The sequence below is a fragment of the Rhipicephalus microplus genome, chromosome 1, assembly GCF_043290135.1.
Source record: "Rhipicephalus microplus isolate Deutch F79 chromosome 1, USDA_Rmic, whole genome shotgun sequence".
Classification (NCBI taxonomy): domain Eukaryota; kingdom Metazoa; phylum Arthropoda; class Arachnida; order Ixodida; family Ixodidae; genus Rhipicephalus; species Rhipicephalus microplus.
The window spans coordinates 148,680,044-148,751,552 of NC_134700.1; the positions used below are offsets into that span (position 1 = coordinate 148,680,044).

Consider the following 71,509-nt stretch of genomic DNA (forward strand, 5'->3'; position numbering starts at 1 on the left):
GGAGTTCACCTTGCTTTTTTTTTTCAGAAGCTATGTGTCACGCTCTCTTCTTTTACCTCTTCTTTCTTGCACGTGGTACATTGAACGAAAGCCATCCATGCATGCATACGTTCAGTTCGCTCGCTACAACTTGTGCTCTGCGTCTGATGAGCGAAGGTGCATCGGCAGTGCGCTTCCAAACAGACCACAGGCATCGCTGAAGTGCCATTTGAACATGATCCTCATGGACCTCCCGAAAAAGATTCCGCATCGAGATTCAAGACACGCAGAAACAGCACCGGAATCATCGATTACAGCCAAAAAGAAAGCGATTACTCGGCACCTACCACTGTCAGATGCGTCCATTGATTAATCATTACTGAGGATGCTTCAGTCGCCTAACTTGAGCTCTCAAATGACATTGCGAATCGGTAAGCGTAGTTACAATGCAGTCTATCCGTAAGCTGAGACTTTTACTACACGTGCGCTCCGTTGAGCTGTACATACTCTTTTTAAGCAATACCGTAAATCTTATAATCAATATTTATGGTGCACTTTCATACTTGTAGATTAACCTTGCTTGTAGTCTGACGAGGCTCAAAGATAGTTGCTATATAGGATATTCTGTTCGCATTATTGAGAAAATCCTCAGTTGCAGTTCTACAACTGCTAAAGCTGCCAACGGGGCTTGTTTGTATTGCATTTACTGATTACTCAGGTAAAAAGACAAAATACACAATAATTGGGACACAAGAAATGCACACTGTGCCAGTGGTATCCGTGTGTCTTGCATTTCTTTTGTTTATTCAACCATGGACGTCATATTATTTTTAAACAGCATTGATTGACCGCCAGCCGGCCAACACGTCAGCATCAGAATCACCAAACGGAGATGAAAAGCTAGAAAAAATAGGTATTTGCCAGACATCTGTGTTGAGAACTATGTTACGCCTTGTTTTATTCGAGTTCTTTATTTTCTACGTGCACTGCTTCATCGAACGGTTTCTTGGCCTTCTCAAGGTTTTCCAAGGTCTCCCGGTAAAAACACCTAGAGATCATTGTCATCGTCATCTCATTGTATACAATATTGCCACGTTCCATTTCCCAAGTTTTTGTTATCGTCCGAAAACAACGCACGATTCTCAGCGCAAACCGCGCCTGCAGTTTTCTAGAAGGTTCCGGACTGTAGTAGATCATTTCGATAAGATCACGCCCACTGTGCGAACGGTACAGATTGTTCTGGAACCTACGCCACCGCCAGCGATAACGCTAGAACATTCGACGGCAAGAGTATAAATGCCGACGCGCTTCACCGCTTGTCAGTTGTTGATCGAAGGCCGACGCTGCGTTCGCCGCTATCAGTCCGAGACTGCTATCTGTGCAAGACTGCTGCTGTAATTAGACTTTCCCTTTACCGGGCACAGGTTCGCCCAAATAAACAGTTAAATCCCAACACGAAGTTTCCTGTCTTCGGCCACGTCAAGACCCCGTGACATCTGGTGGAGGTGCTGCCTCGTTCATGTACCGGACGCCCCCGTCAAGCCGTGAACCCAGCCCCCGTCGCGGAGAAGACACCGACGCCAACCAAGAGCAGCGAACAAGCCGCCGACAGCAAGGTCTCCCACCGGAGTACGGCCTTTTACAAGACAAGGCGCGGAAGACCATGACCTCGACTGCAGCTACAATGACAACCGGAGCGTCCCAGCCCGCGATCGTCATTCATCAACCCAGGGAACCACCAACGTTCCATGGCTCATCGTTTGAAGACCCGGAAACCTGGCTAGAAACATACGACCACGTGGCCGCCCTCAACCACTGGGACAATGAAGAAAAGCTCCGTCGTGTGTACTTCTACCTGGAAGACACCGCAAAGACCTGGCTAGAGAATCGGGAGTCCACGCTCCGAACGTGGGATGTCTTCTGCGGCGCATTTCTGCAAACGTTCGCGAGCGTCGCTCGCAAAGAGAGGGCCACTGCTCTACTCGAGACCCGGGTTCAGCTACCAAATGAAAAGGTTGGAATTTTCACAGAGGAGATGACCCGCCTATTCCATCACGCTGACCCAGACATGCCTGAGGAAAAGAAAGTTTGTTTCCTCATGCGAGGGGTCAAACAGGAGCTCTTCGCGGGACTAATGAGGAATCCACCGAACACAGTCCAAGAATTTGTATCCGAGGCGACCATCATCGAAAAAACCCTGGACATGCGCACCAGACAATATAATCGTCGCCTGTCTCCAGAATGCGCTGCTGCTCGAGCCAGTGACTCCGACGACCTGCGTGAAACGATCCGAGCGATCGTGCGGGAAGAGCTGCGCAAACTGTTGCCTTCGGCGCAGCCTCAAGTGGATTCGATCGCGGACATTGTGCGAGAAGAAGTCCGGCAATCGCTTCAAATTCTCCACGCACCGCTGCCCGAGCCGGAACCTATGAGCTACGCCGCTGCACTGCGCCACAACGCTCCTCCCCGTCCACGCCAAAACGCCGCCCCATCGCACTTCCGTCGACAGACGCCACCGCCGCCACCACCCCCACCGACGTCATACCGTTCGCCAGCGGCCCAGCGCAGTGCACCGAGGAAGACTGACGTCTGGCGCACCCCTGACCATCGCCCGCTCTGCTACCACTGCGGCGAGGCCGGACACACATACCGCCGTTGCCAGTACCGACAGATGGGACTGCGTGGCTTCGCCGTCAATGCACCGCGTCCACAGCCAGGAGAACGACCACGTGACATCGCCGACTACCTGACAGGAACTCGGTGGACACCACGAAGCCCTTCGCGTTCGCCGTCGCCCAGCCGCCGCACGTCACCGCACCACCGGCAGTACTCTGGCCCAACGCGGGGCCGGTCTCCTAGCCCGTATCCGGGAAACTAAGGGCAGCAACCGGTGGAGGTGCGGTTGCTGTGCGACGAACTACCGAAGATCCTCCGACGACGACGACGCCGCGACGGAGCTTTCCGAACACAACGCCAACCAGGCAAAGCCCTGACGGCGAAAGCTAATTTACCGAAGGTGGCCTGACGACGCAGCATGGAAGCAGCGGAACAAGCCGACGCAGCCGTGACCCAACGCCACGCCCTAACTGTAATGCGAGACGGCGAACTAGCGACCTCGACGTTCTTATCGACGGCCACAGTGTGACTGCTCTCGTCGATACTGGAGCCGACTATTCTGTCATCAGTGGGTCGTTCGCCGCTAAGTTAAAAAAAGTTAGGACAGCTTGGAAAGGCCCTGAAATCCGCACAGCCGGAGGTCATCTCGTAACGCCTGCAGGAATCTGCACAGCGAGAGTCACCATTAACGGCCGTATTTATCCTACAGACTTCGTAGTCCTACAGCGTTGCTCGAGAGATGTCATCCTTGGCATGGACTTCTTATGCCTCCATGGTGCTGTCATCAACCTAAAAACAAAGTCGATAGCGTTATCCACAGAAGAAGCACTACCGCCGCGCACGCCGTCAGGACATCATGCCTTGAATGTGCTGGAAGAACAAGTCACCATTCCGCCTCGCTCAAGCGTCATTATTGCAGTCGGCGCTCCTAAATCACCTGACTTGGAAGGCGTCGTTGAAGGCAGTCAGCATCTGTTGGTCACCCGAAATATTTGCGTCGCAAGAGGAATTGCAGAGCTGCGGGGAGGCAAAGCAACGGTTTTGCTCACGAATTTCAGCAAAGAGTACAAACATGTGAACAAAGGAACAACGGTCGCATACATCGAAGAAATTGTCGAAGCCACCAGTGCTTTCGCCCTCGCCGATTCTGCGGAACCTGTTCAGAGGAACCAAGCCCCTCCCATAGCTTTCGACGTCAATTTCAGACTTCCGAACGATAAGCAAGAACAGCTCAAGGCCCTGCTCCTGCAATACGAAGATTGCTTTTCGTCGTCATCGAAAATTCGGCAGAACCCAATCACGAAACATCGCATCATAACCGAAGAAAATGCCAGACCACTCCGTCAAAGTCCGTACAGGGTTTCGACGCGAGAACGTGAGGCCATGAAGAGACAAGTTGATGAAATGCTGCGGGATGACATTATCCAGCCGTCCAAGAGTCCATGGGCATCCCCCGTGGTGTTAGTGAAGAAAAAGGATGGGACCCTACGTTTCTGCGTCGATTATCGCCGCCTGAACAAAATCACAAGAAAGGACGTGTATCCCCTCCCACGAATAGACGACGCACTTGATCGGCTCCATAACGCCAAGTACTTTTCGTCAATGGACCTCAAGACTGGCTATTGGCAAATCAAAGTCGACGAAAGAGACCGAGACAAGACGGCGTTTATAACACCGGACGGCCTCTTCGAGATTAAGGTGATGCCCTTCGGCCTTTGCTCAGCGCCTGCAACGTTTCAACGCGTTATGGATACAGTACTGGCAGGATTGAAGTGGCAGACTTGCCTTGTGTACTTGGACGACGTCGTCGTGTTTTCCTCAAGTTTCGACGAGCATCTTCGGCGCCTTGAAGCTGTACTTCAAGCCATCAAGACTTCCGGACTCACACTGAAGCCAGAAAAGTGCAGATTTGCGTATGGGGAGCTCTTGTTTCTGGGGCACGTTATCAGCAAGTCTGGAGTTCGTCCCGATCCACGGAAAACAGCCGCCATCGCCGACTTTCCGCCGCCCACTGACAAGAAAGCCGTGCGCCGATTTCTGGGCCTGTGTGCCTATTATAGGCGGTTCGTGAAAAACTTCGCCCGCATCGCCGATCCTCTCACTAACCTTACCAAGGCTGACGTGGAGTTTAAGTGGGAAACGCCGCAGGAAAACGCTTTCCAGGAGCTTAAACATCGCCTCCAGACGCCTCCGTTACTTGCCCATTTCGACGAATTCGCCGAGACAGAAATACATACTGACGCAAGCAGCGTAGGTCTTGGCGCCGTTCTTGTGCAGAGGGCTGACGGACTTGAAAGGGTTATTAGTTACGCCAGCCGATCGCTATCCAAAGCAGAAGCAAATTATTCCACAACAGAAAAGGAGTGCCTCGCCATCATCTGGGCTACGTCGAAATTTCGCCCCTACCTCTACGGCAGGCCCTTCAAAGTTGTGAGTGACCACCACGCATTGTGTTGGCTAGCCACCTTGAAGGACCCCTCAGGTCGCCTCGCACGATGGAGCTTGAGACTTCAAGAATATGACATTACTGTCATTTACAAGTCCGGCAAAAAACACTCCGACGCCGACTGTCTCTCTCGTGCGCCTGTCGACCAACCGCTACCCGACGACCCGGATGACGACTACTTCTTAGGAACGATAACTACCGACGACTTCGCTGAACGACAGAGGGCCGACCCGGAACTTAAGGCCCTAATAGAATACCTCGAAGGCAGGACCGCCGAAGTCCCGAAGGTATTCAAGCGCGCACTTGCGTCGTTCTTTCTACGAAACGGTCTTCTACAAAAGAAAAACTTTTCACCGCATCGAGCTAAGTACCTTCTTGTGGTGCCTTCAGCTCTGCGACCAGAACTCCTGCAGGCCCTTCACGACGATCTGACGGCAGGGCACCTCGGTGTTTCTCGCACGCTCGCGAGGATACAAGAAAGGTACTACTGGCCACGTCTTACCACCGACGTCACTCGTTATGTGAGAACATGCTGGGACTGTCAGCGACGCAAGACACCGCCGACAAGGCCAGCGGGACTTCTGCAGCCAATTGATCCACCTTGCCGACATTTCCAGCAGATTGGTATGGACCTACTGGGGCCGTTCCCGACGTCGGCTTTCGGAAACAAGTGGATCGTGGTAGCTACCGACTACCTCATCCGCTACGCCGAGACAAAAGCCCTGCCAAAAGGTAGTGCATCCGAGGTAGCTAAATTCTTCGTAGAAAATATCGTCCTACGTCATGGCGCCCCAGAGGTCCTTATCACCGACAGAGGAACGGCATTCACTGCCGACTTAACTCAAGCAATCTTGGCATACAGCCAAACAAACTACCGCCGGACGACAGCGTACCACCCACAGACCAACGGCCTCACCGAGCGGCTTAACAAGACGATCGCCGACATGCTGTCAATGTACGTCGATGTCGAACACAAGACGTGGGACGCCATTCTTCTGTATGTGACCTTCGCATACAACACGGCGGTGCAGGAGACGACGCAGATATCTCCATACAAATTGGTCTACGGAAGGAGCCCGGCAACGACGCTCGATGCCATGTTACCCAACGTCACCGACGAAGAAAACCTCGATGTGAGCGAGTACCTTCAACGCGCCTAAGAAGCCCGACAACTTGCGCGTCTCCGTATCAAGAATCAACAGACGACCGACAGCCACCGTTACAACCTTCGACGACGCTTCGTGGAATACCAGCCCGGTGAACGTGTTTGGGTGTGGACGCCGATACGCCGACGTGGACTAAGTGAAAAGCTTCTGCGACGGTACTTCGGACCGTACAGGGTGGTTCGACGGCTCGGCCCACTTGATTACGAGGTTGTCCCCGACGGCATCACGAACTCTCAACGACGCCGATCGCGACCTGAAGTCGTCCATGTCGCGCGCCTCAAGCCGTTTCATGCGCGTTAACAAACTGAACTAGTGTTTTTTTTTGTATTATTGTTGTATCGTAATTTATTCATTGTACTTTCTTGCATTATTATTGTACTTTCATCTTTAGTTAAAGCATCGGGACGATGCCTTTTTTTTCAGAGGGGGGCAATGCCACGTTCCATTTCCCAAGTTTTTGTTATCGTCCGAAAACACCGCACGATTCTCAGCGCAAACCGCGCCTGCAGTTTTCTAGAAGGTTCCGGACTGTAGTAGATCATTTCGATAAGATCACGCCCACTGTGCGAACGGTACAGATTGTTCTGGAACCTACGCCACCGCCAGCGATAACGCTAGAACATTCGACGGCAAGAGTATAAATGCCGACGCGCTTCGCCGCTTGTCAGTTGTTGATCGAAGGCCGACGCTTCGTTCGCCGCTATCAGTCCGAGACTGCTATCTGTGCAAGACTGCTGCTGTAATTAGACTTTCCCTTTACCGGGCACAGGTTCGCCCAAATAAACAGTTAAATCCCAACACGAAGTTTCCTGTCTTCGGCCACGTCACGACCCCGTGACAATGTAAATAATAATAATAATAATAATAATAATAATAATAATAATAATAATAATTAGTATTTTAGATTTATTTTTATTATTAATATTTGCAGGTAATATAACCTATAATTATTTAGTATGTGGTACTTTAGTTTTATCTCAAGTTTCAAACACCCCCAAGAGGGAAATCCTGGGTGCTCTAATTGCTACACCTGCATGCATCTTAGCAATCCTCTAATTAAAACAATAAAAATTAGCTTTACCTTTGTAAATGCATCATTCCTTGGGGGTTTTCTCATTAGTGATAATTATCTGAAAATTGTTCTAAAAATTTACGCTAAGTCGAACACATGGTATTTGGTTTGTCTACAAAAATAAGTTGAACATTATTCGTTACATTATTCGTTACAGAGGGCACGGCGGCACTCGTCGGAGCAGCATGTTTGATTCTGCTTGGCTTGTTGTGCAGGTTGTATTTTTGATCCGACCGCTGCCATGTGCCGAACAACCCGCTCATTCTGGGCCTGCGCTGTGGACTGCCGATTTATCGCACAAGTGGAAAACGCCTGCACGGACTGATCATCTTTTCATCGACTCAGCGGACGGGACACCGAATTGGCTGCACAACTCGGTGACGTTGACCATACAGGATATAAAGTCTCCGGTCGAGCCCTGTCCTCTCAGAGGGCACGGCGGCACTCGTCGGAGCAGCATGTTTGATTCTGCTTGGCTTGTTGTGCAGGTTGTATTTTTGATCCGACCGCTGCCATGTGCCGAACAACCCGCTCATTCTGGGCCTGCGCTGTGGACTGCCGATTTATCGCACAAGTGGAAAACGCCTGCACGGACTGATCATCTTTTCATCGACTCAGCGGACGGGACACCGAATTGGCTGCACAACTCGGTGACGTTGACCATACAGGATATAAAGTCTCCGGTCGAGCCCTGTCCTCTCAGAGGGCACGGCGGCACTCGTCGGAGCAGCATGTTTGATTCTGCTTGGCTTGTTGTGCAGGTTGTATTTTTGATCCGACCGCTGCCATGTGCCGAACAACCCGCTCATTCTGGGCCTGCGCTGTGGACTGCCGATTTATCGCACAAGTGGAAAACGCCTGCACGGACTGATCATCTTTTCATCGACTCAGCGGACGGGACACCGAATTGGCTGCACAACTCGGTGACGTTGACCATACAGGATATAAAGTCTCCGGTCGAGCCCTGTCCTCTCAGAGGGCACGGCGGCACTCGTCGGAGCAGCATGTTTGATTCTGCTTGGCTTGTTGTGCAGGTCAGTTTTTACAACACGCTTTCTGGATTTCGTTCAAGTTCATACACTGTTATAGTGCTGCCGTGCCCTCAAAGATGTATTCATGTTGTCATAGATTGCTGGTCTGTTTTTCTGCTCCTGTTATGTGGCGATGTGGAAAGTAACCCTGGTCCCGAGATAGAACAAATGTTGAAGGATATTATGCTTCAGTTAAAAGAGCTAAAGGAAGCGGACACAAAGCGCGATGCCACACTTTCTGAGGTAAATGCGAAGCTGTCAAAACTAGACGAGGTTCTGAAAATATCGAAGGAAAATGAAGAAAAGATACAGAAGCTGGAAGGAACAGTACAGCGGTTGGAGAAGGTTTTGGCTGAGCAGGACCGGAGACTGAATGATTATGAAAATCGTTCACGCAGAAACAATGTAGTCGTCTTCGGAATTCCTGAGGAACCAAAAGAAACTAGGCAGGATCTAGAGGATAAGGTTTTGCGTAAGGTTTTCGGCGAAACACTTGGTGTTTCCGTCAGGTCTGTAGAACGAATTCACCGAATAGGAAGGCTGCAAAAAGACCGCCACAGGCCTGTTATCCTCCGGCTGTACGACTACAACGAAAAAATGGAATTGTTCAGGAACTGCCCAAAGCTCAAAGGTTCTGAAGTGTCAATCTCCCACGATTATTCTCAAGCCACACAGCGCATAAGAAATAAGTTGTGGCAATCTGGATTACAGGACAAGCGTACTGGTGATAAGATGCAATTGGTGCATGACAAGTTGTTTCTAAACGATAACGTTTATGGGTGGGACGACACAGCTGGTCGCAGGGTGTTTCTACGTAAGTCTTCCCGCGCGGAAAAATGACAAACCCAAAATAAAACTGAGCATGCGCAAAAGGCTTTCCGATTGCTGTGCCTGAATGCCCAAAGTGTATGCAACAAGCAAGAGCAACTCGAACACCTTTTGCTTTCTTACGACCCACACGTAGCAGTAATATCGGAGACATGGTTGCACCCTCAAATTCCAGATAATTGCATATTTCCTCCTTCACACACATGTTATCGGAAAGATCGTCAAACAAGAGGGGGCGGAGTTGCTATCCTTGTTAAACGCGAGGTATCGTCCGTTTCCTTGCCTGATGTTAATAGCTGCCACGAAAGTGTTTTTTGTAAAGCTGTAATTGCTGGTAACCCTATTATTATTGCGGGAGTCTATAGGCCCCCTGGCGCCCCACCGGCTTTCTTGATAGACCTGTACGAGCACTTAGAAAAATACCGAAATCAAAACATCATTATTGCAGGTGATTTTAATATGCCAGGCATGCATTGGGAATCGATGAAATGTGGTTCTATTGATGTGCAGAGTGCTGAAATATTACTAGACATGTCGCTTGCTTACTCTCTTACGCAAACAGTCCTTGATCCTACGCGCGTGACAAGTTCAGCTTCTTCAATACTAGATCTCGTTTTCTGTTCCTCAAGTTTTGAATCCTGTATGGCAACAGTTTTAGATGGCATTTCTGATCACAAATTGGTCAATTTCAATTGTTCTTTACCTCGTAGAACAAGGTCATCTAGACCTGAGCCCGTAGTTGTAAAACAGTATTCTGCTGCAGACGATTTCCAGATTGTTCACTACCTAGAAGAAGCTTTGCTATCATTTTGCGACGGCAGTGTTAACTCGCTATGGACACGATTCAAATTTTATTGCCACTTCTGCATTCGCAATTTTGTTCCAGATAAACTTAAAAAAGTTGGCCGTACAAACCCCTGGATAACGCGCGATCTAATTCACCTAAAACGCAAAATTAAAAGGCGAAGAAAGCAAAAAATAGTTAATGATGTAGTTCTGCACGATCTAAGAGATACTTTAGCATCCAAGTTGAAGGAGGCTAGGGAACATTATTACACCGAGACACTAGGCCGCTTTGCGGCAGAGAGTCCACGAAAATTTTACCAGTTCTTGCAAAACAAAGACAACCGTATCCCTGATGAAATAATGAACGGAGAAACCACTGTCACAAATAAAAACGAAATGGCAAACGCATTTAATTCCTACTTTCAGAGCGTTTTCTCAAGACCACAAAACTTGAGTATTATGACGGTGCCAGGTCCTTCAAGCCTAATAAATATATCCTTGGAAGGGGTGACAGAACTATTATTGCGGCTAGACGTAAAAAAATCGACCGGCCCTGACGGTATACCAGCTGTTTTTCTAAAGAGGTATGCTGAAATTATAGCTAGATTCCTAGTAATAATATTTGATGTTTCGATTAAAACTAGTTCAGTACCCGACGATTGGCTGCTAGCACGTGTAATTCCGGTATTTAAGAAAGGTAACAGATTATTAGTCAGTAATTATCGACCAATCTCCCTTACCTGTATTTGTTGCAAATTACTTGAACATATTATAGCGAAATATTTAAATACTTTTCTTGAACAAAATAAAGTAATTCACAGCGCGCAACATGGCTTCCGACGGGGATTATCTACCACCACACAATTATTAGCAACTGTTAACGAGTTCTCCAAAGTTCTGGACAAGTCTGGACAGGTTGATGTCATCTTTATGGACTTTTCCAAGGCCTTTGACAAGGTCCCGCATATCAAGCTAATAGATAAGATGAAAATTATTGGCATTCCTCCGGAAATAATTAACTGGGTCATAGCATAGTTAACGAACAGAAAACAGTACGTAGATATAAACGGTTTCACCTCTGGTTATTTGGGGGTGTTATCTGGAGTCCCGCAAGGGTCAGTTCTCGGGCCTATACTATTTAATATTTATATTAACGATTTAGTTCAAGCCATCCGACCTGGCGTGTCTGTTAAGTTATTTGCAGACGATTGCATAATTTTTAATACCATAAATTCTATCTCTGACCAGCATGACTTGTGTGAGAACTTAATCTACATAAAAGAATGGTGTAAAAAGTGGGAAATGGTAATTAATTTAGAGAAAACTGTATATTTATGTCTCAGTAACAAAATCCGAAAACTGGAGTTTACTTATAATGTAGGTGGATACGCTATCAGGCAAGTAGAAGAATTCAAGTACTTGGGCGTAACGATTACATCGAAGCTTACCTGGACAGCACATATTGATGATATATGTTCTGCTGCCAGGAGAAAATTAGGCTTTCTAAAATATAAATTGGGTCGTTCTTCTAGTTCACTAAAACTTAGAGCCTATAAAGTCTTAGTTCGTCCTTCTCTTGAATATGCCAGCATTGTGTGGGACCCCCACACAGCTGGTAATATACAGAAAATAGAAAAAATACAACGATTAGCTGCTCGATTTATATACAACCGGTATAGATGTCGCGATTCGCCGTCAGCCCTGTTGCAGGATGCGAACCTCCAACTTTTGGCCGATCGAAGGAAAACTGCACGGCTTAACTTTTTCCGCCTTTTATACTTTTCCAGATCAGGATTGCACGCACCAGATTACATAACACAGGACACAACCAGGTCTTCACGTCATAAACATAGTCGTAGCATTACACCTATATTTGCACGCACTAACATTTACAAGTATTCATTTTTCCCGAGAACTGTCTCTGATTGGAATGCTCTGCCCCATGATTCCCCTATGCTCAACACGCCGAGATGAAACTATACCCTTTTTTTGTTGCTTAAGTCTGCTTCTTTGCCTGTATTTGTCCCTTGTTTTTCACGAGTTTTTAATGTACATGAATTTTGTTCTGCAGCGAATGTATACTGCAGCGGAAGTGTATGTGTGTAGAAGAATTTTGTACTGTATTGCCCTCTCCTGCATGGACCATACTTGGTCCGCAGTATGTGATAAATAAAATAAAAATAAAAATAAAACATTATTCGATACATTATTCAAGATTTTCGAGTATGTGCACACCCCTAGTATCCGCACTTTTTTCGTTTCAGGTTGTTTCATGGAATCACGCCAGGTGAGTATAGGTGCTGTTTTTACATGGTCATAAGTGGAAAGCATGGGTCAACTACGAAACAATAAACGAAAAAAAAAGCACCAGCACGAAAAAAAATTTGAATAGTAAGGAGAGACGTCACATCGTTGACCACTGCATAGGGTGCTCGCATTGTGAACCGTGATTCTGATTTGTGAAAATCTTAGGTAGAAGTAAATGAGAAAGGCATTGTGGAATGTTAGAAGCATTTTGATTAAAAAGCTCGAAAGCATTGCTTCTTTTCTGTTGTACATTGTTGAAATTAAATTATTTCACACCTTGTTTGATTTTTTTATCTACCTATATCGGTTGTTGCGATAAAGCGCCTGCAAAGCTCGTTGACGTATAGAAGTGTGGATATGCCTTCAATAAAATCAGTTATTAGTGTGCGCCTATGCTCATCTCTTTCTTCCTGTGTGCCCTGTTTAGGTGCACTACTCACGATGGTTTCTATGGGTCAACCACACATCGTAAGAATGCGTGAGGAGCACCACACTAATAAAGAACGCTGGAGAGAGCAAAGGCAGGAGCCCACGTGGCAATGCCTCTAGTGACTCAGCAGAGGAATAGTTCTCCATAAGTTCGCTACCTATGCACCGGTGCTTGTGTCATTAGTCGTAAAGCTGTTTGCATCACGGAAAGACATGGAGAGCAAGTAGGTAACAATATAATAACCACTTTATTTACATCAATACAAGTATAATACAATATAAATACTAGACATAAGAATCATTAGCCAAAGACTACCTAGTAATGATCTATGCACCTGAAGAGCCCCTCACCTGGTTACACAATTTTGAGCTAATGAGCGCAATGCATATATGGGGCGTTCATGATCATGTCTGCGAAAATTTGCAACGCTACGCGCCACAGAAATGAATCAAATCTCTGGATGAACGCTGCTTGCCCTTTCTTTCACGGGCGTGCATCCAGAGATTGAGGGAATGATACATACGATGGAATCACCATAAGTAGACGGAAGTGGAGTGACGTTCGTTTTCTATGTAGACGACTGTGCTCTGTCGTCGTCAACAGTACCACGTGACACGGCAAAATATATTTCACACGGCATGTGTAGTTTGCATACTTTGCTACTTGAATAGATTATTAAAACCTGAAAAAAATACTGAGACACACAAAGCGAATGTGTGCGTCTTTTTAATTTTTTTCTGTGAATTACAATGAGATGCGAGGCTAATGTGTCTCTGTTTCGCATACATTGGTGTCCCCACGGCATACGCCATACGCCAGACCTGGAAATGAAAGTTCTTGCACGTTCTCAGCTCGTACTGAACCGATTGAGAAAAATTCTTGTGCCACATTGCTCTTCTACGGACACACAACTGCCTGCGTCTAACTAGAATTTGTTATGGGGCCTGGTGAGGGGCCCCTTAAATATAGAAACGTGAACGACAAAGACATGTGCACACTCATGGTCATAAATGTCACATACTTTCAGGGGTGTAGCCAAGAGGCAGGGGGGTTGACAGCACCGCCCACCCAAAATGTTTCAGTTTTGCTTGCATATTATACACGTACATATACAGATGCACACACGAACACACAAAGTATAGTTATCCCCCCTCCTCCAAAATAAAAATTCTGGCTATGCCCCTGCATACTTTGGAGGAAAACAAGAGTTAAAAGAGGAACTAGAAAATCAATAAAAAGTGATGCGGAATGCTAAACAAGAGGCCCCACTAGAGAAACTAGAAAATCAATACAAAATGCTGCAAAACGCTGACCAAGAGGCCCAGTGAGGCATCTCAACCTTACCAGGCCGACATGCCTGTCAGCTACAGCTATCACATTCAGAACCAGGAAGCTCCTTCTGCTAAGTGACATCCCCCCCCTCCCTCCTCACCTTCACTCAACGAAAAATCTGAGCTATGCTCCACCCTTCGACAGGCACCTGCACACATGCACAACATTGTTGAGAATATAAAAAATACACTTCTCATACAGAGGTGCACTCCATGCAAATGACCCTTCAAGGAAAGATTAAAGACTCTTCCTCTTTTTTGTGGCAAACAGAAGTTATTATCACGTACTGCCTACTTCCAACACATGGCAAAAATGTACACTAATATGCCCAGTTACACACCGACTCAATGAACATTTGACACGCACTGTACTACAGTGACACACAGTGACACAATGTGTAAGTAGGAATGCGAGTACACACATACACTCATGCTCACGTTACTATATCTTCATTGGCACACATACAAGCAAGCAATGTCATGGTAGCGAGTTATCTACAGTTAACTGTTGATATTGCTTTATCAAAACCTCTTAATGCACCAACCTCATTTTGTACAATGTGCCTTGGTCTATGCAGTGCAGTCTACTCGGAATGTTGTTTTTGCTGTGCCACTAGGCCTGGTAAAGTGGGTATTGACCGTCAATCGGCCTCGTAGGCATGAAGCTCCATGTGGCGTGCCAGCTTGCGCTTGTGCTTGAATGGCCGCATGCAAAGAGTGCAAATGAGCCTGGGCGTGTGGCCCTGTAAGTGAGCATCCAATCCCCCTTGGCTTGCAAAGACAGCTGAGCATATGATACATCTGCAGGACACAAGACAAAGCACTTTGGCACATGCACAACAGTTGTTTGTGGCAAGATCAGGAAAGCCAATATGTCGTTTTTACAAGCAAAATTAGTGTGCTATCAGCAGTATATGCTTTTGGTCCAGAATTGCATATTTTTGTGAAAAATTACCTATTTTAAAGCTTTTAAAATGAGCCAATACAATGCTGGGAATATAATCAGACAGCGAAGCTGCAAGCACTCAAGTGTGTGTGACTGGCTAGTGAGATTGCATGGTGTCATAAATTCACCGCTGCACTTCAAATAGAGGTCCTTACAAGTGATTGGCCGGAGTGAGATCCCCAGATTTGCGGGCCCAGGCAATGGCTTTTTTTTACAGGCTACGGCATTAGCTGCTAGCACAGGTGGAGTCTTGCCAAGTATGCATTTCCTGTTACCTACATGACCCTCTTATGTGCCAGGGTACATTGCCTTGGTTTATGAGAATTGATGTTGCTATCTAATCAGCATAATTATTTAGAGTGAATTGCTTTCCCACTTTTGCACCAAAAGTCAATGTCATTATGATCACCATCATCACTACATTTTACTACTACTACTACTACTACTACTACTACTGCTACTGCTACTACTACTAATACTAGCATAAAGTTGACCAGAACAGCTTCGCTGTAAAAGTAGTCAAAGCTAAGCCCTGAAACTTAAATATTCATTTCCAGCACATGTTGCAAAACATCTTCCTCTACTAAACACAATCAACTTCGTAATATCTTTTTAGAGCTTTCCTTCCAAATGCCCACTCTGGCACAACAGACTTTTTTTCCCTAAGTGCATACACTCACCAAGAAATAAAAACACCCTAAAAAGTGCTACAAGTGTGCGTCATTCACTTTGGCAAAATTTGAAGATATGGCACTGTCATAACAAGAAAGGCTTCATAGATCTGAATCTATACACAATAAACTTATGGTGATTTTTTCTGGTTAACTTCTAAAAAATTTGAGGTGTCAAACCCTAACGATTCTTAATCGCTAAAAACTGTATGAGTCGTACTTTCAAGGCAGTCCAAGCACAGCATAATGGCATTAAAAAAGCCCAATAATTTAATGTTACAATAATGCATCCAAATATTACATGTCGTTTCGATTTCACCCTGGCTTAATATATGACCTAACTATGCCTGCAATGCAGTGAAACAGTCAAAGTGAATATCTCATATTCTAATCTACTGGTGCGATCAGATTCCGGGCTGTCTGCATCACTGCAAGTCAGCCATTTTCAGCACTGAAAACTATGCAGAGACACATGATTTATGTTCATTTTAACTGGTATGGCGCATCTTTCAAAGGGTAATGTTTTCCACGTACTGAATACTTATAATAATAAAATGTGTTAAAAAGTATTTTAAAACTCACGTAGCATCTGCCTGTAAACAAACATTTTTACAACAGTCACTTTAGGTGCGCTGTCCTTTTGTTTTAACAAAAGTTCGGGTTACCTGAAGACAGCATCATGCTAAGCCAGGAGTAGCAGCCACAACTAGAATGGCCGGTATTACCATCCTGTGACACTTAGATTAAGTTAACTACAGTTCTTCGAAATGATACTGCAACATACAAGTTTCAATTTTATGCAGCAGCAACGGCCTTGAAATCACATTCATTATATGTACTAGCTTTCGTTTTGTTCTTCACCATCGTGTGGGAAAAATAAAATGCTTAGCAGGTGCCGCAATCAAAGAAATAATTTGGAGGTGCCCGTAACAAAATTCTTGGCCATCAGAAACCGTGGTAGTGGTTTGTCGTGAAAAGGCTACAACTGAATAATCGGCGTTTTTTTTTTTTTACAGCAGCATAAATCCTAACTGCCCGAGTGAAATGCAAAAAAACATGCCTTTCTTACAAGCTTATTTCTGTTTCAAAGGCAATATTAGAGGGTATTTAAGAACTTTCTAAGCCCTGTCAAAGGTTTTAATTAAGAATGCAGATCGGAATACCACATTGAAATTTTTATCTAGCAACACTTCAAGAACACTATGAATAATGATGTACTGACAATATATCTCTACTCATAATTATTAAACATATGTGAAACTTTAATTACACATCCCTCTGTCATGAGACAACCACATACTTTAGAATGAATTGGCTTGGTCTAAGCAAGACCTCGACAGCAATGATGTATTAAAAGCATTTTTTACGACTAAATTTTACGCCAGCCTCTCCTAGTACAATAACTCCCTGGACTTAGAAAAAAAGCCTTAAATCGAGGAACCTAGTTTTTCCGCACCGCCAACACAGGGCCTCTTCAATTCTTTAGCTCGCAGGGTGCCATAGCTATCCAGAGCCAGCCAGAATGCATTTGTCTTTGTCGCATTGCATGGCTCACCACGCTGCACACTTCCAGTGTGGCCATTCTTGTTTTGTTTGTTCTTCTGGCAGGGTAGTTTTCGAATGACCATTGTGAGCATATATAATGGCAAATAATTTCAAGCTCACTTTATGGTGGGTGACAATTCACATCATTGCACTGGACGTGTTGAGAGACGATTGTTGACATAATTACACTGGCATTGCATCATTGCACTGGATGTGTGAATTATGTTAATGGTACGACAGCCACAGGAACCAGAACTGGCTGCTGTCTAGCTACCAGAGGGCTGGTGCACTGTTTTAAGCATACTTTGCCACATGCAATTATTTGAGGCTTGCAAAAACTCACGCACTGCCCGAAAATCCAGCATGCCTACTGTCATTCCATCACCTCTATGTCTCTATGGAAGCTTGCGCACAGCAGCTTCTGTTTCCACGTGCAAAATTATCTGTATTCTCATATTGGTGTGCGACAAAATTTTCGAATTCTTGGTTGTGACTGCTGTGTGGCACAATGTCACAGAACTGAAAACCGCTCACGCTCAGGCGAAAGCTTCATATAATTAAAGAGATAGAACTGAAGCGAAGCAACAACAATGTTGCGATCTCAAGATTATCGAGTCGTTTCTGAAACCAATCCTGGCAAAAGAGGAGAGCATCCTACTGCATGTGAGAAAGTCCGGCCTGAACAGGAAGGCCATGAAAGATGCAAATATGGTGCCAAAGAGGAGCCTTTGTTGAGTGGTTGCATCAGGCATGCAGTTCGGCCATTGCTGCGGCCACTGCAATTCTGAAGAGGGCGGAGACGACTGCACTGCATTGCGACACTGATGACTTTAAACAATGATAACTACTGTAGAAAGTGTGTCTGTCAGCTCCTCTACTGCTTAGCAGTGGACTGCAGTGCTCGTGGAATTGACACGGCACTACAAGCCATCTAATATATCTAACATGAACAAAACTGGAGTATTATATGATATTGCCACGACTGTTATTTTGATGTACTCGGTTTGAAGCCACAAATTCTGTAAGCAATACTCAGGAATCGCGCCTCTGTTTGAAAACCTTCTCATTTGTTGAAGATCATTCTGTTAAGATTGCACACAAGACGTGAACACTCTAAACTATTCCACGGCTTCTGTGACCACCAATCATAAGCTTGGAAAGACAGCGCGTCCCAAGGATGATCAGTTGATCAACAGCTTATGCTCTCTTTGCCGATATCAGTGCCAGTGTGTTGCTATAATCTGACTTCCAGTGTATCGGCCACAAGTTCGGCCAAATAAACAGTTTCATTTTGGACGAGCTGCCTCTGCCTTCATCAGCCTCATAGCCCTGTGACATCTGGTAGAACTTCTGGGTAGTCCTTTCAGTCAGCGGCTGGCTCAAGTGTCCGTGATGGAGCCGGCGTCTTTGTCACGATTTGGGCTGGGTTCATGGCTTGAGGAGGGCACACGGTACATGGAGTAGGGAGCGTTCTTTTTGCAAAATCGAATTCAGTCAAAGAAGAACTTTTCTCCCCATGGAGCCAAACACCTTCGCGTGGTTTCTTCAGCAGCGAGACCAGAACTTCTGGGCCTACACAATGACCCGACAGCTGAATGTTTCCCATACACTTGCAAGAATACAGGAAAAGTGTTACTGGCCACGACTTGCCGGCGACATCACTCGTTATGTCAGTACATGCCAAGGCTGTCCGCAATGAAATACACCGCCTACAAGGACAGCAAGCTTCCTTCAGCCTATCGAACCTCTTCACCAACCGTTCTAGCAAATCGGTACGGACCTACTGGGTCCATTTACCACGCCGTCTTGCAGAAATAAATGAATCGTCACCACCGACTATGTACCTCACCCGCTACACAGAAAAGGGGCCCCTACCTGGAGTCAGTGCCACTGAGGTAGTGAAGTTCTTTGTTGACGATGCTGTCCTGTGTCATTGCGCCCCTGAGGTGCTCATCACTGACAGAGGTACAGCCTTCACCGTGGAGTTAACTCAGGCAATAGTGAGATACAGCCCCACATGCCACCGCCAGACCACTTCCTACCCCCACAAAGCAATGGCCTCACTGAGCGCCGAAACAATACCATCGCCGACATGCTGGTTATGTACGTCGAACTTATAGAGTTTCATACAATAATACCTAGAGAAGAATCTGGTGCTGCGATTGTTGTACCCCACAGGAATGATGGGAAGTAAAGACTTTGAACTGGATAGCGTTAGCTAGCGAACTGTCTATGGATCTTTTTCTGGAGTTCCAACTTCGTTCTACGTGCAGCCTGGGCAGTTGGGTGCAATGCAAAGCACTGAAGCAGTGCCTCAGTTGTTCAAAAAGGCTGAAGACCATTAGGTCTGAGATTTGCTGCGATGTTGTAGTTTTACAAGTAGCATTTGACCGTTGCTCATAGATGTAGCATCCCATGCCTGCGCAGAATATTGCGTGGAGTTCAAATGATTTCATAATCATTTCTTTCTAAAACTCGTTTAAATTGACTGAAATACGACGGCGCAGCTAGGTGAACTCACCGTCGCGCTCCTCTGACTCTAAATCACAACAAAAATAGAGATGCGTTGGGGGCAGACCACTTGGACAGACCTGGCATTGCAGCAAATACATTTAGTGTTTCTCACCTAATATTGTACTATTATTTCCATAAACAATGTACACTTTCGAGGGCAAAACAAAACTGTTTGTTTTCATGTGTTGCAAAAAGTAATTTGTTATATCTTGATGCCAAACATGAAATGTAATGGTGAGCAATGCACACCCTTGTGGTTAAATTTGTCCAGGTTTCACTTACTTCATGGCCACGAAAACTTTTTGCAATAAAATTTACACACAAAGAATGAAGCAAGTTTCAACTGAACGAAGTTTCTAATCGCTTTGTTTCACACTCGGCAAATAAGCGTAGCAAATCTCAAGAACGTGAGCCATCCAAAGAAGGTCCGAAGCCTGTACTTCTCATAGTTCCCATGGAGGTATAAGCACAATTTAAAGAGCCCACGTAGACACTAGCGCCAGATTACCCTCTAGATATTACTGTATAAACGACCTTAAACATAAGACATGGAATGCCATTTTTGTGCACGTGACCTTCACATACAACATAGCCATACAACAAACAGTTCAGATGATGCCATACAAGTTACTCTACGGACAGAGTCCGACAACGACACTTGACGCCATGTTACCATATGTCACCGATGATGAAAACGTCGATATGTCATTGTTTACTTTATGCATGCTAAATAATTTCGACAACTCTTTTATCTGCGTGTCCAGTGCCAGCAAAACACTGACAGAGATCGCTACAACCTTTGACAATGCTTCGTAGAATACCAGCCAGGCGACCATGTATCGGTCTGGACACTGAAGCAACAACGTGGACTCAGTGAAAAACTTCTTCGACGATACTTCAGGCAATACAAGGTGCCTCGACATTTAGGCTCTCTAAATTACGAAGTTATCCTCGACGGCATTACGAACTCACAATGGCGCCGTGCGTGGCCTGAAGTCGTGCACGTTGCGTGCCTCAGGCTGTTTCCTGGGCGTTAGAGAACCTAGGAGCTGTGCTTCTCACTTTATTATTGCACTTTCTTGTTTGTGTTTGTTTATGGTACTTTCTTGCATTTTTATTTTTTCCGTGGCTTTTTTTTTCTTGTATTATGTTTTAAACAATGATGCTTTTTCGGAGGGTGGCATTGCCGCGATTGTTATTCTCATGTGCTCGATTTAAACCCACAATTTCTGTCAGCAATACTCGGCGCAGATCGCACCTGTGTTCAAGAACCTTCATATTTGTTGTAGATAATTTGTTTAAAATTGCACACAAGATGCAAACACTCAAGATTATTCCAGAGCTTACGGGACCACCATTTATAAGCCTGGAAAATTCCATGAATGATCTATGAAAGACTGGGCGTCCCAATGATAATCAGCCGATCAATGGCCGATGCTTTGTTCGCCGCCATCAGTGCTAGTGTGTTCTTGTAATATGATTTTCCATTTACCAGCCACAAGTTCGGCCCAATAAACAGTTTTATTTTGGACAAGCAGTCTCTGCCTTTGTCAGCGTCATGACCCTGTGACAATATGCAGCCAGAACAGGCTTTACCATTAAAAAAAAAAGAGCTGTCGCAGGGTTAAGCAAAGCAAATAGTGTCCTACCATACTGGTTTGTGCTAATAAACACGGCTCAGATTAGCTTCCTGCCTTTGTGATCGAAAGTGAGTGTGAAAACAAGAGGAAAGGGAGGGAGGTTAACAGTAAGATTGAGAAGCCAGGATGCCTCAAAAAGATGGAAATGCTGCGTGCATGTACAAGTTTGACTGGAAAACATGAATTATGGCTGCTACGATACATTTGCTGCATATCTACAGCAGCTGAAGTAAAGAATTGATATTATGAAATGGTAAATTATGCATCTACTTGAGAATCAGCCATGCCATTCATCAGATGCACCCCATTTGAGAAATGTGCAAGTTGCCTTTCTGCCCGTAAATCGCACTAGCGAGCTGTAGTCACTTAATGCCAACATTACTGAGTGCGTGAAACGAAAGTACTAAAATTAAATGCTGAGGCAATGGCTGGTTCTGAGCATTTCTCTATTACCTGATTGATAGTATGAATGTGGTCGATTCTTGAGTAGCCTGTTCAAAATCCTGCTTGTTCCTTTGGTTGATCGAATTCTAATGTTTTCTTTACTCTGTAAGCAATTACCTTTGTAAATAGCTCGTATACTACAGAGAGCATGCTAATCGGCCTGTAATTCTTCAAGTCCTTGTCATCACCTTTCTTATGTATTAAGATGATGTTACCAACCACTATACATAGCCTTCATAGATTACGAGAAGGCGTTTGATTCAGTCGAAATATCAGCCGTCATACAGACACTGCGGAATCAGGGCGTCGATGAAGTATATAAAAACATCCTGGAAGAAATCTACAGGGGATCAACTGCTACCATAGTGCTTCATAAAGAAAGCAACAGAATACCAATCAAGAAGGGTGTAAGGCAGGGGGACACAATCTCCCCAATGCTATTTACCGCGTGCTTACAGGAGGTTTTCAGAAGGCTAGTATGGGAACAGTTCGGGATAAGAGTTAATGGATAGTACCTTATAACCTGCGCTTCGCCGATGACATTTCATTGCTGAATAACTCAGGGGACGAATTGCAACTCATAATTACGGAGTTAGAGAAGGAGAGCAGAAAGGTGGGTCTTAAAATGAATCTGCAGAAAACGAAAGTAATGTACAACAATCTCGGAAAAGAGCAGTGCTTCGAGATAGGTAACAGTGCACTTCAAGTTGTAAAAAACTATGTCTACTTAGGGCAGGTAATAACTGCGGAGCCGAACCACGAGATTGAAGTAACTAGAAAAATAAGAATGGGGTGGAGCTCATTTGGCAAGCACCCTCAAATTATGACAGGTAGATTGCCACTATCCCTCAAGAGGAAGGTATATAACAGCTGTATCTTGCCGGTACTTAGCTACGGAGCAGAAACTTGGAGACTTACAAAGTGAGTTCAGCTTAAATTGAGGACGACGCAGCGAGCAATGGAAAGAAAAATGGTAGGTGTAACCTTAAGAGACAAGAAGAGAGCAGAGTGGATTAGGGAACAAACGGGGGTTAAGGATATCATAGCTGAAATCAAGAAGAAGAAATGGACATGGGCCGGGCATGTAGCGCGTGGACAGGATAACCGCTGGTCGTTAAGGGTAACTAGCTGAATTCCCAGAGAAGGCAAGCGGGTTAGGGGGAGACTGAAGGTTAGGTGGGCAGATGAGATTATGAAGTTTGCAGGTATAAATTGGCAGCAGCAAGCACAGGACCGCGTTAACTGGTGGAACATGGGAGAAGCCTTTGTCCTGCAGTGGACGTAGCCAGGCTGATGGTGATGATTGGATGGTGGGCATGGAATGCAACCAGTTGGACAAGAAGCTCTCTGAGTTTGATGCAATGCACTACATTGAATCAGACATGGTCACGTAAGACACCATCGCTAAGTCCTCCAGGCAATGTAACTTCGAGAGAAGTGTTGCTTGTTCTACCAATGAAGCTGCAGTGCCTGTAGACGATGTAGCAGAGTTTGGCAGCCTTCAGCTGCCAAGAATTTTCGCTGCCTGCCCTGGTGCTGATAACGATGTTGCATTGTGCAGTAGTGTGTCAGTAGATGACATCATCGAAGCTGTGCATCTGGACTAAGCAGAAACTTCGGATGAGGAAATATGGATGATGTTGCAGAGGCTAGCGCATCTATTTTCACTTAAGCGGACGTGTTGTGTAACGTTGACAACAATTGGAGGTTTGCTTGCGCATGCGACCAGATCGGCAACTTACTGCCAGATGTCGCGACTCTCGAAATGAACCTGATGCATAGTGGCTGGGCGAGCTCGCAAAAATATCACACATTTTAATGAAGTGTGAAATTAAACATTGCTTCACACTTTCCATAAAATACTTAGTGGTCATTTTCCAAAAGATTTCTATCTATGTCCCTTGGAGCAGAGCACGTTCATGCTCTCTCTGGAATTCAAATAATTCCTTAAACCATGCGCACGCACCTCGAGTCTTGTAGTTTGGGTCCTCAAAACTACCCAGTCTTTATATCAACAAGTTCAAGGAGGCACGTATCGAAAACACCCAAATATGCCACACAAAAAAATGCCACTTTCTAGTGAGTTAATTGAGGTATCGAATATTTAAATAATATTTGACACAAAAAAATTTATTTAAAATTGAAATAAAGAATGAACTGCTGAACTGAATAAGAATGATCTGCTCATGTTCTCAAGCACGTTAATGTGGCGAGCGACTACTACTGAAAGTGGTGGTTCCACTGTAGCCATATTGCCAATGTGCCGAAAACGACGCCAGGCACCACCACTAAGTCATGAATAAAAAGACAATGCTTCAGAGGTCAAACTCCCAAACTTTTGTGGCATGTCACACTGAATAGGAGGGGGGAAGCGCGCTGTCACAGTTCAGAGAAATTAGGCATTAGGCAGGAGATTTTTTTTATCCTCTTCAATAACACCTCTGTCTTCCTCTAAAATCCATGCTCACTTTTCCGCATCACCTGCGGCGTGGTGCTTTTCACGTGAGGAACAATGGCACGGCAAACCGCTCAAGTTTACTTTTCGTTAGCAGGCTATCGACCAGTCCTGCCTCACTGGCCAGCTGCTCTCCATGACACTCAGTACCAGAATGCGTGACTTGCTGACAAACTCTCTCCCGGAAGTCACATTGAAATCGAACCATGAGACATCCTTCATTGTACATGTGCAAATAATCCCCGTGGTTGCTTACTCCTGCCTCATTTAGTCTAATATTTACCGTTCAGTTGTCATAATGCCTTGCCTAGGATTTCACATGGAAGTCAGCAGAATTGACTAAATAAACGAAAAAATTTCTGGAGCCAGACAGCGGTCATCATAACGAATTCACCGTCAATTTAATCGATTTGTGTATAGTTTTTCAACTTAGCAGCCATTCATACCTACCACTCCCTACCACACCATTCACGATAACTGTCTCCGCTCCCGCTCAACGCCTCCTTTCACTGAATTGCAACACTTTTCGCGCCCCCTCGTTATTCAGTTTAGCGAGTCAGCACAAGTTCGGGTGGCAGATGAACGGCAGGGCGGTCTCCCTCTCCCCCATTTCATGTTAAATTGAAAGAAATGATAACGCCAAAGTACTGATATGACGACTTAAGTAAGATCAAAACAGAAACTGAAAGTGTAGCTCGAAAGTGGGAAAGAACCGAAGACGACGAAGGTGTGTGCATGAACAGAAGAACGTGGCACGTATCAGCGAGCGGAGATGACGAGCTGGAGAAGACAGACACTAGCAAGAGCAGGGATCATTCCACCTGAGGGATTGAAGACGACTGAGCTGGTATACCAGGCCAGCCGGGACGAGCTTGGTGTGCCCTCAAGACGAGCAAGTGTTCCCGACCAGGCGTAGCAGTGCTGTTCCTGCGATGAATAAACGAGCAGTCTGGGCGAGCAGCTGATTCCGTTCCAGTGGCAGATGTCGTGGCCTCAGTGCCTAGTCCAAGTGGGTCCAGCACTACCAGTGGATATCGTGGTCATCGTACCTCGTATGGGCGGGCCCGTTGCAACCTGGAGATGAAGGCGTGGCCTCGGCGCTACATTGGGTACAACGTGGGCTTGCGTGTTCCAGGGCGAGCAGTTTGTCCTCTGCTTGTGCTCCGTCGCGCAACTTCAGCGTACAGGCCGTATGACTCCCCGTGCTCCTACCAGTTCATAATGGTGTTGTCGACACCTTATGGTCATGTGAGTGACATCAGAGAAACTTGGCCTCTGGGATGCTCCCATACTCTCATGTATTCAGGTTTAGGAGTGTCAGATTTAGGACATAAATGCTGCTTGTATTGTTTGGATGTTCATAGTGCGTGTAATCATTGTTGTCAACTCGATAAATGTTTATTGTCCCTGTCTTGGTTGTCCATGTCTGACGGCCCCAAACCACCACGATTGGACACATGGTCAAGATGAATGTCACCGTGTTTGTATGTTTACAAGTTATACTGCCGGGAAACAATCATTAGTTTGCAATTGTATGACTTTAACTTCATTAGTAAATTATCGCACCAATTTCTAATGTTATTTAAGTCTGTCTGCAAGATGATTTATGATTATTAGTACGTATTTTTCTGTGATTTACACAGTCATAAGCGTAAAATGCACAGAAGAAAAGACACAGTTAGGTAGGTCGTTAATATGTATTAAAAAAAGCAGTGGATTCAAAACTGAGCCCAGTGGTACACCCGATGTTGCGCTTGTTTCCGGCGTGTCATAACTAAAGGCTGGATTTATAGGCACTAAAAAACCGGGTTTTAGGTACCAATAATATTCGGGCAAAGCACTGTTTTTGGGCCCCTAAAGTTGTAAATATAGACACAATAAATTTTGACAAAATTGTAGTAATAAACATAGCCAAAAAGAAACAATGCTTTGCGCTCGATAATCGATAGACCTGGCGGAGCGTGCCGCTCATCAGGTGAAAATGAAACAAAACAACGCTAGCTGTCGTGTAGTGAAATGGGAGACGTAACAAGTGATATTGGGACAACTTTGGGAAACCTGATAATTGGCCTAATGGTTTTTATATTTTTTCTAACAAAATGCTGATGAATTCGATATCGCAAGCTGATTTTTCAGCATGAGGACCTTTTTCAAAAGGCATGTTACACGAAACAAGACCACCAAACACGACATTTAAAACCACGTTCAGAGGATTACCAACAGCTGACTATCACGGGCAGACGTAGTAATATTTGTCTGTTTACACCGGTCTCGCTCTTCTTCTGCATTAATTTATCTCATCAGTAGTAAATACATACTGCACGAGCAAGGTTTGCTCTGGTGGAGAAGTTCATGCTTAACAGCCTTCCAAACTTGGTTAGAATAGTTCAGTTCCTCTAGATCTGGCAATGCATCTTAATTTGGGCTCAAAGTGTACGAAATTCGGTAGCCCAAATCTTGAGCATTACAATGACTTATTGGTTGTTAATGCACTCACTTGAGCGGCTCAACAGTATGCTACTCCTGCATGTGCTTAACGAGTGCCACCTTGAAGCCAAGCTGACTGCACACATCGCACGAAAACGGCTTCTCGCCCGTGTGCCGGCGCATGTGCGTTGCCATGTTAGACTTCTGGTTGAAGCGGCGGCCGCAAGTTGGACGCGCAAATGGCTTCTCGCCCGTGTGTGTGCGCTGGTGCCGCTCATATCCAACCCGGTCAGTGGCCACAACTGGGCACTGGTCGCATGGGAATGAACGACGCTAGCTGCCAGAGGTCGTGCCTGCATGAAATGTGACACATTTAAACATGGGCTACAAAGCTTGAACATGTCTATAAAAAAATTCCTTGCTATGACTTCGCTGAGAAAGGACACTACCTTTTATGGCTACATCTGACCAGCAGCCATCTTGCACAATGGTACTCATACTCCCACTCGATGAACAGCACAACAAAAGCGAAAAGAGAGCTTTCTGTGTACTAAAGCTGTGCTTCAACCGAAATCTCAGCCTATCGTGACTTCGTTTTACGTAAATCTGAGTTCCAAGTCTGCAGGCACAGAGGTAAAGCTGCCACATATAGATTGGCCTCAGTTTTGTGTCTAGCCTCACAAAATTACTTAAAGGTCAGTAAATATTATAGAAATAATGAGTTGGCCAATATTAACAGTCAACCTTCCATGTTTTGATATTTTAAAAGTTACTCTGGTACAACATCAAGGAATAACGCTTTTGAAAATGGCTTGATGAGTTGAGCCCTGCGCCTATTCCTACACAAAAAAATGAAACAAGAGAACTGCACGAATATAGAAGTCATTATGAGAATTGTCCATTTTTAAAGCATTTGAATCAGTCGTAAACTGTGTGCGTGTGTGTGTGTGTGCGTGCATGTAGAGAGAGAGAGTGTGTGTGCGTGTGTGTGTGCCTGTGTGTGTGTGTAAGAGAACAAAAGCACATAGCGGCACAGCAATACATTCTTCTAGCACACATGTCTAAACAATAAAATAAAATATTATTCAGAAAAGCTCCCAATTCGCAAACTCATAACAGCAGCTAACGAAGCTTGGCAGACTTGTGATACAAGTAGATTCCGAAACGAAGAATAATAATGAGGCATATCAATGACAAAATTTCAATCGACATCATTCAGCGTGATATTGTTACGGGGAATAAAGTATACACTGGCGAGCAAATGCGTACTGGCGAATATACTAGCGAGCTAATGCGTACAACGCTGCTGCAGTCCGAGCACGTTCACGTTCAGTCCTTCGTCGTCGTCATCCTCAGGCATCTACTTAGCCCGTGACAATATAAAGGCACATTAGCAATTTTTTCTCAAAAAGCTCACCTCACTTAACATCACCAGTGAATGCTGGCCTCCCGGCTCTTTGTTGCTTTTTTTATTATGTTCAAGTAAATTTTAAGCAGCATTTTTTGTGACGTACACGGACAGCATGACAAAGTGCGTCATGAATTAGAAAATTCCTCCATACTGATGTTAACCATTCACTCTTCAAACTATAGAAATATAAAACTGTATAGCAACGAACACATACAAATTTGAAGGTATGAATGGTATGAGTGGTTACTATCATCTTGAACTATCATCGGAAAGCTAGTGCACTGCAAAAATTAAAGAGGCACACAGAGGCACACTTATTGAGTATTCCACGATGAGATATTAGCTATACCAGTGGTTCTCAAATGGCGGTCTGCGCACCCTAGGAGGTTCGCGAGCCATTCGTAAGATTCGCGAGACTCTCACCCACATCACACACCAGATTGCCTATTTTCAAGAATCAAACACACGTTTAAAGGAAAACACAACCATATGGAAGACGCCACAAGGCCCACAAAAGTGGTTCTTAGGGAAGCTCCCATGGCTTCATTGCATAAATGTCCACGGTATTTATAATGATTAATAGAACCAGTTTGTTGAATTGTGTGTTTGCTGTCCTCCGTCTACTTTCAGAGTTAAACCTTTATTTCTATCGGGTTTCCATTCCAGACATATTGTAGCACTACTTGAAAACATGTGCACTCACAAGGCTCTCTGCATCACGTACGAGATAGTGGCTTCCTTTTAAGTGTGAATACACTTTATAAGCGACCCCAAACCATCCACCGCCGTCGGCGGCGTCCGCAGTCTTCTCTCTATCTTTAAAAGAAAGAGGACTTGGCGGGCCGCAGCGCGACGCTCTACCGAATAAGCCACGGACGCGACGCTGATATTGGTGTCAGTAACGCGCCTTATACCTCCTCCCCCTTCGCTCGCTCCTCCGCTCTCCTCGCTCGCTACAGCTGCGCGCGCACCCCTCTCTCTCGCGCGCCCGCCTTGTTTCTCAGTCTCCCGTCGAGAGAGGGTTGTGAGGGGGAGTAAAGTTAAAATCCGTTGGCATTCGCCAGTGAGTTAACGTAAACTCCCCCGTGTGATCAAATTGCGATTCCCAGGAACCTGTACACCGTAAAGGCACCATAGTGTGATTAATAAATATATTAGTGCGAATTAATAAATACCCCTCATAGCATCACCCCATGTATTCGCACTTAACCATGTTCACCCTCGGGGAAATGCTTGAGAGTTTTTTAACATGCTGAACAGCAGATAAAAAATACATAAACACAGAAAAGCTACAAACATGTGCACTTGCGCTACTGCACCTACCTACTCAACCCCCAATCAGTATTATGTACATTTTAGCTGTTTGCGGCATTCGATTTCATTCCCTTGGGTGAAGCTCGATTAGGTATTGCTATAAATCTTGTAAATCTGCATTCGCAAGCAGGTAAGTGCATTTGGACACGCAGGTGTTTATATAGGACTGCGATGTATACTTACGTACAGCCTCAGATATCCGTGCATGTCCACAGTCACTGTGAGCGAAGAATCATATTACGCGAATGCTGCCGGGCAAACAGCTGGGGCCGCGCTCTCCGGAGATCGCATTCGGAGACACGCACGCGCAAGATGTTTGACGAGTGCGACGCATAAGCGACTTCAGTCATCGTTAAATGGTTCTGTTGTACGCACGCTATCTACACTGCGCGCTGCAAGAGAAACAAGTATTGCCGAAAGTGATCCACCGAAGCTAGCTAACGCTCGATTTCACCAGCTTCATAGGCGTAATCGTAGCAGCATTCTCCGAAATCGGCATTTTCGGGCTGCAACGTATACTCACCAAGTTGTGGCATCGATACATCTCCGTAATCCCGCAGTCTGCTCGCTTTTCGATGTACACTATAAACATGACGCATACTACACACTTCCCGCGCAATGCAGTTACGGTAGCGCAGCACGGTGCGTAGATGAAAACGTGGGCAGAGCGTTTTTAGAAGACGCGCAGTTTCTGCGATGGCCTCGGATTCCACAATTTTTTTGCAGCTTGAGATTCCTGTGGCCATACTGCTTCAACGTCTGCTGCATTTCGTCTGCTTCATAGCCGTCGTGATTGTTTACACCATGCCATAGTGCCACTAGTGGTCTTTCGAGGCCCGTGTCCACGTTCGTAATTACGCCACCAGGTGACACCACGATCGACCTGTGTGCCAAGCGCGCAAACTTTAAATTTGATAACTGCTGCATGTGTTCACAAAACGTGCAGCATAAAATGCAATTTCGAAATAAAATTCACACTTTCGACACAAGGCTGAAGCAAAGAATGCGATAGCAACACATCGCACTGTTTTACGAAGTAAGGCTAGGAGATTGAGGATCCATATGTAATATAGTGAACATGGTCGATTGTGCTTGAGTTGACAGTGAGGCAGGAACCACACTAACAGATGTGAATAATTGACGGCGTGACGTCCGACAGGAGCCGAAGTCCAAGTTCAGCCCCGAGGAACGTGACAAACCACTCATTTTCACGTCGAAGTACATTAACGTAGAAGTTTCCAATGTCTATCACCGGCACAACCTGCAGGCACACCGCACGGAAGTTGTGCCGCAATAAATTCACGGCTTCAGTCCGCAAGGTTCCTAGCACAGGCGTGTGCAGGATTCCTCTTGAGTGGGCGGGGGGGGGGGGGGAGGTTTGTTACAGCACATCCGCCCTACCTACTATGTCAATGTATTAGGCCGATTAAGCCTAGTAACATTGGACTAAGCGCTTCCTCCCCCGAAGTCGCAGTGCCCCCCTTCCCATTGTGTTCTCTCTCTCTTAGGTGAGCAGGGGGGACAGTCACTCCTTCTTCGCCCCACCCCATGTCCACGCCTATGGTTCTTGGTGAGAAGTACACTGTTGCGACGACGAAGCCGTGCGATGTTGTAACGGCGTAAGCGAAACCACAACTCCTCTGGAACAGCGAGCTGAGTTTGTGAGTCTAAAGTGATAGCGGTGGTGCGCATTTTCATGGGAACCAGATTCACAGGCACGACAGCACCAACAACTTCTCGAATAGTCCTAAACTTGGTGCGAGCAATTCTTCTTGTTGTCTCAGAGTAAAAGGGACACTAAAGAGGAACAATGACTTCGTTTGAATTTACAAAGTGCACTCTGGTAATTATAATGGTATACGTTTCACTATTACGAGTTATCATTAGCGAAGAAAATTACGTTTTCATTTTAAATTTCACGCGAAATCTCCACGCGTGACGTAAGAAATTTTGAAATGTATTTCTGGTACTTTCCTGCCATTGGTTGAATGAAATTTTCGCAAAATTGGCATGCTATGTCTGCGGCACCAGCAGATTACAATGTACTTCATCTTTATCGATTGGAAGCTATGTAGAACCCAGTAGACGCGTTCGAAATTTTATACGTCATGGTGTTCGTGCGGGAATCTCAAGGTGTCGAGGCATGAGTGGAGCTTTCGGGATTGTGAAAGTGCACTTTACTGATGCGCGAAAAATCGTTTTACTGCACTGTCCCTTGAAAGTGAAGCCAGATACATTTTGTAATTGCCCTTTCATCTAACTACACGTACTTCAGTGAACCCACCCAAATGATCAAGCCAATGATCATTAGGGTGATTGTTCAATTATCAAGTTATCGGACACGTCAATGATTAGGGAAAGCATGTATGTGTGGTCTAAACAAAGTACTCGCTTTGTTCAACAATGTTTTCCTAATGGACAGCATGACACTAACGGCGGACTTTGTATATGCACTATTTGCCACTAGCTTGCTGTCGATGGTCTTAAAAGAAACATTCTTGAACATAGCATGTGCTGGACAGCACTACGGTGATCTACGCTTCTGTCTCGCTGTATTTGGGGCTCAGTCAAGTGCGTGACGCTGTCGCGTTCAGGACGTAATAAAGTTGATTTCAGTTAAGTTGTCTGCGAATCTACTCTTCTTTTCTACAAAACCACCGTGTACGAAATACGCACCACTACCCAGTACTCACAAATCTATATACAGTATACCGAGAAGAGCCTTTATAGAGTAACATCTGCCCCTGTTGCATGAATTCTGAAAAAAAGCGTTTTTAAACTTGAATTTTCGCACCAAAGTAATGCGCCACAACTTGTTTCATGCCGAGAGAAATATATATATTACAGGCAATTGGAATTGAGTAACACGATTTTACATATTCTCGACACACTAAAAGAAGCAACAAGAATTATCGAACAGCCAGACAACTGTAGTTCTCTGACTGTTCAACGTCCCGCAGTTATCGTTACAGCTGCACAAATAGCAGCTGCTCGGTCAAGTCTCGTCAGTCACTGCATAAAAGCCGAGAAGTGAGGCCTGAGTCTCTCGCATTCTTCTTTACGCAGGTCAGGCGTCCAGCTCTCTGATGGGTGCGTGAAGGACATCATGTCGATCGCTGTCTCCCCAACCTTCAAGGAGACGTTTGCCGGCACGATCAGTCTGCGGTAAAAAAAAAGAACTAAATTTGCACAAGGCTACAAACGACTGACCCTTCATTTTTAATCTAGTTCTACGTTGTACATCGACGAAATTCTCGGAAATGCTTCCCAGGCGGCGTTCTAAAAATTCCTGACGGGTTGGCAATGAGATATTTAAACCAATTCGTCGAGCGTTTACAGCGTGTAATCATCCAGATCTTCGTGTTCTTATGATATAGGGTGTGATTAATTATTCCGAAGACCCTCCATGATCTTCACAAATGAAGGTGGGCATGGCAGTTTCATTCTTTTATTGCGATAGCATTTATATGGAAAGTCTCGGCTGTTTTTTTTTTCGTCACCGCCACTGTCATTCGCGTATATGTATATGTATGTATATGTATGTATATGTATGTATATACGGGGAAGTATGCGCTAGCCTCCTGTTTCTGCGGAGTTTACATGGCCTTTCCGGCCGCGCTCGTTTGCGCGTGCGCTTATCTCGTGAGCGAACAAGGGAGCAGGGGGCGCTTACCATTGCCGCGTTATCCCGGTAACTATCAGCGCGTGACTTGTGCCCCCGTAGCAGGCGGGTGGTTCTACGGGCTGCGCCCTCAACAAGAAAAAAACGGTGCTAAAAGTGTACCTGGAGCGGCCGTGATCTCTCTTATACCAGAATTTTCTGGAGTTACGTAAGATCGGATCTAATTAAGTTGACTGCCACCCTCACTTCGTATATCGACGCCGTCACTACGCACGAGCCTTGTTGTGGTCATATACTGTGGCCGCACCGCAGGTACTACAATTTTGTTTACTACAAATATTATGGGTCAAAAAAATGCTAGCCTTGCTTCGTAAACATATTCGAAGACGTTTCTATCGCATTCATTGCTTCGCCCTTTCGGTGAAACTGTGACGTTTTCAATTTTCAGCCTGTGCAACCTGCGTCCAACCGAAAGTAATTGATATATATATGGGGTTTACCGTCCGAAAACCATCATATCATTATGAGAGACGCCATAGTGGGGGGGGGGGGGGGGCTCCGGAAATTTGGCCACCAGGGGTTCTTTAACGTGCACCTAAATCTGAGCACACGGGCCTAAGCATTTCGCCTCCTAAAAAAATTCGACCGCCGCAGCCGGGATTTGATCCCGCGACCTGCGGGTCAGCAACCGAGTACCTTAGCCACTAAACCACCACGGCAGGGCATTCAACCGAAGGTAATCCATGAATTTAGTTTCTTCAATTAAAATGAGCGAGAACATAGAAATATTCGCATTAACAAGCCATTCACAAAATTAGTTTGATGCTATCATTGAAATGCATTGTTACTTCCCATTACTTCTGCTTTGGCCCTCCAGACATTACCTTTGGTATACTACATGCTCAGACCTGTCATCGTGGTGTAATTTCACATTTAATTCATTCGAATGCACTTTAACGTTCAATTCCTGGTTAAAATGTGACACTATTTGTCTTTGATTCACACATTTCAATAATTCAATGCACTAATCATCAACCCTAATCACTTGACATATCCATAGAAGTTTCAGTGGGTGCAGCGCACAAGCGGGAATGTAGCATGTGCTTCATGATTTCATGTCCGCTTCTCTAAACGTTTTGAGCAATGATCGCAGAGTAATTCACAATTTCGATGGTTTACTAGAATGTTGTGTTAATCCTACATCCTGCCTTATTCTCTGTATTCCGTGCATCCGGGTTCCATTCATTATTTGAGCTAATTACACTACTGGAGAGAAGGCAACAAAACTTGTGGCACAGAGTGGTGAACGGTTAGGTTTATTTGTGATCTTATAAATTTGAAGCGCCTAATCTAAAGGTAACAGGAGGCCACTTTTGAGCCCAGCCAACAGCAACAAGTATATTTTTGCAAATTATAAATTATGAAATATGAAGCGCAAGCAGGTTCCACGGTGTGGTTGTTTTTTTTATTGTTTCTTGAACTTTCAACAGCCACTGTACGCGTGGTGCCACATATCCAATGCTACAGATGACTCTGTCAAGCGACCAGAAATAAAACAAATATGCAATCTTAAATGAATTAGGAACTATCGAGTCAATGCCGCGTCAGAGTTTATTAATAGTCTCACAAATCAATTGCCGCAAAAGTTTCTACACTAAGTCAAGGACGAGCGGAGTTGAAGGGACCCTTCGCAAATTTTAAGTGCGTTATATTCTCTTATCCCCACGAGCGCGCTACACAAGGAAAGATCGCAAGAGGGAAAGAATATGCGTCAGCACACGTCATAACCTCGAGCATGTGCAATGAAACGCATTCGTTGTGGTTCTTGTGCACGTCCCTGTGGGCATAGAGTTTCCCAAATTTAACTAGAGGGCACTCTGGCGCTGCGCTCGTTCAGCGACCATGGGAATAGTGGGTAGTACACACATTTGCCGAGTCTTCGTACTTGCGGGCGGCGAATCGTACTTGCGGCTTCATTTATTGCTGGTTACGGTTTTGTTTTGAAAGAAAAAACAAACCCTTTTGAACTTAGTTACTTGATTCGAAATGGTAAGTCTAAAAGAATAAGGTTGTGAAGCGCAAACTGTGAACATTTGCTAATTTATGCTTTCGTGAAAAAACAGCTCCAAGCCACACGAACACACACGGAGCCAGAAGCAGGCCAGAAGTACGAAAATTAGACAAATGTGTGTACTACCCATCACTCCTATGCTCGCTGAAGTGCCATGTGTTGCAGCTCCCATAGACACTAGCGCCAGAGTTCCCTCTAGTGTATATTAAGAAACTCTATGCCTGTGGGTGCGATAACACTACACATTGAGGCTACTGCGTAATGTTAGCAGAGTGGAGCGCGGTGCCGGCACGAGGCGGATCGCCGTAGCAGGAACCACATCTCATTCAAATGCCGCTTTTGGTTTACGTCAGCTACGGACCAATAGCAGCAATCTGCTGATATGACGACATACAGCTGGCGTCCCGCCCACCGTAGAAGAGCAAGAGTGCGGGCTGAAGAGAGCGCATGCACAACTGCGACTTTTGGCTGAGCTGTGCGCAGCAGCGCCTGCTTTCCGCTGTAGACTTATTTCTCCTAACTCGAGCGGAGGTTCATGACCATTTAGCCCATCAGAACCCAGTGTACCTAACAAAGTACACTTTGTATTTGGGAATGGAAAATATATACGCAAGAGAATGTTCTGGTCTCCTTCATTAAAAGTTCGGATGCCAGAGCTTGCAGCAAGATAATCCGAATTTCTCTGATATACTGACTCGGTTCACTCTTTTCTCTTCTATAAGTCGTTTCACTTTAGGCAGACAAGCCTTGTTGTACCTAGCAGAATGAAGGAATTTACATGGGCCAAGTCAATTTTGGTGTTTCACAAGAGCCTCGCGTACTCTCTATTCTTGCATCCGACAAGCTTTCTGGTTGCTACGTCGACAGCCCAGTGAATAGAATGTATTGTGAAGAAGAATGTATGAAAGAACTTCGCAGTTTTGTAGGCCTATGCTCTTATTTCCGGCGCTTTGTTCGCAATTTTGCATCTATCATGTCACCGTTAACCCAGCTTCTTCGCAGTGATGTGAACCTCACCTCCTGGTCCCCTGCATGTGACGTTGCCTTCACTACTCTGCGCCGTCTGCTCACTTCCCCACCTATTCTTCGCCACTTCGACCCGACGGCTCCTACCGAAGTGCACACCGACGCCAGCGGCGTCGGGCTAGGCGCGGTCCTCGCTCAACGAAAGCCCGGCTATTCAGAATACGTTGTAGCCTACGCTAGCCGCACTCTGACGAAAGCCGAAACTAATTACAGCGTGACAGAAAAAGAGTGTTTGGCTCTGGTGTGGGCGCTTGGAAAGTTCCGGCCGTACTTATACCGCCGCCCGTTCGATCTAGTAACTGATCACCACGCGCTTTGCTGGCTCTCCACGTTGAAAGACCCTTCTGGCCGCCTTGCGCGATGGGCACTCCGCATCCAGGAGTACGACATTCGCGTCGTATACCGCTGCGGACGCAAACACTCTGACGCTGATGCTCTGTCCCGCTCACCTTTACCACCAGATCAGACGTGCGGAAACACTTGCCTCCAGACCTTGTCATCACTAAATCTCGACTCGATTGCCACCGAACAACGTCGTGACCCGTGGATCGCCTCTCTTATCGAATATTTATCTGGCACGCCCAATCTTCCAGTATCTCGATCCCTCCGACGTCAAGCTTTCCATTTCGCCATCCGCGATCAACTTCTTCATCGACGCAACTACGCTCCCGATGGCCGCCGGTGGTTGCTGGTCATTCCACGCACTTTACGATCGCAAGTATGTGCCTCCCTTTACGACGATCCGCAATGTGGCCACGCCGGAGTGTTCAAAACATATGAACGCCTTCGCCATCGCTACTACTGGCGCGGCATGTACAATTTTGTACGTAAATTCGTGCAGTGCTGTCCTGACTGCCAGCAACGTAAATCAACACTGCCACGTGCGACTGGCGCATTGCAGCCACTTCCATGCCCTGCCAAGCCATTTGATCGCGTCGGCGTTGACCTCTACGGTCCCCTTCCATTGACACCAGATGGTAATCGGTGGATTATAGTGGCGGTTGACCACCTGACACGCTACGCCGAAACAGCCGCTTTGCCGAGCGCTACAGCTCAGGATGTCGCCTCTTTCATTTTGCAACGCTTTATCCTTCGACATGGTGCACCTCGAGAGCTCCTTAGTGACAGAGGCCGCGCTTTCCTTTCCGAGGTCGTCGAAACTCTGCTTTCGGAATGCCACGTCATTCATCGGAAAACAACAGCATACCACCCGCAGACTAACGGACTAACGGAACGGTTCAACCGCACGCTAGGTGATATGCTCTCAATGTACGTGGCATCTGATCATAGCAACTGGGACCGTGTTCTCCCATACGTCACGTTCGCGTATAACACCACAATACAAACCACCACGGGATTCTCACCTTTCTTTCTTCTTTACGGACGTGAGCCTTCCCATACAATTGATACCCTACTTCCTTACCGTCCTGATGCTTCCGAGTGTCCACCTATCTCCGATGCTGCTAGACAAGCCGAAGAGTGCCGCCAGCTCGCCCGTGCGTTCACCTCGGAAGAGCAACAACGCCAGAAAGAAACCCGTAGCACCTCTCTTCCGGATCCCAGCTATGCCCCAGGGTCTCTTGTGTGGCTTGCCATCCCACACCAAACACCGGGACTCTCCTCGAAACTTGTCCCCCGGTACGAGGGGCCTTACACCGTTTTGGAGAAACATCTCCGGTTAATTTTCTAATTGAACCAGTTTCCCGATCGGACGACATGCGCCGGCGTTCACGTGACATCGTCCATGTTTCCCGACTGAAACCGTACCATGAGCCTCTGCCTGAAACTTCTTAAGTCGCCAGGATGGCTCCTTTTTCAGCGGGGGCGATTGTGAAGAAGAAGATGTGCCTGCAGCGAGCAGCATCGCCAACGCCCGGCTCTCTCGGCTCGTGCTTCGGTTCGTTGCTGTGCCGATCGCTGGACGGTTGTTCACGCTGTCTCGTCGCTGTCTTTAACGACTCATAAACCTCCTCACAGTATTCTGGAGTGCGTATAGTAACTTCTGAAAAAAAAATTGAAACTCTATGAAAATTCGCAAGTGTTCTCACCTGCAGTATTTAAATAAATGTGCGACATTTCAATAAAAGTCGACCAGTAGTTCTTGTGTGGGCCTTCATGGGTTGAGGGCACCAGACCTCATTTGAGCCGTTCACGTCTACTCACCCAGTCTTCAAGAAAGTAGCCCATAGCATGATCACTTCTCGGCTTAAAACCTTCTCCTCCGAAGAGGATGCGCCCAGCACCAAAGGGGACCCGAAGAGAAGTCGTGCAGCGTAGTCTCTTGGTAGTTCGTCCGCACTCTGGCGGTGAAGCACGTATCCAAGAACACAGTTGCCAGATTTACGCAGGTATTCCGCGTAGAAGCGCACGGGACAGACGGCCAGTAGGTCAGACAACAGCTGCTCGGCCCAACTGGCGGTCACGGCGTCCTGCGCATGCGCCGAGCCGAGACCATTTAGTGAAATATACACCAAGTAGATTTCATCGTCCAGAGTGAAAATTGACAACCGCCTGATTGTTTAGCACGTAGCATATTGTGCCTTCTAATAACCCGTCCGCTACCTTGCGTGATTCTTAATAAATGGTTAAAAATATTTTTATATTTCCGTGCACGATGGCAATAACATTGCGTTAAGCCATCACCTATAGCGACTGAGTGCGTCAGACCAACGCGGTTAGCGAATCTGCACGTATACCATTCACGGGTCATTACGTGCCCCCCTTTAACAGCCGTATTTATTACGTAATGCATGCACACCCACACTTAATAAAAGCTTCGAGGCTCGCTAGATATATTGCACGACTTATCTGTAACTAACTCCAGCAGGAACCTATTTTTACTCCATCTGAGTGCTCACCACCTAGTGGCCGCGCCTAGAAACGGCGCTAACAAGGTGAATATTGAAAAGGGACATGTTACCAAGTTGTGCGCTTTAAGAAGCGGCCGCATGAAGTTCCTTTATTTTCGCCATGCTCACCGCGCAAAACCGAAAAAGAAGAAAGCGATGTCCTGAGACCATTGCAGTGGGTCGGAATGCGCGTCGTCATGGTGGAGATATGACAACATTTCGTTCTGTCACTTACTGACGAATGCAGACGATGCCCGAAAGAAACTTGTATTGGAAAGGTGCCGCTAAAAATTATGACACATTTCATTAAATGACTGTCTTTGCTTACTTTTACCTGCAAAACGCTGTTGCACAACATTTTTAGTATAGCAACAACATTGAATTAAGTATTTCAGGGATCCGAGCCTCCACGAAGAACACTCTTCGTTGGTAGTTTTTTCTTATGTATATATAACCGAGGCCAATACACTGTTATGAAACGTTTTTGTGACGGTCCGCAATAACAACCTCGGGCTTTTTCGGAAGGTGTGTACCTTGGCTATTTCATATACTAGATAAGGACATGTCGAGATTAGAGGATGGCGCACCTTAAAGTACTGGTCCATGATGTCAGTGGCTTCTGCCGACGAGAAGCTGAGCAGCGCCAGTATGGTACGCACAGCTTCGCCCGTGTTCGTTTCGTTGTCCAACCGAAAGAATCGCTGGAAGAAATCCATCAGGTCCGACCCTTCGTGCTCCGAGAATCCCAGAAGAACCGTCACGTTGTCAGGTATCTGCGTGACCGCGAATTCCCCGTTGAGCTCTACAGAGCAAGGACAAATTCTATGCAGAAATTAATAAACGTGACCAAGGAAAGCGGACTCGCAGATGGGTACAAACAAATACGAAATTAAATCGAAGCCAAAGGCAGCTATCATTGCATTATTGTTATTTTGAACGACTGTTGAGATTTTTTGGGCTACCACGCTGCATTAGACTACGCATGCAGTAATCGCTTCACGCATTAACGCCTAATGTTGTCTGCATTTGCATCAAATTGAGCGTATACAAAAGCACTAGGTTGGCGCCATTGTGCCCTTACACACACACGTATTTTATATTCATATATATATATATATATATATATATATATATATATATATATATATATATATATATATTATGTTGTAAATGCAAGGTCAAAAGCAGTATCAGCGTCGGCACAGAAGCAGCAAGAGCTAGCCGGATGTACGGGCAGCGTCGCAGCAGCAACCAGGCAGTCTTAGCTCGTGCCTCGCACCAACGTGTCGATGTCGCTGCAGTAGTGGGCATTCCTCTTCACTACGCTTCGTCCCCCGTCAGAAAAGGAGCCATCCTGGCGACTCACGGTGAACAGAGTACGAGCGGATCGTAATAAGGTTTCAGCCGCTGTACGTGAACAGTTTCACGTCCCCGAAAGCGCTGGTCTGTGGATGGCGTAACGGGTTCGACGATGTAGTTAACTGGTGAAGTCTGCGAGACAATGCGGTAGGGTCGCTGGTATTTTGAAAAAAACTTCGAGGAAAGGCCTGTAGGCACAGCGGAAACCCAAGGCCACACAAGAGTGCCCGGAACAAAGTTAGGGTACGGGTGGTTATTGTCACGCCAAGATTTTTGTCTCCATTTGTCGATGGTTGTGATCGACTGCGCGAGCTTACGGCATTCCTCGGCGCGGCGGGCAGCTTCAGAGACGGGCGTGGACTCGGAGGAATCGGGGTGGTAGGGCAGAATGGTATCTAGTGTGGTGGAAGGGTCTCGGCCATATAACAGTAAAAATGGTGAAAAGCCCGTAGTCGCCTGTGGAGCAGTATTGTAGGCATATGTGTGGGCGAGGCGGTAGCGTGCCTCGGGCGGCTTCGGGTGGGCGAGGCGGCAGCGTGCCTGCAACTATGCTGAACAAGCACGTCTTTTTCCTTGTGCAGATGCTGGTCGCCATTTCGTCCAGCCCTATGCCGGCATCCGATCAGGATTTCTGCCCAGCCGACGTTTCTCGTGCCCTATCTGGCGAAGTACACGGAAATTCAACATTCATGAACTACTGCAGTTTCATCGAACAACCAGGCGCCTCGTGTGCACTTGCGAGCCATGCCTTCACCTCCTTTCACGTGACGTCATCCGGCCCAGGACTTATATACTCGCCGCCACCCCTGCGCATCTTCTGTGGGCGAGGCGGCAGCGTGCCTGCAACTATGCTGAACAAGCACGTCTTTTTCCTTGTGCAGATGCTGGTCGCCATTTCGTCCAGCCCTATGCCGGCATCCGATCAGGATTTCTGCCCAGCCGACGTTTCTCGTGCCCTATCTGGCGAAGTACACGGAAATTCAACATTCATGAACTACTGCAGTTTCATCGAACAACCAGGCGCCTCGTGTGCACTTGCGAGCCATGCCTTCACCTCCTTTCACGTGACGTCATCCGGCCCAGGACTTATATACTCGCCGCCACCCCTGCGCATCTTCTGTGGGCGAGGCGGCAGCGTGCCTGCAACTATGCTGAACAAGCACGTCTTTTTCCTTGTGCAGGTCAGTTACCTTAGCGGTGCTAAATGTTTTCGAAGCAATGATCCTTTTCTTGTCCTGCTGCCTTGCCCACAGAAGCGAAAATGTGCATTTTGTAGTCTACTATGTTCGTTAAGTTCTTTCTTTTTTGATGTGCTATTACTGTGCGGTGACGTTGAGCAAAACCCAGGGCCTAATGATGATAAGGTATCACGCCAACTGCGCAGCTCAAAAGTAGACTCTGAAAGTGATCATGAATTACTACTTCACGTTCTTGAAGGCCAAAAGGAAATAATTCGCCGTATGAACGATTATAGCACGGCGCAGACTTCTTTACAGGACACCTTAGTTCAGCTCAAAGACAGGCTAGATTCCTTGGAGGCATCGGTCATACCGATTGCCAATGCTCAGGAGCAATTTGCTTCTATGAAATCCCACATGCAGAGCATAGATAAAAGCATTGCCTCTATTGCTGATAAAGTTGACGATCTCGAAAATCGCAGCAGGCGCAATAACATTATTATTCACGGTTTTCGTGAACCCGCAGATGAAACATTGTCATCTCTGTGTGAATGTGTTTCTAGGGATTTTTTTCAAGAAAAGCTTCAGCTTTCTATAAATGGTATGGAAAGATGTCACCGGATTGGATCAAAACGCCCAAACAAAACGAGACCAATCGTTATTAAATTACTTGATTATAGAGAAAAACAATCAATTCTAAAGAACTGTGGCAAACTAAAAAATTCTGGTATGTATGTGACCGAAGATTACTCAGAAAAAGTACGGAACATAAGAAAAAGGTTGTGGGATTGTACCAGGGTACACAGAGAACGCGGGGATCGGGTTAAACTTTCCTACGACAAGGTGTCTATCAATGGAACTCTGTATACCTGGGATGAAGCATCTAACGATAAGGTTGCAGTTTCTAGAAACGCAAAACAATGACCCCAGCACCCTCCCTTTTCGTTGAAACTGCTCAACGCAAACTGTCGAAGTATTGTGCGCAAGGGCCTCGATTTAGAGCACTTAACTTCAATTCACGATCCTGACGTAATCGCCTTAACCGAAACATGGCTTCACAACGGTGTCTTCGATAGCGAATTCACGCCCCCTCAGTTTTGCGCTCATAGGAGAGATAGGAATTTCAGGGGTGGGGGAGTGGCACTTCTGTTTCGAAAAGGCTTAAAAGTAGTACGCTTGTCCGAGCCACCTGGAGCTGAAGCTATGTTCTGCAAATTGTTTTTTGAAAACGAATGCCTAGTAATTGGAGTAGTTTATAGACCACCCGGCGAAGATGTAAAAGTCCTGGAAGAGCTGAAAGCATTTATAGCTTCCCTTATATCGCAAAACACAAAGCTTATTCTTTGCGGTGATTTTAATTTGCCGGGAATCGACTGGAATACATTTTCAGCTTCTAATAATGATATAGTGTGTGGTGAAGAACTTATCGACATTGCGTTTCGCTTTGATCTAAGACAAATAGTTAAGGATTGTACACGTGTTCACGGTGAGTCTAAATCCATTCTGGATCTCGTTTTTGTTCGAAGCAACATTCCGGGAACTATTGAGTGTGATGTAGTTGATGGCATCTCCGACCATCATGCGGTGCTTGTACAGTTTCCTTCTTTAAAGGCGACGAAACATGTTAAGGTTATAAGTTTTCATGACTTTGCAAGAGCTGATGATGTATCTATTTTGGAAATGTTGGAATCATCTTACGACGATTTCTTTCGCAGTGTTCACACATGTGATGTTAACGCTTTGTGGGTAAAATTTAGAAACATGGTCCATGCTTGCATACAACTTTTTGTACCCCTTAGAACTAAAAAAACTAACGTATCCAATCCTTGGATTACACGGGACATTATTCATTTAAAAAGGAAGGTTAAGCGTTTGAAGAAAGCTAAAAAAAAGCTCCACCATAACACAAATATTCATAATCAAATCTTAAGTGTATCTAAAGAACTTAAAATTAAGATGCGAGAAGAGAAACATAATTTTTACAATGTTAGGCTGAGTAAAATGATAAAAGAGTCCCCTGCCTCTTTTTGGAGGTTCATAAAACCGGTGATCTCAAACTGTGATACCTTCATTGTAAATAATGCTTCTACCTCTGATGCTACTGTAATTGCCAGTGAATTTAATGATTACTTCAAATCTGTATTTGTCACAGATGATGGAAGCTCCCCTTTTTATAAAAAATTTAGTGATCTGCCCCCTATAGAAAATTTAGATGTATCAGAATCTGGGGTACTTAATTTATTGTTAGACCTGAATATAAAAAAAAGTCCTGGTCCAGATGAAATACCCAATGCGTTTTTAAAGCGGTACGCGTTATGGTGCGCCAAGTATCTTACATTAATTTATAACTTATCTCTGTCCACTGGTCTTTTACCTGATGACTGGAAGACGTCGATAGTTAAACCCCTACATAAGCAAGGCGATAAACACCTGATAGCCAATTACAGACCAATAGCCCTCACCTGTACATGCTGTAAACTATTGGAGCACGTAATTTACAAGCATGTTATGAAATTCTTGGAAGCCAACTCAGTTTTATCACCTGCACAGCATGGTTTCAGGCATGGGTTCTCCACCGTCACGCAACTAGTTGAGGTAATTCATGACTTTGCTTCGGCGATCAACAATCATACTCAAATTGACGCTATTTTTCTGGATTTCACCAAGGCGTTCGATAAACTGTCGCACCCAAAACTACTACTTAAAGTTTCGCACATCTTAAAGAATAGTACAATTTGTAACTGGATAGAGTCTTACTTAACTTCTAGAAAACAGTGTGTCTCGTTTAATCAAGCTACTTCAACCATGCTTCCGGTTTCTTCGGGAGTACCCCAAGGATCGGTGTTAGGACCATTATTATTCTTACTCTACATCAATGATATTGCTGACAATTGTAATGTAAAAATTAGGTTGTACGCGGACGACTGTGTAATTTACTCCGTTATTAACTCTATTAATGATCAACTGCAACTGAACAGGGAACTTCATCAGCTTTTTCAATGGTGCAATACATGGCAAATGTCAGTAAATCTTAAGAAAAGTGTTGTCATGTCTATCGCAAATAAAACACATATACACTCATTTGACTACACAATTGACGGTACCATCCTATCTCGCGTCGAGCACTACAAGTACCTTGGTCTTCACATTCGTAGCGACCTGCGCTGGAATGATCATATAACAGAGATCACTAACAAAGGAATGTCGAAACTGCATTACTTAAAACGCTCCCTTCGTCATTCTTCTTGTGATACTAAGCTTATAGCATTTAAAACACTTGTCTTACCTATTCTAGAATACGCTAATATTGTTTGGGACCCCTTTACACAATCTAATATTAATAAGCTAGAAAGAGTCCAAAACAAAGCCGTAAGATTTATTTTCAATCGCTACGATAGGGTCTCGGTCTCAGGCTTAGTGGCTAAGGCTAATCTGAAGCACACTTCGGCGAGGAATAAAATCGCACGATTACGTTTTATGTTTAAAATAGTTAAAGGTCATCTCAACGGCAGTATATCCAATTATGTGCATTTTTCAACAGGTTATGATACCAGAATGCGACATTGTTTTTCAATCACTCCATATCAATCGGCTAATAATGTTTTTAAGTATTCTTTTTTTCCGCGAACGATCGATGAGTGGAACGCCCTGGATGCACCCACCGTTGAGGCCAACAGTGTGGAATTGTTCGATTCATTGCTTGCCGGTTGATTGTGTGGAGTTCCTTTCTTATGCATTGCTTGCCTTTCGCCTTATATTTCGGCCTGAATGGGTGTCCGTTTTTGTTTCTGGTTTTCTCTTTATACATTGTGCGCCTGTTTACATTGTGCGCCTGTACATTACACATTGTGCGCCTGTTTTGTTTAACTAATTGTGTTGGTTCTTTGCTTTGTATTGTCTTCATTTTTTATTGTAACCCCACTCTGCGGCGACTCCACCAGGAGTTAGCAGTATTGTCAAATAAATAATAATATGTCACAAAAGGCAGAACGAGGTCCCAGTCGGAGTGGTCAGAGGCAAAATACTTTGAAATCATATCCCCTAGGGTACGGTTGAATCTTTCCGTCAATCCATTCTTCTGCGGATGGTAGGCGGTGGTAGTCCGGTGAATGATACGGCATTCGGCAAGGAGTGCGTTGACGACTTCAAAGAGGAATACACGTCCTCTGCCACTGAGAAGTTCACGCGGTGCGCCGTGACGGAGAATGAAGTGCCGCAGGAGAAAAGATGATACGTCGCGTGCTGTGGCAGCAGGCAAAGCGGCTGTTTCTGCGTATCGCGTCAAACAGTCGACAGCGACAATCCAACGGTTTCCGGAAGCCGTGAATGGAAGAGGCCCGTACAGATCGATCCTAATGCGGTCAAAAGGACTGACTGGGCAAAGGATTGGCTGGATCAGACCAGAGGTATGATGAGGCAGAGCTTTCCGTCGTTGGCACTGCGGGCATGACTGAATGTACTTGCGCAAAAGGTGTAAATGCCTCGCCAATAAAACCGGGAGGAAAGCCGAGCGTGTTTTGAAGATGCCCACATGTGCGCACTGAGGGTCAGCGTGGAAGGCTGAACATATTGCAGCACGAAGATGGCGAGCTATGACCAGTTACCCCTTTCGGCCGTCAGTCTTGTAAATCCTGCGATAAAGGAGGCCATCGCGTACCTCAAGGTGAGCCACTTGACGGCGCAACGTTCGAGAAGATGGAGAAGTCGGCGGATCTGAAAGGAATCGCAGAAGAGAGCTGATCCAGCCATACTTGTTGCTCAGACGCCTTGTCACAGTTTTCTGGGAACGCAACCATTTCGTCCATGGCAGATACACATGTAGAGCTTTCGGAGGACATAGGTGAGCGTGATAGAGCGTCGGCATCAGTGTGACGTCGGCCAGACCTGTAGACAACACGCATGTCGAACTCTTGCAACCGCAAGGCCCAGCGAGCTAAACGGCCAGAAGAGTCCCTCAGCGTGGATTACCAACAAAGCGCATGGTGATTGGTGACTACGTCGAAAGGGTGACCATATAGGTACGGTCTAAATTTACCTAGAGCCCATATGATTGCCAGACACTCCTTCTCTGTCACAGAAAAGTTCTTCTCCGCTTTGGTGAGGGTACGGCTTGCGTATGCGACAACGTACTCCTGGAATGCCGATTTGCGCTGCGCGAGCACGGCGCCGAGTCCAACACCGCTGGCATCGGTGTGTACCTCCGTCGGAGCAGTCGGGTCGAAATGACGCAAGATTGGCGGTGAGGTTAACAGGTGGCGCAACTTTTCGAAAGCATCGTCACAGGGGGGTGACCAAGCGTAACTTTTCGAGCCACTACGTAGAAGTTCAGTCAAGGGGGCGGTGATCATAGCGAAATTCCGAATAAAGCAGCGGAAATACGAGCAGAGGACAAAAAAGCTGCGCAGATCCTTCAGAGACGAAGGTTTAGGGAACTCTGCAACTGCCAGAAGCTTGGCGGTGTCAGGAAGAATACCCTCTTTAGATACAACATTACTGAGGATGGTGAGCTGACTTGCGCCGAAGTGGCATTTCTTCAGGTTGAGCTGAAGGCCGGCGTCAGTTAGGCACTGCAGCACTTCATCTAGCCTGCGGAGATGCGTTGGAAAATCCGGTGAAAATATAATCACGTCATCTAAACAGCACAGGCATGTTTTCCACTTCAGGCCACGCAAAAGATTGTCCATCATCCACTCGAATGTTGCGGGTGCGTTGCAAAGACGAAAAGGCATCACACAGAATTCGTAAAGGTCATAAGGTGTGACAAAGGCCGTCTTAGGCTGATCTTCAGGTGCCAGAGGGACTTGCCAGTAGCCACTCCGTAAATCAATAGAAGAGAACAACTACGCACCTTGGAGGCAGTCAAGGGCATCGTCGATTCTCGGTAACGGGTAAACGTCCTTTTGAGTTGTTTTGTTAAGACGACGGTAGTCAACACAGAAGCGAATTGACCCATCTTTCTCCTTAACGAGAATGACTGGAGATGCCCAGGGGCTGTTCGAAGGCTGGATGACGCCACGCTTGAGCATGTCAGCTACTTGGTCATCGATAACCTGGCGCTCGGCTGCGGACACGCGATAGGGTCTTTGACGCAATGGCGCATTGGTACCCGTGTTGATGCGGTGACACACGGCTGACATGCGGCCGAGGGGAGTTTGCTAGCAGTCGAAGGAATAACGGAATTCGTTCAGCAGTCGTAGAAGCTGAGCACATTGCGAAACGGTTAACGTGTCGGCGATGGAGCTGGTCAGTACGTCTGGCCTAGTAGTCTGCGGCGAAGAGGCACAGGTCACTCCGGCGACTTCGTGTTCGGCAGAAGGACCAGCCGGCATGTCGATAATTGCAGAAGGGTCGAGACTGTAAACACGCCCGACGCACTCACCCCGAAGTAGTGTTACAAGACATGACAACCGGTTTGAGATGAGCAGTCTGCTGAAGCCGTCATGAAGTTCTAGAAGGGCATAAGGTAGCGGCGAACACTTGCGACGAACGGAAAGAGCAGATGGCGTGGAAAGGGCACTAGACTCGGCGAGAGAGTTGCAGGACAGCATGGTAAGGGCAAAAGAGTGCGGCGGTATGACGACGTCTTCAGCAACAAATAGTTTGTCCCCGGTTTCATAAGCATGATATAATGGAGCGTCGTCAAACACTTCAAATGCCACCTCAGCGCGAGAGCAGTAGATGACGGCCTTATTAGCGGAGAGAAAATCCCAGCCCAAAATGAGGTCATGGGAGCAGGAATCCAACACTAGCAATTCAACGACATAAATGAGGCCATCAATCGCGATGCGAGCAGTACAGGCAGCGGCCGGTGTGACGTGATCTGCGCTGGCTGTACGAAGTGATATACTTTCTAGTGGCGTCATAACTTTTTTGAGCAAGCGGCAGTGTCTAGCACTGATCACTGAAACTGCGGCACCAGTGTCGACAAGAGCGAGTGCAGCGACGCCGTCCACATGTAAGTCCAGAACATTTGTTGGTGAAGTGAGAGGCCTTGGTCTTTTGGCTGGCGACGCAGTCCCTGCCTCTGGAACAGCGGCAATTAGCTTTCCCGCCCCAGCGATGAAGGACGACGACGCATCGGTGATGGCGAGCGGCGTCGAGGTGATGGCGAGCGGCGGTTAACAGGAGGGTGGTGGTCGGCATACGATGACGTCTGTTTGGGGGGCTGAGAGCCTGTGAAGGAAGGGCGCGGTGGCACATAAAGGGCATGTTCGAAGGTCTGGTCGTAGCTCTGGCGGTAGACAGGGACGCGCCGACGGCAGTATCGCGCAATGTGGCCCGGTAGCCCACAGGCAAAACATATTGGGCGATTGTCGAGTGTACGCCATTGTCCACTAGTCTGGACGGACGTTGGCTGAGCGAACCGAGTGGTGGGTCGGAGCGGCACGGCTTATGGAAGTGACGTAAAAGTCTGAAGAGGTGGTCGAGCCGCTACTTCAGCATAGCTTAGAGGTGCATTTACCTCGGCACAGGCAACAGGGCTCGGCAATGGTGAAGTGTCACGGGCAGATGGCAGAGCCGCGCAAACTTGCTCCTGGATGACCTGGCGAATGTTTGCTGGCAGAGGTGACGGTGGTTGGCCGGCTGTTGATAGCATCGATAGCTGACGAGTGACCTCAGCACGACCAAACTCCTTGATATGAGATAGCAGCGACTGAGGGTCAGATGTGGGGGTCAGGCTTGAGAGGGTGTCATCCGGGACGTCAGGTTGTCGCGTGAGAAGACGCTGTCATCGCAGCTCGTCGAAACTCTGACACAACTCGATGACCTCAGAAACAGTGACAGGGTTCTTGGAGAGCAGCATTTGAAAGGCGTCGTCGGAAATGCCTTTCACGATATGTCGCACCTTGTCAGTTTCCGCCATCGACGGGTCGACAAGCCGGCAGAGGTCGAGGATGTCCTCTATGTAGCTGGTGAATGTCTCACCAGTTTATTGGGACAGGCCTCTAAGGCGTTGTTCTGCGCGAAGTTTGCGCACACCAGGGCGTTCAAAAACATCTGCGAAGCAGGTTTTGAAGGTAGCCCAAGTGAGGATATCCGCCTCCTGGTTTCTGTACCACAGCTTGGTTTGGCATCGTTTCTGTACCACAACATCCGTTAAATAAAATATCACGGTACCAAGCTTTGTGGGATCGTCCCATTTGTTAGTAGCGCTGGCTCGTTCATAAGATTCCAGCCAATCCTCAACGTCTTTCTCGTCGGTGCCGCTGAAGATGTCGGGTTCTCGCAAGAGCTGGGCACCGGGACAGCTCCTGCGTGGCGAAGCCAGTGGCGGTGTGAATACAGCGTTGTCAGGCATGACGGACGGCCGCTTTCGGCTACGCAGTTCCAGGACTGGGGAAGACCGCACCACTCTCCACCAAAATATAATGTAAATGCAAGGTCAAAAGCGGTATCAGCGTCGGTACAGAAGCAGCAAGAGCTAGCCGGATGTACGGGCAGCGTCGCAGCAGCAGTGGGCATTCCTCCTCACTACAATATAATTTTTATTGAAACGAAGATGCGCAAGCCTACGGGGCGCGGAAGAAGAAGAAGAGTAGTGGAGCAGCACCTGGACTGTGTGGTTAGGTGGAAGCGTTCTAGGCCTGTCTCAGAAGTACGCTGCTATTTCACAACGCCATTTCACCTCATCTGTAAATAAACACAGTCACTCGTAACAGTTTGGTGGAAGGTGCCGGGTACATCGATCTGGACGACCAAGCTCTACCGATTTTGTGACGAAGCAGACGCTTGGCAGGCTTGCCACCACAGCTACCAGACATGGAGGACGGGGGAGCAGGCCATAACAACCTCGTTGCTGATGAGCAACACGCTCACCCGCCAGGACAAGATCGCTGCGTCATGTCGGAACGTCAGCCGAGGACCTTTTCGGGGCAGCCGGATGACGATGTTGACGACTGGCTCAAGCACTATCAAAGAGTGAGTCGCAGCAACCACTGGAGCACTGCTAAGCAGCTCGAGAACGTGGTGTTTTTTCTCGTCGGCACCGCGTCTCTTTGGTTCGACAACCATGAGAGTGCATTGACCGCATGGGACATTTTCGTGGACGAGCTGAAGAGGTGTTTTGGTGACTCAACAGCTAAGGTCAAGCAGGCGGAGCAAACGCGTTCACGCAGAGCTCAGTTACCTGGCGAAACATGCACCACCTACATCGAGGCCGTCTTGAAGGTTTGCGGAATCGTGAGTGTGACCATGTGTGACGAAGATAAGGTAGGTCATTTACTCAAGGGAATCGCGGAAGACGTGTGCAATTTTCTTATCACCAAGGAAGACTTACGCACACCTTCCGACCTAAGGAGACACTGCCGAGCGTTTGAAGCGCTAAAGAGGAGGAGAATCCTACCAAAATTTGGACGTCTTGAAAATGTGCCCACGATTGCAAGTGTCAGCCTTCCATCGCAGGACGACATCTCTTCCCTTATAAGACGAGTGGTTAAGGAAGAACTCTTTCAACTGCGAGCTGTGGGCACCGCTGGTGTCTGCCATCAGTGTGCATTCGACCAACGGCCCCGTGAACCACTGGTACCTCGGATGCGACAGAGCTGCTTTGAGCCTCGCCCGAATTACACTGATCGGTTCGAACGACAGAGTGAACGACCACTCGAAAACCAGGAACGCAGGCAAGCTGCGTCACAGCGATTCACTCCTCGACCACCATCGCCCAGCTTTTATCAAACGACGAGGTTTACTTCGCCGGGGACGACTAGACGCGACACCCGTACTTGCTACAACTGCGGGCTACCTGGACACATCGCTAGGTACTGCTATCGTCGCCAGCAGCGAGCTCCACGATTCAACGTGTACACGCCCTATGTACCTGCTGGCGAGTCTCGACCATTTTAGGGCTCTTTCCAACAGCAACACGCAGCACGTGCTGACTCGCCTTGCTCCGACCGCAGCGTTACCCCACCACCCGCACGCCAACAGCGATCCCCGTCTCCGCGTCGCCGCTCGGGGATGCCACCACCACTGGGAAACTAACTGGTGCGACCAAAGGGGGCGAGGCCACAAAATCATCTTCCGCAAGACCCCCTTGTGTTGTGATGGTTGAGAACAAAATGAGTGTTTTTGTAGACAATGTGAGTACTGTTGCACTAGTTGATACTGGTGCTGCCGTCTCCATAATGAGCATGTCTTTTAAAAATCGCCTTGGCACGAAAGTAACGTTTGCTTGGAATCGGAGTGCTACGTTCCGCGGCGTAGGGGGAGAAACGTTGAGCCCGGTTGGAGTTTGTTCTGTTTTACTTTCTGTAGGAAATCAAACGTTTCGAGCTGAAATAACGGTGCTTGCACGAGCAACCCACGACGTCATTCTAGGTATAGATTTTTTGCGGGAATGTGGTGCAACTCTAGATTGTGGTAGTGGTGGGATTATTTTTCGTCCCGTGTTGCTGTCTCCATTGACGAAAGATACCGTTGATGACTGCTTGGAAGTGTTTTCTGTGTGTGAAGACGTCCGCTTGGCCTCACATACCGCAATAATTGTGCGTGCAAACTCTTCGCGTTCTTGTGCGGGTTCTTACTACGGTTTAGCCGAGCCGAACTTCAGTAACGCACTTAAGAAAAACGTTATTGTGCCTCGTTGCCTCGTGCTTACCATCGATGGTTGTGCCGATTTGTGGACTGTGAACGTTTCCGCGCAGCCCATATATCTGCCTGCAGAACTTAAATTGGCAAGCTTTCAAGAGCAAAGTACTCTTACCATACGGTCACCCCAACTGTCGGTGGATGTTAAGAAACTCCACGCCAACTCGTACCCCATCTATTCTGCCAGCATTGACCGTATGATTAACAAGTCACTTCCATCAACTGAACGGTTGCTGCTGCAGGAGGTGATCGCACGCTACGCCTCAGTCTTTGACTTTGCCCAAGACGAGACGTCTACCGTTACGCCACCGTCTTCACGTACGCAACACCGCATCTACACAGGCCAAGCACCACCAATACGCCAGAAGCCCTATCGCGTATCGCCTCCTGAAAGGAAAGTCATCGCTGAGCAAGTTGAAGACATGCTAAAGAAGGGCGTCATACAAGAATCGTTTAGTCCATGGGCAGCTCCTGTCATTCTAGTGAGGAAAAATGATAATTCATGGAGATTCTGCGTAGACTATCATCGCCTAAATGCCATCACAAAAAAAGACGTCTACCCTTTGCCACGTATAGATGACGCCGTGGACTGCCTGCATTCTGCCTCCTATTTTTCTTCTCTTGACTTGCGTTCCGGGTATTGCAAATTCCTATGCATCCCGCAGATAAAGAGAAGACGGCCTTCGTAACACCAGACGGTCTCTTTGAGTTCAACGTTATGCCTTTTGGTTTGTGCAATGCTCCAGCGACATTCGAGAGATTTATGGATACAGTACTCCGTGGACTAAAATGGGAAATTGGCATGTGCTATTTAGATGACGTGATTATCTACGGCAAGACTTTTCAAGGGCATAACCACCGCTTGTCGCTTGTGTTTGAATGCTTACGTGAAGCTGGCCTTGTTTTAAACTCAAAGAAGTGTCATTTTGGAGAACGTCAAGTCCTCGTATTAAGCTTTCTCGTGGATAAAGAAGGTGTGCGACCAGACCCACAGAAGACCGCAGTGGTTCGCAACTTTGAACCACCACGAACAGTGAAGGACCTGCGAAATTTTCTGGGTGTGTGCTCATATTTCCGCCGATTTATTAAGAACTTCGCACAACTTGCTTCACCACTGACGTCCCTTCATCATAAAGACACACCGTACTTGTGAGATGATAAATGTGAGGCTGAATTTCAACAGCTAAAGCTTTTATTGACTTCAGGACCCATCCTAAAGCATTTTGATCCTGATGCTTTGACTGAAATTCATACTGATGTTAGTGGGCTAGGTGTTGGTGCTGTGCTAGTCCAACTCTGCAGCAGCCGCCAGCACGTCGTAGCATATGCCAGTCGGACACTGACCCGAGCAGAGACGAACTACACCGTCACCGAGCTCGAGTGTTTAGCAGTCGTCTTCGCCATTCAGAAGTTCCGACCGTATCTACATGGCCGCGAGTTCACAATAGTGACCGATCACCACTCACTATGCTGGCTTGTGGGACTTCGTGACCCGTCTGGCCGGCTGGCTCGTTGGGCGTTGCGCCTCCAAGAGTAGAGCTTTTCTGTTACCTATAAGAGCGGACGATGTCACAAAGATGCCGACTGCTTATACCGCCTTCCTTCAGTACACACCAATGCTGACGACAATGACATTGATGACTATTTAGTTTCTGTCTCGTCCAATTTCCCAGATATCAGCAGCTTCAAACATGAGCAGCAGCGCGACCCTACCCTGAAACCCTTGCTCGAAGCTGCACATAACTACGTCGACAAGCACTTTAAAATTTCAAATGGCTTGCTGTATAAAAGAAACTATTCAGCCGATGGCCTCCCCTTGCTTCTGGTGGTGCCGGAAACACTGCGCCAGGTTGTCCTTCGTTCTGCGCACGATGACATAACATCCGGTCATCTCTGCTTCACACGTACGCTACATCGACTACGTGAGAGGTTCTACTGGCCGAAAATGTGGAAGGCCACAAAACAGTACGTCACCAGCTGCGCTATATGTCAGCGCTACAAGCGATCCACCACTGCCCCGGCAGGTTATTTGCAGCCCATCCCTCCACCGACATCCCCTTTTGAAAAAGTCGGCATCGATTTGCTCGGACCCCTTCCTAAGACCCCATCGGGCCATCGATATGTTATAGTGTGCGTGAATAATTCAACGCGTTATACGGAAACGGACGCACTGACATCGGCCACAGCAGCCGCTGTTTCTTCTTTTCTGTTACAACGGGTCATACTGCGTCACGGTGCTCCACGGGTTGTCATCAGTGACCGTGGATGACAATTTATGGCCGATGTGGTTGAAGAAATTTTGCGCCTCTGTGGCTCCTCTTATCGCCACTCCACTCCTTACCATCCGCAAACTAACGGTCTCACTGAGAGAACAAATCGAACTCTCACGAACATGCTATCGATATACGTTGATGCTGACCACAGGCACTGGGACGCCGTCTTACCGTTTGTTACTTACGCGTATAATACCGCCAAGCATGAAGTTACTGGACATTCGCCCTTCTTTCTGCTTTACGCACGAAATCCACAGAGTTTTCTGGACACTCTATTACCTTTCTCGCATCAGGAAGATTTGTCCATCGCTCAGACGTTGTGTCGCGCTGAAGAAGCACGTCAACTAGCGCGCCTTCGAACATTGTCGTCGCAAGAACACAGCAAGAGTCGCTACGATGCCAAGCATATCCCCGTAGAGTTTTCTCCTGGTGACTACGTGTGACTGTGGACTCCTGTCCGTAAAAAAGGATTGTACCGGAAGTTTCTAGCAAACTATTCCGGCCCATTCGTGATAGTCACTCGTCTCAGTGACGTGAACTACGTTGTCGCCCGAGTCACAGCCAATAACCGGCGTTCGCGCACTACGCAAATTGTTCACGTAGCCCGCCTCAAGCAGTACCATCATAGGCCTGTTTAACTCGCTCGGCGAGCTTCGTCTGCCGCCGGGGGAAATGTAGCGAAGATGCGCAAGCCTATGGGGCGCGGAAGAAGAAGAAGAGTACTCGAGCGGCACCTGGACTGTGTGGTTAGGTGGAAGCGTTCTAGGCCTGTCTCAGAAGTACGCTGCTATTTCAAAACGCCATTTCACCTCATCTGTAAATAAACACAGTCACTCGTAACAATATATATATATATATATATATATCTTTCAATAATCACTTGAGTATACTGGCGAGCTACATATATAATTGGGACTAATTCATTGCCATTGACGTAAAAATAGTAGTGGTGACCTTGGTATACTGGGAACAATAACAATATGCAAGAGCTTTGTTTCGAGTAACGCCGGTCCTCTAGTAGTTATATGTCGGGCTGCGTCATAATTTGCACTAATTTGCATATATGGATCATTCCATGCCAAAAGTTCCAGACTTGGCGCTCGACCATCGCAGATTCTGCCGATAAAATTTACCCCTTTTTGTGGAGAAGTGCGGCAAAACGTTTTTGCTTAAAAAACATTTTTAAAGACCATGGCGCCTGTTCGCTTGTTTTTGCAAAATTTGCACAATAGAAAAATGTATATAAAATCTCTATTTGTTTGCGAAACTTCGAAGCAGTGCTTCAGCTACTAAAGAGGTTTTGTTTAGTTGTGTTACTAAAACATTCAGAAATTTTGTGTTTACCTGGCAGTCAGGCTTTTTCAAAAGTCACAAAAATCTTCAGAGTTCGTCATTTTTTATTTGAGCTGCAACCCTCTCACTAAGCAATCTTATTATTATCGTGGTTCTCATGAAAGCTAACTTTTGTAGGAAAATATTTAGGGGCGGAATAGACTCTTCCCGAAAAAATCTGTAAATGGCAGAAATATGCGATTTGTCCCATATTTGACCGCATTTTTCATACTGATGCGTTCCAAGTAACATTCTCGTGATGCAGCGAGTATTTATACAACTATGTGCTGAATTGAATACCGCCTAGTTTTTACCGTGACGCTCGGGAAGCGTGCCGGGCTAACCTTTAGTGTTTTCCACAGGTGGACTGGCCACATCACAGGCAGCGCGGGGAAGAACTGGGGAAGCTCTAGCGGGGCCGCGCGCTGTCTTCGTAGCAGTTCTTCTACTGGAAGACTACGCAGGCAGCTCAGCAAATTGGGCTCGGCCTCCTTGCACAGAAGTTGCACCGACGTGTTCCAGTGCTCGTTCTGGAGACTCTTCCCGCCTCGACTGAACACCGGATATCTGCGTGAAGTTTGTGCACGTCAGTGGATTTCTCGTCAGCAAAGAGCCATTAAATGCAAACTATTACTTGATATCTGATCTAGACGAAAGATGAGTTCAACATGAATTTTTCCAGGGGCGAGTAGCCTTTCAAAAACTACAGGAATTTCGCCGTACCCAACATTTACACACGAACCTGGTCTTCTCTTCGTCAAATCATATCAGTGCCATTATTCGGAGGAATACATTAAAACACGTCTGAAGATACGACACTACAGATACAGCTAAAAAGCTAACATGACACACCTTGTTCCTAGACTTTCATGCTTGTTTCACTGCTTTGTGCCCGGTGAAAGACGTGTGGGAGAGCGAAGTTTTAGACAATTTTGAACTGATTAGCTGCAGATACGCAGACATCAATGTATGTTCAGTTGTTAAGCCCCTCTTGTTACGCCATAACTTTTCTTATTTATGCTTTGGCTTAAGCTGGTTATTGGATGCAATTTCTGTGGCAACTGGCCCCAGCCTTCGATCTTTCCTCGTAGATTCCATGAAATTCCGTCACGAGGCTCAATGGAAGCAGAACTATGAAAAAAAAATGAAACCAAATGAAGGCAAGGCTGTTTAAAAAGCACCTTTCATTAGTACATTTTATTGAGATGACATATATGCTCCTGGAGACATCATGGTGACACGTCGGCGAGGCACGGGTGTTTCAGGACAACAAATAATATTGAAGTGGCTAGGATTTTGTTCAATGTTTGACAACAGAGGTGGTGTTCTGGTGAAATATCTACTTATCAATGTCATAAAAATGAATATGTAAATTTCAGATGAATGCATGTTTGTGATCACGGAGTTGAGAGTACGTACCTTTAGAATTCAGCTAGGCGTCTACCCTTCTTATGCTTTGTCGTATTTTTTTTATCGGAAGTCAACTCAGTCGTACGAACACATCAAAAATTCACACCTGGTCAAGATACAACGGAAACGTGGAGGAAAGTTAAGGGATTGTATCAAGGCATGCACTACTCACCTTGTCATTGGGCTCTCACTCATAAAGACAGCCTTGACGATGGGAGCGACATCACTGAGGCCCTGGCCCACCATCAGGTGGTAAGCGAGAGCCGAGGCACCGGAGCCGTGACCAACGACCACCAAGTCGGACTTGTTCCCGCCAAAAGCGTCCACGTTTCTTGCCATCCAGCGCAGTGATTCCGCCTGGTCCAGAAGACCGACGTTGATGGGCACGTCGTCACTTTGAGTCAGGCTAAAGAATCCAAGCACGCCCAGCCTCCAATTGGGTACCACGACGACTACGTCACCCAGGGCGGCCAGTGCGCGGCCGTCGTATTGAGGGTTGTTGTTGCTGCCCATCTGTGGGTCACAGCACGACATGCTATGCTTAGGCCACAGAAAGACATCTAGATTCATCGTCGTGCACCAGGTTTTCTATTCAGTTCTGCTGTATAGCCTCAGCCCTGCCACTTCCACTGGCCTAGTTTCAAAGAGAGTTAGTTATGAAACGGATAACCATCAACAGACAATTAGTAGCATAAAGCGGCATAACTTCGCTATAGTCACCCAAAGTGACTGTGGGATGGGTAGTGGCGGTGGTTAACATGTCATGCTGAAATACACTAGAGAGTTCATGTGCGCCTGAGTGGCAGTACAGTGGCTAGTGGCACTCCCTAGTCCGGGACGCCATTGGAGATCACCGCTGCCCGGGCGCGCGTATAACCAATGAGCGTTGCGCAGCAGCCGAGTAGGTACTCCTCTCAAGCCTCTCTAGATGGGATGGGGAAGGGGGATGAGAAAGATAGTGGAGTGGCAGGACACGAAGCGACAACGTGAAATGGGTCGGCTGCCACTTGACAAGTTGGACACGTGCTAGAAATTTCCGGTATAAAGTGCCGCGGATGACCGGTCGACCTATATTAGTCTGAAACACGTGGTCTGAAGGCACCATAGTAGTCGGTCGTCCGCTTTCGCCATACCGCGTGCGGGGCCAGGGTAAACTCGGCACGAAGTGCGATTATAATCCACAATATCACGGTAGCGTGAGACTCAAGTTCCCGGGATCTGACTCAGGACATAGAAGAGCAGCGGCCGGGAGGGGAAAAGCGCATACAGTGAAATTGGCCGCTTCGTTGCCGGAAAGACCTGTGTGGCTGGAATTCAAACTACTTATATGGAGTGAGGGATAAAGCACTAGGAAGCGGCTTGAAGGAGATGAGCAGCCATTGAGATAATGAACCCTTCGTTGTATCGAGGACAAGCTGAATGCGAGTCTGTGGAGGTAATGTGAGCCGTGGGAAGGGAGGCGGCAAAAGCAATGGCAACCTCCTCTGCATGAGTTCCACTATCGGCTTTAAAGGAGAGGCCATCGACGTGGTGGTCCTCTGTGATCATAGCGGCCGCGTAAAGACTCAAAGTGGAATGGTGTGTGTGGGGGGGGGGGGGGGGGCAGCTTCACAAGATCCTAAAGCACTTGCGTCAAAGAAAGCATTGGTAGGATTCTTGTTCTTCTAGAGTTAACAGCAGCGTTAATATAACTCTTTGTCCAATCATGTGGTCAAGGCATACATTATTAACTGACTGAGCTATACCTGTAATGGTAATACTAGGATAAGATATCTGTGCATGGGCGTTTTTCGTGTGAAGAAAAAAAATCCGATGTTTATTGTGCTTCATGCCACTGGGTCGCATGGTGTTTATCACTGGATAGCGTTACAAAACTGACAGGGGGCTTTAAACTCTCTGCAGGATCAGAGAGGTGATTTCAGAGTTAGTGATAGTCTGATCCTTTAGACCTGGCCTTGCCTGAAAAAAGCCGCCATGGATGAAGACGACGACCGTCCTATTGCCACTGCAAGGGCGAGAGCCACAGGCGGGAGCCCATATGTTGAGATGCAAGCAGTCCTCCGATGTGCTCGCGTTCATCTCATCTGCAACAAAGGTGAATAAACATTGTCTAGTAGACCCAGGATGTGAAATGTTCGCAGAACTTAAGGATCACTTTTTCTACCACGGATCAAGCTTTACGTAAAGCTCAAGTATGAGGCCACATAGTAAGGTGGCAGCGCTAATTCAAAGTGACTAAAATGGGAATCAAATGCAAACCTGTAGCTATTTAAAACTTAATCATTCTTCCACGCGTCAGTAACACATGGGCTGCCTAAATGTGGTTGTTCTTGTGTGTAAATATCTTAGCCATAAAAAGGCAGATGCGTTTTCAAACTTGAATTATCTTTTAGCTAAACGAAAGCACCCAGACAGAATTTATCTATCTATCTATCTATCTATACTTATATATGTACGTATGGGTACCCATGTAGTTGCCCCCTTACACTGTAATACATCATAACTGGTATAGGAGGGCATCAGTGCATGATGAGCATGACTTACGGGTCATGGCATAAGTAATCTAACATGCCTGTAGCTTATGTACTACATAATAATATTTGTTGGGGTTCGACGTCCTAAAATCTAGACATGATTATGGAAGACGCCGTAGTGGAAGCCTCCGGAAATTTAGACCACCTGGGCTTCTTTAACGCCACCTAAATTTAAGCACACGGGCTTCAAGCATTTTCGCCTCCATCTAAAATGTGGCCTCCGTGGCCGGGATTTGATCCCGCGACATGCGGGTCAGCAGCCGATTGCCTTAGCCACTAGACCACCGTGACGGGTGTGGCGTGTGTGCTTCATGAAACCCCTTTTTCGGGTGACGTGCTGCGCACAACCTCGTAGCTTGGTTTTTGGTGTGCATCTCAAGCATTTTAATACAAACAAGCCCCAACAACGCCCACCCACAACCATTAAAATATTAAGCTTCTTGTTTTCTTCGCTTCTGCTCGAACTGTGGAATGCACAGATATCGTTGCATGAGTGGCAACGCCAAAATCAAAGGCATCAAATTTTATTTTTACAGACAAACCACACCGATTTCGTACTAGAGAGACACGCAGCGGCTATTTTCGTCATCGAAACTGACGCTTCAGCACGTGAAGTGACGACATAGGCCGTGCGTTTTGATTGGTTTGACAGGATAAGTCACGTGTAATACTCATACGGTCTCGGATAGATCACGCTATTGTGTGCTAAAAACTTTTAAAATCAATGTTTATACGAGCTGCAGATACAAAAGGAGTTCTGTTATTAAACCTGAAAATGTGAAAACAATTGCGAAACAACTCTATAGGAGAACTGCGCAACGGCCACAAGGCTAGTCGTCCTGCACGTCTCTATAAGAGGTGCGTAATGATTGGTAACGGTAAGTGAAATGCGAACGGGAGCGTTTCTCCTTTTAATCTGCTGGGGTTTCGAAATTTGCAGGTAAATAACTTCCACTACCATGTACTGATTTCGATCACTCTTTTAGCTTTTATTTCAGTATTCGACATTACACTAATTCCAGCATTGCAGAATGCTGACAAAAAAGCGTCGCTGGGCGCCTTTAAAACAGCCCTTTTCCAACTGGTACTAAAGGGGACCGTATCATTGGGAGCTGCGCATTTCCCTTTTGTTGCCGGAAGCTGGAATTCACATTTCGCAGCACTGACGAATATCTGCCCATAATACAACTGGCTGGTACTTGCACACTCGATTAACACTGTGCTGTGCCATATCCGTTATATTTCTTCAAAAAGCGTCTTAAGCTCAACAAATATTTTAAATCTTTTCACACATTGCTGCTGGGCGGGTTCGATGGTTATATAAATGGGGACTTTGATCCAGCTTGAGTTGGCATAAGCTAGCAGCAGTATTTTAAGAGCAGCTTGACTGCAGTTGAACTATAATAAATTCAGCGTGTCATTGTACACTGGACGAATTCACTGCCCGAATAATACTCGGTCCCTCACCGAGCCTTGGCGACGCCTGTGCGCAACTTGGTGCAGGCGACCTGGTGTCAAACTGCTCCTGCTCGAGGTACCAGGGCACGGGCGCTCCAAAGCGCAGCGTGCGTGGGTCGGCGTACGGCACGCCCAAGAAAGTGCCCACGGCTACGCCGTGCACCATGGATACGGTGCCGTAGTACTTGCCGAAGCGACCGACTGCGGTCACGTTGCTGTCCTCGGCCCGTCCCTTTCGATAAGCCACGACCAGCACCAGTGCTACGATGCTGGCACTGAGAATGAGCGCGACCGTGAATGCCAAGTCCCTGGTTTTCACGTTTCCTCTGGAGGTAAAAGGCACGCGTGGCTTTCGTGAATGACATTTCAGGAGTACCTTTGCAAAGTGAAGTTTCCTTCATATTGCGTCATGTACTGTACACGAATGCAAACTTTCGCTTGTGCGATGAATTTTACGACGAGTGGCCTGGCTGCCGACACATTTTCATAAACGACGAGGCAACATGAACAAACATACTGTGCCGTGTGATTCGTCCCGATTAACACGCTATTAGCGCACCCTGAATGTTATATCTCCGAACGTAACCACCCTGCAACGGGATCGAAAACGCCTTGCAGGAAAAAAATAACAGTGACTTAGCTCAGCTACGCCCGCATATAAGCGTGAGCTACGGACAGACGGACAGATGGGCGTGCAGACGGACGTACGGGCGGACAGATGTACGGATGGATGCAGTAGCGAGTGAGCTTACGCGAGTCAAGTGCTGGAACATTAGTGAAAGGTTACTACAGAAGCATCCAGGCCTTCTGCGCGGTGCGCCAGCTGTGCGCAAATATTTCAACAAGACAGCTGGCGCACAGCTGGCGCGGTGCGCCAGCTGTGCGCCCTCTGTCTGTTCGTCCGTGCGTGTGTCAGTCCGTTCGTCCGTCCATATGTCTAGAGAAAACTCCAAGCACAGCCATCTCTCATGTTTTCATCATGTATTCATCATATACAAGTGCCCCCATCCAGCAGACATTGTAAGGACCGCTATTTCGGGTATGTGCCACTGATGGTTACGTACTACGAGGGATGTACAAGCCAGGCCATAAGGAGCTTCGCCCCTAGAAAGTTGATACATGTATGAAGCAAACATGCAACGATTAGGCATAGGTTGACCATCGTACACGCAGGACAAGCCTGTCTTGCATTGGCGTTAGGTGTTAATAACGGTGCTGAAGAAACTAATACCGATGATTCTCTGTGTTAAATAGCTTCCAAGTACCGAACTCCTTTTAAATCTATACTTAATTTGACCTGGCTAACACCTGATCCACACGTACCACAACGATATATTTTTATGATAACATATACCCAATGGCCATGAACTAGCCGTGAAATTATAAGTAGCGAAACAACGAGGGTACACGTTGGGACATCATTTGCGGTGAAAATATTTTAGGGCAGCCCAAGTTCACAGCGATCACTTGGCAGTGCCCATATATCAATTGCCCATTGAAATATTTGTTGCATTTTTGTGCCAAATTCTGGCCACCTTACACAACTGCAGTCTCAAGTATCATAGTCATGACGTTTCCAGGAATGTGGTACATTCACCTAGGCTTGCATTTGCAAATTTTGTTAATATTGAAATGTTTTATAGCCTTCCTGATTCTGTGTGCGTGGCTACATTTCATATCTTCAAAGCGTAAAACTACTAAACAATCACTTGCAATGCATAAAGTATAAAATGATGTATTGCATCGCCTGAAGTACCATTCAAACAGTTTCAAACAGTACAAAAATGGCAGTAAAAGTACGTAGAACACGTTATATTTCTGTAGGGTTGAGAGCTGGGCTAGTTGGTGAGACATCATTTAACCATATGGTATAGTAGCGCAAATTCGACGGGGACGAAGAGGACAAGAAAACACGACACTCGCTACACTCGCAACTAATTTTTACTTCAGAAGCAGCACCTCATATATAACCCATAACCCTAGCGACAGAGAAAAGAACTACTAACACTGAATCATTGCCAACAGAAGCTTTTGCGCAGACTCAGCGATATTACACGGCAGTTAAGCTTAGACACTTTTAGATGACATAACTAAAAACAGCCCTGGGTATCAAAAAAACAAAAAAACAAAAAAAACAAAAACAAAAACAAAAAAACAAAAACACAAAAATAATTTGGGAATTCACTCGTGTTTGAAACAAAATTTTGAAACGACAAGAAGGAGAGTATGGCCCCGCCGCGGTGGTCTAGTGGCTAAGGTACTCGGCTGCTGACCCGCAGGTCGCGGGTTCGATTCCCGGCTGCGGCGGCTGCATTTCCGATGGAGGCGGAAATGTTGTAGGCCCGTGTACTCAGATTTGGGTGCACGTTAAAGAACCCCAGGTGGTCAAAATTTCCGGAGCCCTCCACTACGGCGTCTCTCATAATCAAATGGTGGTTTTGGGACGTTAAACCCCACAAATCAAGAAGGAGAGTATGACACATGCAAACACTGATATCAATTAAGTCATTCGAGGTAGCTGGCTTCTCGGTTACTTAACGAAACCGATGACTGACTAATGCATCCTTCTTTTCTTTTTTTTAATGTGAAAGGCTTCGACAATTTCTCTGGTTAGTTGGTTTCCATGACGGAAGACTACGCTTGTGTCACTGTACAGTGGTGAGCAGCCACACTGGGAACAGTGTCCCTTTATGTGAGAATGAATGTTAGTTCCTAATGATCGCTTGTGTTCTAGAAGTCGGGTGTTCAAACAACGACCCGTCTGGCCGATGTATACCTTTCCACACGATAGCGGCAAGCAATACACGACTGATAGGCTACACTTAACAAACGTTGTTGTGTGATTCACCGTACAACTACCAGCATTAGTGTTTACTGCTATGGAAACCTAAAAAAATGACAAGTAATGAAAACAGGAAGAAGATAGTGTCAGTTCCATATGCGCACAAGATTGCCCATAACTTAAAAAACGTAGGGAATCGCTATGGCCTAGAATTAGTTTTTTCGGCACCCAACAAGCTTAGTAAAATATGTTCCAAACTAGACCGTAAAGTTTCCATAGCAGTAAACACTAATGCTCGTAGTTGTACGGTGAATCACACAACAAAGTTTGTTAAGTGTAGCCTATCAGTCGTGTATTGCTTGCCGCTATCGTGTGGAAAGGTATACATCGGCCAGACGGGTCGTTGTTTGAACACCCAACATTTAGAACACAAGCGATCATTAGGAACTAACATTCATTCTCACATAAAGGGACACTGTTCCCAGTGTGGCTGCTCACCACTGTACAGTGACAAAACCGTAGTCTTCCGTCATGGAAACCAACTAACCAGAGAAATTGTCGAAGCCTTTCACATTAAAAAAAGAAAAGAAGGATGCATTAGTCAGTCATCGGTTTCGTTAAGTAACCGAGAAGCCAGCTACCTCGAAGGACTTAATTGATATTAGTGTTTGCATGTGTCATACTCTCCTTCTTGTCGTTTCAAAATTTTGTTTCAAACACATGTGAATTCCCAAATTTTTTGTGTTTTTTTTTGTTTTTGTTTTTTGTTTTTTTTTGTTTTTGTTTTTTTTTATGTTACCCAGGGCTGTTTTTAGTTATGTCATCTAAAAGTGTCTAAGCTTAACTGCCGTGTACTAACGCTTGAGTCTGCGCAAAAGCTTCTGTTGGCAATGATTCAGTGTTCGTAGTTCTTTTCTGTGTCGCTAGGGTTATGGGTTATATATGAAGCGCTGCTTCTGAAATAAAAATTAGTTGCGAGTGTAGCGAGTGTCGTGTTTTCTTGTCCTCTTCGTCCCCGTCGAATTTGCGCTACTATACCATATGGTTAAATGACGTTATATTTCTACTGGGCAACACTTATGAGCCGAAGGGAATGTCGTTTGTCTTACAGGTATGAGTGCGAGCTGTGTCCTCCCGAGCGCATGCTCCAAAAGCTGTGGATCACGTCGGAGACTGCGGGCAAGTGTCGAACTGGAGCAGAGCTGTGTTCGGGAGCCTCGTGAGTAATCCCATTCTGCCCCGCAATCGGGTGCGAGCTGGACGCGAAGGGCAAGTGGGCCATTGACGTTTCCGTGGCCGTGTGGGGAGATGGTGTCACCGATGGTGGTGACATAGGGTGCTGCATTGCGTTGGTGAAAAATATCAGCCAATATAGTCAAACATCGGCAAAATATAGGCTTGCGAGCTGCCGACTGCTGTCTAGCTGATCGTTAGGCGTGTCCGGTTTCAAGCGTTTTGATTTCGCTAGGTGCGCTTCCTGAAAGCGACTTCACTGGCTCTCCATGAAAGAGTAATAGCGCTCCTGCAAGGGCGACTGTGAAAATCATAATGATAAAAAGTGCTGGGCGTTTACGCATCCAAAGTACGTTTAAGATGCACTTCATGATTCCCGCCTGCTGTTCTTTGGCGTCCACGTAAGTCTTATAGCACACGTGCTTCTTTAGATGATCCCCCACATTTTAATGCGGCAGCTGCGGCCGTGAATCGTATACCTACTTTCTTGAGCTCAGCAACGCGACCCCCCCCCCCCGGTATCAAGAAAAGAGATACTTATTGGTGGTCGGGTGATGTGCTTAATTGTCTTTTTTTGCATTTCTGACAATACGTAGAAGTGGTGAGTTAGCGCTAATTATGCGTTATGGTGTCGTGCTTCTTCCTTTGGCACAAAGTTTTTTTTTTCCTTCTCCACTCCTACTGGCTGTTCTCTCCGTCTTGGACGTCTACTGCTGGACGCTTAGCCAGGCATGACCTACTGATATGGTGAAAGGTGAAGTTCTAAGAAAACTGACTACCCGTAATTCATCCCCAAGTATCGTAACGTTGTTCCATTGAAGGGAGAGCTTGATTCATCATTACATATCGCATTCCTCTGAACCGTGCTCAAATTGTGGGCACAAAAATTATACAAATGAGAAATATCTCCGTCTTGCTACTAGGGTGCACACTGGCTAAGAATGCTTATAAATCACACTCAAAGAAAATCTTGAGTAAAAAGAGTGTCTTTTTGTCCCACAACAATTATCGTCATCTATCCTGCGCGCCCTGCCTTGAACCATCACCACGTTCCCGGCACATTCAGGTCAAGAACGACATGTGCGTTTCAGCGACACATAGCTTTTTCAATAGGAAAGTGGCCAGGGCCAAGTTTTAAAAAAGCAAGCTGGATGATTAATATTGTTGTGAGACAAAAATACACCTTTTTCACGCGATCTTTTTTTTTTTGAATGCAGATCTCTCATGTTAACTTACGAATGTCGGCGAAGTGCATGCTACACGCCAGCAAAGTTATACATGCAGCTACGGTTCTATGCAGGATTCCCTGTGCCAAAGGAATTTCATGTGATGCACCAAGAGGCCCGAACCTAAAATCATGGGCTTAAAGGTCATGCAGCGAACGATGCGTTCGTTTGGAGTTGTCTATAAAGTCCTCTCCGTATCCGGAGAACACAGCGAGTGTCGCATGCTGCAGCTGAAACCGTGAAACACACTATACAGTTACAATGTAATCACTGCGTACCGGAAATAGGCTTCTCCCCGAGTCGTACTTCAATCTGCTGTGGCTCAGCCATTCGAACATGGCTGTAAGGCACCGCTGTCTTCAGAAACGTGCCGGGGTGTCGTTGAGACGAGGGCGGAGCGCTTTGCTTTCAGATGACTTGCGAAGGCAATCTTAGACGGCCGTTTTTTCGCAGATGACTGATGGTAGCCTCTTCACAGGGAACCCGAAGCTTCTTCTTCTACTACTTCCTGTTGGGATGGGCACGCGCCGTCCAGTGGTGCTCAAGAAAAGGGGGCTGAAAGTTTATTTACGAAACATCAAGAAACGGGACTTCATTTGCTCTAGACAGACTACTCTCATGCGGTCTAAGAAAATCGAAAGCCAGCTAAGGCCCCAACCCATACCTCGCCAACAAGGCAGGCTAGCAATTACATGCTGTACAAGCTATTACACTGCAGTGTTGAAGCTCATGCCATAGCGCTGTGCCATGCATGCTAGAATTCGACAATGATAATGGTGTATTTGAGAAACCGCCTAATAAGAATAGACGCCTTAGCGTCCTGGAAAACCGGAGCCCAGGTGATTAATCTGCAGGACTATTAATAAAGCTTTTCAGTCATTAACGTCCTATCAACATGAATCGCTTCTTGGATATAGCGGTAATTTTTTAGCTTTGATTCCTTGTTATACTAGTACAGATGGAGGTACCGGTGTCCCAAATGAGCGCTCAGGAAATCGTGCACCGTCGAATTCTGGCGACGGCGATAATACCAGCAGAGTCGCTCCGAAGCCAACGATACATCAAAGGACTTCTCGGGGGCACCGTCTACCGTCTCTCCTCCTCGGAGGCGCAGTTTCGCCGACCAACCTCCTCACATCGGCCGGCGAGAGATTTCTCGGAAAATCTCGAAGGAAAAGGGCGTGGCGATTCAGTTGCGTCACCTTAGGAGAGAGAGAGGTCCCACCTTTTCATTCAGCTCAGACGATTTGACACAAAGACAGGATGACCAGAAACGTATCGCCGAGAGGCTCCCAGAATCATCGAGAAGGAAAGTGTGAATCACCCCCAAGTTGTGTCACGTGTTGCGGGTTGTTCTCGCAAAGGCTCGCCCTTTCCCCTGCCTTGCCACTGCAACGAGCCGAAAAATTTTCTGGAACCTAGCGAGAAGGTATTTAAGCGAGCAGCGGAGAAAGGTGATCAGGAGATGAAGACAGTTGACGCCCACGTGCGTAGTGAGGAGATGAAGGAAGTTTTGCGCCAGTGTGCGGCGGGGTCTTTCCGCCGTGTCGGCGAAGGATTTTGTTGCGACAGCAATTATATGGACACTCTCGGTTGGATTTCGCCGCCAGCGTCAGCGTGTACGTCGGCGTCGATGTCATGCACCGTATATGTATACGTATCTACATATGTGAAAACGCAAGAAAGAAAAAAAATTCAGAAAAAAAGACTTCGGCGCGAGGAATCGAACCTCCGCGTCATGAATGCGAGGCGTTAACCACTGAGCCACCTTAGGGTACCTTCTTGGGCGTTTAAATCGCAAGCTATTTATATCTACCACTTACCACTGTTGGCAGGCATCTCGGGGGAAGGGGGGTATCGTGTTTTTAGCATCATCAGCAAGATGGCGCAGTGAGCGCGTGGCGGCTCTCATCTCTCACGCGTACTTTGGCCCGCGTAGAGAATAAGCGGGTGTACGCTCCATCACGTGCCCTTGCAGTGGGGAGGATTGTACGTCTCTGCTAGACTTGGGGTTTCGCCGGAATGATTCTGTTGTAGTTACCGAGCACACAAAGATCTCTGCAATCGTTGCGCAGCCTCCGTTTGCGAAAAAGACGCGCTTTTCAGACACAGCGAAGTAACAACTGAGACGCTTATTTGCGTTCATTTGTACCTGTGAGTACGTTTCGTGTGTCACTTGTGCGTGAAAACCGCGGGGCACGCTTCGATCTGCTTGCCATTCTGCGCGTGACCTTTCATTTGTTGCTATCGCATTCATTGTTTTGCCTTTGCGGCAATTCCGTGACTTCTTTGTCGTCAGTGACAAAGCAGGCGATGGAGAAAGTTTTCACCTGAGAGGTGAAGGCTTACGTTACAAGCAGACGAAAAGTGTGTGTCTACCACCAGCCAGCGAAGACGCGTTTGCAGTCACAAAGCGGGAGAGGCCGACGTGTTACCGGCGAAGAAGTTTGATACTTGGAGCGGATATTTGGCGACGCGAGGTTTCCTGAAAAAGAAACTTCGGGGGCAGTGGAGCGAGAATTGCGTTGGACTTTGAGTGAGTGATTCCCGGAAGGGTACCATTCAAAATTTGTTCCAAGAACTTTGGGCTGAATAAGTTTATGAACTCTTCCGTCTTTAAGTGTCTTGGTTCTTTGATGCATGTAATTGCATTGTAACGCGCGTTGTTGATTGTGTCCATTGTTTCGTGTGTAGCCGAATGAACTGTGTAGTCTGCTGTTTGTTTGGTGACATGTCGTATTGAACTATTGCCGAGTGTGCATATTTGTGTATCGTTTGATCTGCAATATTTGAGAATATAATTTTGTTTTGTTTATCAACTCTCGCCTCTGACTCATTCTTTGGACCACAGCCGGCGTCCGCTGGCGTGCCAAATAGGACTACTTCTAAATTGTCCGTGCTTTCGTGGTGCAGTTTGGAGGGTCAATACTTCATTCCTTAGAATTAGCCCGACGTTCACCTCCCTAATTAACGGGAACAGTGACAGCCAGACCTAAAGCACTGTCAGGAGGACCTCCTATCAGTCATTTGTCAATGTCAATAAATTGCATATAATGGCAAATAGCAGTTAAATAGCAAAACAAATAAGTGAGGAAGTAATGAGCAGACCTGACAATGAGCAGGTGGAAAGAACAGAAATGCACGCAATATATATAAAATGCGCAGAAATGTGGGTGAGATCCTTTTTGAATAGGGTTGTGCGAATATTCGAAAATTTCGAATGACGAATAGAATAGCATGTCGGTATTGTAACATTTCTGTACTCGGGTACCGAATATACAATTTGGTAATCAAGTTTGTTAGAGCGTATTTTGAACTACGAATATTTTTTGAACAGTTGTTGAATAATCAGCAACATAAAAAAAAACGCCAGGCCTGCGTGAAAGGCGCAGCACAGTCGCAGCGAAAGCTATATAAGCGGTCTTTCAGAGCCTTTTAAAACACTCATGGGGTAACTACTGCAAGCACACTTGCTTGATGCCCACTACGGCATTGATAATGAAAATCTTAGGGTAGTAGGCCGGCATCCGCTGTGCTATTTTTCGTCAATCTCGTGAAAAGCGTCGTATCCACTAAACACTTGCTAGGAATTTTGCACCAATTGTTCTTGCAGTGGCTGACGACGATGAGGAATTATGTCTGAAGTGAGTGTGCGCCATAATTATCAGGAAAACAAGAAGAAGCTTTTGTAATAGGTTGGAGCAATGGACGACCTACTCGTTACGCTATTCGCATTGTGCGATGACTGGTTGTTCTTTCGCTGTTTTAAAACTATTTATATATGTCGTAATAACGCGATTGCTTTCCCGACATCAAGCCTGCCTAAGACAAGTGGTAGGATACTGGGCTAGCACCCAGCGGACACGGGTTCAAGCCCCATTGTATATTAGTGCTAGTTTTTTTTTCAATTTCACGCGAAAAGGTTACTGGCGGCGGCGGACAATTGCGCGTGACCTGGGTTTCATCATTGCATTACCCAGATGCGTGCAGCAAGCACTATCGACGGCAAATTGGCCACAGGATGAAAGAGCAAGCTGCAGTGGCACAGAAGAAACAATTTCAGCAATTAACTATCTTCGTTATGAAATTCATGATAATGTTCATCAAACTTGCTTAATTTTTGGACATTTTATTTAAAAGCTGTTAACAATGTAGCATCTTGAATACTGCTGTCCGTGCTATATTTCAGCCTGCAGTTACAAAATATGTCGCAGGCTTAAGCGTCTTAACCGTTGACGGGACTTCCATATGAGAGTTCTTGTTTTTCACAAATGTTGCATCTGTCTTAAGCTTGCCTTATGTAGGCTTTCGTTGTTGGGGATTTCACGAGTGTCATTATTGGGAATTGCACGATATGAACGGTTTTATATGCGGAGCATCTAATACTCGAGGCTTGTAGTGCGGCGCCATCCGCAAGCTTCCTCCTCCTTCTTCCACCATCTGTGCATCCCTTCCTCCTCTACACACCGCGCGCGCTTCACTCCTCCACCATCTGTGCAGCCTTCCTCCTCTACACACCGCGTGCGCTTCTCCTCTTCACGAACATTCGCTAGCTGTATAATGTAGCGCGCATGCGCCGTCACGCTTCGAGAACATCGGCAGCTGACGCGCGCGCATGCGCCGTCGCGCTTCGAGAACATCGGCAGCTGACGCGCGCGCATGCGCCGTTGCGCTTCTCCCCCTTCTCGAACATTCGACAGCTGACGCGCGCATGCACCGTCACCCACCATCTGTGCCGCGCGCGCTTCTCCCCTTCGAGAACATTCTACAATTCTCCTGATTCTCCAGTGGACGCGCATGCGCCGTCGCGCTTCGAGAACATTCAACAGCTGACAGTGCATGCGCCGTCGCGCTGTATATATACTCAAGGTCGGCGCTCGCTCGCTCAGTTGCCGCTCGTCGGTTGGTTTGTACGGCGCGTCGACGTCCAAGGTCGCGGTGAAATGAATGCCAACGAATCCACAAACACAATGATCGACGTCCCTTCGACCAGCGCCGCCCTTTCGCATACGTGTGTACGTGTTCACTCATTTAACACCCCCTCCTACAACCACGTTAACCAATTTAGCCATCGACCCAAGTAAGTCGCAATTTAACACCCCATTTCACAACCACGTTAACCAATTTAGCCATCGACCCAAGTAAGTCGCACTTTAACACCCCGTTAACCAATTATATGCTCCGCATCCTCCTCAGTGTTCCCCCGAGGG

General features: G+C 46.6%; 1 protein-coding gene across 1 annotated transcript; it reads right to left on the reverse strand.

Annotated features, from left to right (window-relative positions):
- Positions 1 to 31,849: 31,849 nt before the first annotated feature.
- LOC119185021 (cholinesterase) lies at positions 31,850 to 57,600 on the reverse strand. Its single transcript, XM_075867519.1, has 5 exons — positions 57,239 to 57,600; positions 56,001 to 56,223; positions 39,515 to 39,700; positions 38,242 to 38,507; positions 31,850 to 32,519 (listed from the first exon to the last, which is right to left on the reverse strand). Exons 1-5 carry the CDS (start codon positions 57,598 to 57,600, stop codon positions 32,369 to 32,371), a joined length of 1,188 nt encoding a protein of 395 aa, XP_075723634.1. The 3' UTR covers positions 31,850 to 32,368.
- Between the last annotated feature and the right edge of the window lie 13,909 nt (positions 57,601 to 71,509).

Coding starts and splice junctions, on each gene's coding strand:
- LOC119185021 (XM_075867519.1), bottom strand. CDS start 57,600: ATGTCGTGCTGTGACCCACAGATGGGCAGCAACAACAACCCTCAATAC. Junction 39,701..56,000: donor ACCTGTGGAAAACACTAAAG/GTTAGCCCGGCA, acceptor GCGGTCACGCAG/ATACCTGACAACGTGACGGT. Junction 32,520..38,241: donor GCTACTTTCTTGAAGACTGG/GTGAGTAGACGT, acceptor TTTTTACCGCAG/ACTGATCGTGCCGGCAAACG.